Raw genomic sequence first — 72,089 nt, 5'->3', positions numbered from 1 at the left:
TCCTTGCTGCTAACAGTGCAGCATTTGTCCAAAATCTAGTCTCCATTTTCATGCTTACAGGAGATCTACTTCACAAACTTTTGGCACCAAAGAGATTGTGGGAACTCCGCTAACATTTTAGTTGTCTAGAAGGCAGCTTTCTCAGACTACAGCTGGTCAGAGTTGGGCTCCAAGTGATACAAGCATACATATTTTTTTCTGAATATTTTGATTCCCTGGAATAGCAACTCGCAGCAAATATTGGATTTGATGCATTTTCTGTGGTATTTTCTTTTTTTAAAGATTAGGAGATTGCAACATGCTGTCATTTTAACTGGAAAGGTTCCTGTTTTTCTATTTCAAGTGATGTGTTGGGTTTTTGTTTGTTTGAGATATAAGTTGATCTATAACAGAAAATACTAAAGAATCAAACTCTTAAGTTTGCTGCACAAGAGATTTCCATTGACATGGTTCTTCTTTCCACATCTTCCCCATTAATTTTGGTTTCTGACAATTTCAAAGTCTGGGAGGAGCTCTTCCACATAAAGGGGAAAACATTTCTGTGCTGGCTTTAGCAATCCTTCAGCAAGACAGGGGAATTCAGCACCCAGTGGTATAGAATCAGTGGCCCACATAACCCACAGCTGAGCTCCCTATCGCTCATGTTTTAAAACTTTTCCCAATAGCCAGAAGGAAATCTTGCAGTGAAAGCAAACCTCCATGAACTGGAGGCACAGAAGCATCTGTGCAGAGCTCCTTGCACCTCCCTACCCACTCAGCTGTGAGCAGACGGGTCACTGCAGGATGCTGCCCTCATATTTACAGGGGTTTCGCTGCTCCTGCAGGCTGAAATTCATACCTCCCCTTTTCAGTCTCTCAGTGTCTGCACCGAGCATGGTTTTTGTTGACCACAGGGTTTTGGCCCATGAAAAAGAAATGAAAAACTGAAGCTGGCATTTGGATGGCAGACACAAGAGACACTTGGTGCTGCTCTAAAGGCATGAGACCTTCGAAGTATTTCAGCTTTTTTTAATGTCTTTGTGAGTTTGAACTTCAAAACAAGCGTTCAAACTAAAAGAGAATGAAGATAAGCAAGTAGGAAATCTCACCCTGGGCTTATTCTGGCGCACTTACTCTTACCTGCATGCCTCAAACACCTCATACAGGCCATTGCCAGGCCGACTAACAGGGCTGCAGGACCTTCACTCTGACCCATTCTAGCACACCTTTCCCCAAACACTGCAGTTTAAATACGCAAAAATATTTACACCACCATCTAAATAAGGTACCGTAAGGTAGGCTCTATGTAACAAAAGCATACCGGCTCAGCGGCAGGTTAAACAGTCGGAGATCGGCACCGAGGCAGTCGCATGCTGCAGCGGGGGGAGATGGCGGCGGACAGAGGAATTTCTTGCGTGGAGGCACTCGAGGCATCCGAGGAAGCCGCCAGGAGCCAGCAGCCCTCATGAGGGCGGCTGACAGGGCGCGGGCGGCGCCTGCAGCCCCCTGCCGTACAAAGGCAGCCCCTGGGGAGCGCGGTCAACAGGGCAGACAGGGAGGGGTGAGTATCCCTCCCCACTCCAGAGACCGGCTTACCTACCGGCTGCCTCCCAGCCAGCAAACCCAGCCATAGTCACTACCAGGCGGCAAGCGCTCGCTAGAAAGCCTGCGGCGACCTAGAACGAGTGCCTGCCCAAAGATGCAGATGTTCAGGTCTCTGGCTGAAGGGAGTGCCTCAGTCTGTCGCTGCCAGTGGTGTGTGACAGAGATACTGCCTGCGTGAGGTGCGAGCAGGTGGAGGATCTGATAAGCCTGGTGGCTGAGCTCAAGGAGGAGGTGAAGAGATTAAGGACCATCAGGGAGTGTGAGCAGAAGTTAGACCAGCAGAGTCACTCCCTGCCATGCCTGACAGAAAGGCACCGGGGTTACACACCCCAAATAGTGGTGGACTCCCTGCCCTGTGACTGTCGGGCAGAGGGAGGGGACCTGAGAGAGGAGAGGAATGGAAACAGGTCCCTGCTCAGTGTCTCAGGCGAGCCCCCTCCCTAGCCACCTCACCTACCCAGGTGCCCTTACGCAATAGGTTTGTGGCCCTGGAGCTCGAGGGACAGTGTGGTGAGGATGTGGGGGAAAGTCTAGGGCAAGGAATTCGACTCCACGCCTCAAGACTTCCGCCAACAAGAAGGAAAGAAGGATAATGGTTGTAGGCGACTCCCTTCTGAGGGGAACAGAGGGCCCCATATGTCAGCCGGACCCTACCCATAGGGAATTCTTGCTGCCTACCTGGGGCATGGGTCAGGGACATTACCAGGAAACTTTGTGACTTGGTTCACCCCTCCAATTATTACCCCTTAGTGCTAATTCAGGCTGGCAGCAATGAAATTGCTGAGAAGCCTGCAGGCTATCAAAAGGGACTTCAGGGGATTGTGGCAGTTACTGGAGTGAGTGGGTGCCCAGGTGGTGTTTTCCTCTGTCCCTTCTGTGGTGAGGAGGGATAGTGAGCAGACCCGGAAGACCCAGCTGATTAACACATGCCTGAGAGGCTGGTGCTGTCACAGGAATTTTGTTTATTTGATCATGGGGAGGTTTACTTGGCTCCTTGGCCTGACGGCTGCCGATGAGTCCCACCTGTCCCAAAGTTTTGGGCCCCTCAGTACAAGAAGGACATTGAAGCCCTGGAATGTGTCCAGAGAAGAGCTATGAAGCTGGTGAAGGGCCTGGAACACAAGTCCTGTGAGGAGTGGCTGAGGGAACTGGGGTTGTTTAGTCTGGAGAAGAGGGGGCTCAGGGGAGACCTTATTGCTCTCTTACAGCTGCTTGAAAGGAAGGTGTGGGGAGCTGGGGGTCAGCCTCTTCTCACAGGTAACTAGTGATAGGACTAGAGGGAATGGCCTCAGGTTGCGCCAGGGGAGGTTCAGGCTGGAAATTAGCAGACATTTCTTCTCAGAAAGAGTAATCAGGCATTGGAACAGGTTGCCCAGGGAAGTGGTGGCGTCACTGTCCCTGGGAGTGTTCAAGGAAAGGTTGGACCTAGTACTTAGGGACATGGTTTAGTGGGTGACATTGGTAGTAGGGGGATGGTTGGACCAGATGATCTTGGAGGTCTTTTCCAACCTTTATGATTCTATGATTTATTTGAATCCTGTTTACGGTGTCTAACAGACTGCATACATGGCAGAAATGAAACAAAGCAAAACAAAAGCAAACAATAAAACAGTCTGAGTACCTTTTCACTGTGTAACGACCAAGAAAGGCTACGAGTACAAAACTGGCAGTGGTGGGATTTTAAAAAGTAGGCATTCACTTGCTGCACTAGTAATCTCAAAGGAGCATTAATAAATCACTGTAGGAGAAATCTTTGAACTCAGAGGTCTATGATTTCTTCAGTTTTCTTTCTTATTCCTGAGGTCCTGATTTAGACAGACATAAAGCAGCCAAAATATGGGCAATTCCCAGATGGCATTAATTTGCCTTGGAGTTGGTGAACCAAGCCAAAGTCTTAAGACTGCAAGCACTGGAAAGCTACCTAATGTCATTTAAAGGTTTGGCATTAAACCAGAGCTTTACAACAGCTTGTTGACAAAACTGGTCTTTATTACTTCATAAATGTTGAAACTAACAAAAAAAATTCCTCAAACTTATCTTCCTTACAGGAGTAGGAATGCAATAATACTAATATATATAAATATAAAATATAATAATATATATTAAATATATATATATATGATTATATTAACAGTAAACATTTTCCCTGTTGATCTGAGAAGAGAGAAGGTTATTATCTGAAGCTGTTCATCATACTACTCTTAGCAGCTGCAGCATGTTATGTCTCCAGAGCAAAGTCTCCACACATGTGATTCCCCTCCTTCTTAAAAGCAGTGGGATCTCTGAGTACCAAAGTGGAGCATGGATAGATAACCAAGTCTCCCAAAGAACAAATTAATTCTGCTGTGCTCAGAGGGGCATCCTAGCCTCAGAAAGAATGGAGGGAGAATAAATGTAAGAAACCTAGTGCTGTGGTCAGGATCACACTTTGAGGATCAGAGACTGATGACCCGAGGTGGGAACTTGAGATGAAGCTACTAGGAGATCTTTCCTTGGCATCAGCTTTGCACAGACTCATCCTATGGCACTTTTTACGCCAGTGCACATACCTGGATAAAATCCACTCACCTCAACAGTACTCAAAGTGCTCTAATAATTTGAATATATTGTAAAATCATAACCAGGTAATAACTAACTCCTATTACATTTTCTCTTCTTGTCAAGCTAGTCTTCTTTTTCAAGGAAAAAGGACTTTTTAAACACCATTTTACTTACCACTATATGAGCAATTTTTAATAGAACAATATGCTGTTTGCCTTATCCTTCTACTGCAGAAGACAACCATAGATATTGTGAATGGAAAAGAAAAAAAAATCTGTTATCTATCAGCAACTTAGGGCTAATAGGGGACTTTTTTTTTCCTTCAAGTTGTAATTTCATTAAGTGCTGATTAATAAATTGCATTGAAATAAATTTGATATCCCTCTGCAAACTTATGTGTAAACTCTGTTCCAGTTTATTTGTGGAACAAATATTTTCCTAGCATAAAAAATAACAGACCAATCGTTAAAAAAAAAAAAAAAGTTTTGTGAAACCATTAAACAGTACATTAAGAAAAAATATTACAATGATGGAGAAATGCATTATTTCCAACAGCAGCACAACATAGCTTGTGGCACTATACAAAGTGGCAATAAAAGACTATCAGTATTGGCCAAATGCTTCTAGCTTGTAATCTTAGCTCTGTAAACAGACCAGAGGCTGATCCAAAGTCAGCTCAAGAGAAATCTTAACTTTAACAAATAAAGTTAATAAAGTTCAAAACACATAGCTCTAGGTAATATTTTATGGTCCATGAAATGTCATATCACCACTCATCTCAGTGACTCAAGGATTTTTCTGCATTTATATAATACAAACTGTGATGTGTTCAGGAAATGTTTAAGTAGGTTTTAAAATAATTATAATCATTCATCTCATTTAAAATCTTAATTGGTTAGTATCAAATTATATTTCCTCTTTCAGTTTGCAAAATTAATATTAACTACAGATTAAGCATATTATCCAGGATTATATTTCCTGTGCAACAGTAATAAGACTTATTCTCAGTTCTGTTTTGGTAAAGTCATCTCATAATTAAGTTTCTCTGTAAGGTACAGCAGCAGCAGAATATAGCCTGAAGAAGCCCATTTTCTATCACCTGCATCATAAAAAGAGCTTATTTATCCAGAATGTTCAAAGATAGAACTCCTAAATCCCTGAGCTTGTATGATGAATGAATGTTTCTCCTTTTGTGTGCAGAAGACATCTTCCAAAACTTTGTCTCTCACCTCAGAAATCCAAAAGACTGTTATTTTTTAAACGGTGTTTAAGAACCAGGGTTTTTTGGTCATAACTATTTTTCTCTGATTGTGGCACAAAGTTGTTAACCATTTCAGGGTGTGTACTCCTGTTTTCAGTTATAGATTTCGGTCTCAAAAGAAGCTGTGGACTTTCTCTTCAGACCTAGAATTTCAAAGAATATGCAGCAGTTCGCATTTACAACAATATCTTACTGACAATGCAAGGCATGATCATAGAATCATAAAGGTTGGAAAAGACCTCCAAGATCATCTGGTCCAACCATCACCCTACCACCAACATCACCCACTAAAGCATGTCCCTAAGCACTAGGTCCAACCTTTCCTTGAACACTCCCAGGGACAGTGACGCCACCACTTCCCTGGGCAACCCGTTCCAATGCCTGATTACTCTTTCTGAGAAGAAGTGTCTCCTAATTTCTAAACTAAACCTCCCCCTGGCGCAACTTGAGGCCATTCCCTCTAGTCCTATCACTAGTTACCTGTGAGAAGAGGCTGACCCCCAGCTCCCCACACCTTCCTTTCAGGTAGTTGTTGAGAGCAATGATAACACAATTATGCTACTCATCCCTACAGTGTGCAGGCAATTTATCATCCAAAGCACAGTGTGTGCAGCTTGCAATCTGTGATACCACGTGTTGCTGATTCTGCCATATTAAAAAAAAATAATAATCAAAATTTGATCATAGGTTTGAACATGTATTTCTACAACAACAGGTCATTTCAAATGTAAGCTATTACAATTTTTGAGTAGGAATTGATAAGGAGTATAGTTACGGAGCAGAATGAGGGATTCATTCCCCACACTTGCTTCCCTAGAACTAATGTGAGGGAAGACTGAAACTACAAACTACAGGATAAGATCAGCTGTAAAAGTAAAATTTAAAATACACTGCTGTTTGCCTTTCTTTCTTTTTACACTTAACACATACCTGAAATCCTACCAAGAGTAAGGAAAAATATGAAGTGGTTTCAGAAAACTCAGCTCCTTAGTCTGACAGGGACTAGTTAAGGGGGGTTCAGCAGTACAGAAATACAATACCTATTCCTTCCAATGCTTTAGCTACTTAGAGATGAAATACCACATACCTAAAATGACCATGGAGATAGAATAGGAAGTAAGCCTTTATTATTGAGGAAGTTTTTCAAAGCTTATGTTTTTCTTCAGGAAACAGAGCTACATGTAAAGGGACTAAGGTAATCTGAACACGTCTAAAGAATGAAAAATAAAGTGTAGTGGTGAGGGACAAGACAAAAATGCAGTGACTCTCAGGATTCCAAGCAACACCAGCAGTCATCTCACCAGCATCACCAGATCCTGTATTTTATGCAGAAATTCTCTCACCTTTCCATTTCAATTGCAGTCAGTTGGAGGTTTGCCTTTCACATGCAGTGAGGCTGCTGTTTCAATCCTGCCCCATTTTTTCTTTCTGTTAAAATTCACTCAATACTCACAGGATGGCACAGTGTCACAGCTCTAATAGATGAGAAATGGCCTTGAAAATCTGTATTTGTGTGCTGAAAATGGGTATCAGCAGATACTTTGTATTATAGAATGTAAATGAATGACATCAACACAAACCAGAATTTCTTTCTTGTTCTGCTTTAACAGGCTTCAGCCAAAGTCACCTTAAGATTCACTTGCTGAAGTATGTGCTATAGACAACTTCTGGTTCAATGTCAGGACCTTCATTTTCATTCTGCTGGCTTATCATAAATCTGGCATACTCAAGTCATGGAAGCAGCCTTCAAAAAGGGCTATATTACAACAGTCTGTATGAAGTGGAGTGTCTGTGTTACTTTCAGAGCATGCAGAGTTGGGATCTATCTCATCTCTTACCCTGAGCACCCATAAGCTTCCTAATATTCACAAGTTGTGAGTTCTGCAAACAAGCCAAAACACTGTCAGCAGATACACACTCCAAACTGATACCTACCAAAAAAAAGTATTTTCTAGCAGTAGTGCATTTATTAGTATCAGAGGTCTACGTAGAAACTTAAAAAGAATGACTACCTTATTTTTACCTTGTGGTCAGTGTGGTAGCCCTATCTTCCTTGTCTCTTCTGTAGGCCACCATCTGAAAAAAAAAACACCTTCCCTTTATTATGCTCAGCAGAGTGTCCCACAACATTTTTGTTTCCATCCTTTCAGGTGTACATGGTTTGGGATTTCAAGGTAGTTTCTCCACTGATATTATTACTGGAAGCTATGTTAACTATATTTTTTTTTAAAATCAATTTCAAATCTATTCTACAGGCAAACTCTGAGGAAAATAATGAAATTATTTGTGTCACTTGTTCATTCTATACCTTTTCAGGCCGTTTCAGAACATGAAAGCCTCAACTATGTCTTTCACTGTCAAACATCACCACTGAATTTTATATAACTTTTGGTGTCAAAAATGTTCAGTAGAGATTGTGGACTGCAAATATGAGAAGTTGCTATAGGTCACAATTTCCAAAAAACGCTGGAGTTAGGGCCAACTTTAGAGGATTTAATTTTCTAGGAAAATCAAACAAACAAACAAACAAACAAACCACTCCGCAGGCATCCCTTTTAAAGTTTTGCTCTTTTCAGCTATTCCAACTTGAGCACTCAGAAAATGCATGACTCCAGAGCAAAGAGTTTTCAAAAGCCAGTGGGATTTTGATTTAGGGAATCTATCCAACCTAGGTAACTGATTACTAAGGCAGCTAGAGGGGGCAGCATCATTCTCTTTTTTTTTTTTCTTTTTCTGTTGACATTTTTTGGAGAAACTAAAAAAAAAAAAAGACATTTCATTCTTGTTTTCATTTCATGATTTTAAGTTATGAAAAGCAGAGACTACATAGAGGCTTTACCATTGCCAGTAACAACCTTCCAACCTCCAGCACAGAATATCAATCACAGCTGTCTGCATATTAATCCATATTATATGTTGCATGCCCCAGTGTTACCTCAGGCAACACACAATCTGGAAATTTTCTGGAGATGATCGTAGGAAAGAGATTCAGCCCAATGCTTGGCAGGAGCTTAACTGTCCCTGTTCCTAGCAATCTCAGCTTAGAAATCTGCAGCCGGTCAGCACAGCAAGCATTTTTCTGTGTTTTATGAAGTGACTTAAGGTGTAAATTTTCCTATCAGGAAGGATGGGATGTACCCATTCAAGTAGAGTTGTTGTTCCTTTGATTTTTACACCATGACTGTTTTAACAGGCTGTCCATTGTCAGCAATAAATATGAAAGCCATTCTCATTAGAAGGATAAGTATTTTTTTCCAAACTTTCCTTGTGAGTTTGCATGAACGCTTTATGGGTTTGCTAAAATGCAGTTTTGAGATCAGATTTGCAAAATTACTTAGGAGGCCATTAGAGTTTTAAGTTACAGAAGTAGTTGAAACACTTAATTTACATAAAAAAGATGAAATGCCTAATCTGTTTAGATATTTCCTAAATCTCCCCGGATATCTTTCTGCTTCTTTAGGAAACTAAGTGAACCAATGTTGTTCCTTCTTTCCAAAATAGGTCCTAGCAGCAAGGCATAGGCTGCTAGGCACCACCAAATTGTTTTGATTTCTTTCCTGACTCTCCAGCACACAGTTTGTTCATTTCATTTTACAGGAAGTTGAATGACAGAGACCAAATAACTCTTCCAAGTCACACACTGAAGCAGTGTTGGAGCTCAGTACGAACCTGGCCCTCAAGTACACATGATGCCAGAGGCAGCCACATGGAGTTTTCCCCGACATTTTTTGATAAGGAGTGAATCCAATAGAAAAATCCAGTTAAAATCGAAAATCATTCATGTGCAATATCCTGCTTCATTACTAAGGTGCTGTAATTACAAGTAGCACTGAATTCATTCGCTGGTTGAACATTAATTATAGTTTTACTCTACTGCAGTTCAGAAAAAAACATCAAGCTTCATTACAATGAAAATGGATACCAAGTGGTCTGATTGCAACTCATTTTTTATTTATTACCCTTCCAGCTGCTTTTTAAAGGAGATTGGTTTACTACAAATGGGAAGTTTCTCTATTCTCACACTTGACGGAGGGGTTGCTTGCTATATCATATATTCTTTCTTTCAAGGTTTAAGACCGCCTTCCACTGAATGCAAGTTCCCAAAAATAAAAACAACCTCCTCCCCAGCATCTGCATGGAACATGCCAACAAAATTCAGGATCAGAGGAATGACAGAAAATGAACTTCATACCTCTTTTTTCCTAAGTAAGCTGGGCTTTGCATCTGGATAGCATCACTAATGACATACTACCATTACAATATTCCCAATAAAGTACTGTTATAGCTGAAGATTTCTTAGAGATCAAAGTAGATGACATTTTTTCAAAGTACAAACTGGTTGTGCATAAGGAAGTTGCTGCTATACTTGCCCTGAGCTGGCTTTGTACTAGGTTAGAATACCCTAAACATCACACAACTTTGTCTTCCATTTTGAGAAGACCCATGAAACTGACAGATACCAGAAAGAGAGTGGGTTTTTAATACCGAAATTAAGACTACATAATCTGTCACGTGGATCCCAAATGGAGACAACCCAAAAAGGTGCCAGTGGCTTCACAAGATACCTTTCTGTGGGTTTAATTATGGACGTTTTAAAACCCTCAGAAAAGCACGTTAAAACAAAGCAAAATAAAAGCCATTTGTACTATAAGAATTTTATACATGAAGTAAGTATCGACAATTCAAAACCAAGGAAATATCAGTGCTGTGTTCTCTTAGTACTTTGGCACCTGGGGAGTTAATTCAAAGCTATGTGCTGTAAACAGTTTTTTCATTCATTTATAACATGGGGCTGTAAAATGTTTGCTGGATCAAACTGCAGCATAGAAGCAAACACTGAAAGCAGCATGTATTACTGGAAACAACTACAAAATGGACTTCTAAAATTCTCTTACTATTTCTAATGTAATAGCTTTCTGGTACAATGGACAGCATTAAGAAATTATTCCATTTTAGTTAAACAGCAAAGAAACAAAATTAGATTTTCTGGGTACATTCCGTTTATTTAAGGCATTCAGTTTATGCACAAACATAAACAGCCCGCTACAGAGATGATTTGTTGTCACTGAGGATGACGCTTTGGCCTTGTTCTTTATGCTCCACTCAAAGGATTTGAGTTGCATCCTCTTCGTATTTTTAAGGGCCACCACAATGTGCTCTTATCTTTCTTTTCAAAGGATTCTCAACAGAGCAGGAAATCCTCCAAATACACAGGAAAATCTCAAAAAACCCTTCCACTTTAGTTGGGATATTTGTTGCCATTATCCCTATCAAACACTGATTCAAACACTAAAAATTGTCTTTTCCTTGTTTAAGAAAGTCACTCAATAGGCTTCTGCAATCTTACTTCATTCTTCAGTTTGGAGGGAGGTTTTGAGGTGTTTTGCATACTTTTAAACCTCTTCTTGATTCTGCAATCAGATTTTTCCCTGTGTCTTTGATGGAGAGACAACAGACAGCTGTTACCACCTCTTGAAACACACTTGTGGCTTGCTCTTTAAAGGAACCTACGCTAAATTGCATTCAAACATAAGTCAAAACCAGGCGATGAGCAACCCCGATGAAAATGCATTTGAACCACGTGACCAGGTGATGAAATAAGCTGGTTGTTGACCAATTCTGCAAAGATTTCCAAACTTTATACGGTGAGCAGAAACCTTCTTTAACAAACTGGCACAAACATATTTTCTATGAGTGTACTTGAGTTCAGCAGCCTTATCTGCTGCCCAGCATCACATCCTACTCCAGAACCAAAGGACTAAGAAGAAAGCAAATAGCCACCTTGGAACATGTCTTGTGGGGAAATCTACAATCTGAACAGTTCTTTGCCACCATGTTTATTGTTCCAAAACAAAAGCCCAAATATCTGAGAGGGAAGCAGATTCAGCTGTTTGAGATATTCCAAATTCAATTGCATTTTGAAAAAAGAATAGAAAGGGGATAGACGGCCACATTCTGTGCTGAACGTGTCTGAAAGCCAAGGACTCTTCAGCCATTTTTATTCACAAAGATGAATTATTTGCTCAGGTGGTAAAAGAATTTTGGTATGGCAGATGACACAGAGGCATATTTTTCCATTTTATTTTAAACAGGACTGTTCATTTTATTTTGAACAGATTGAAAAATAGCTTGTGGTTCAAAAAAATGACAATAAATTAACTCTTGATCAGAGAGACTGGAAACAGCCCCCAAAATGATTAAATTAAGCTTTTCCTTTCCCAAGAAATTAAAAAAAAAAAAAAAAGAAAAAGAAAAAAGAAAGCTGCTTTGGCTCAGACAAAAAGATTATTATAGACAAATTTCCTGTAGTTTCCGTAGAATAACTAAAGAAAGTTATCTGGATGATAGTAAGGGTTTAGATTAAGTATTTTAAAATTCTTTGCAAATTTGGACTGCAGCACCTATGACCATGCTTGGCAGCACTACTTTCTGAGTTCTGATGAGGCTGAATTCTGCACGGAGGTTCCCAGAACAGGACTGTTACGCCTTGGGAGAAGAACTGCTGCTGACCAATTTTCTGAGGTCTTGTAAGCATGTTTCGGTGCTTGTTATCATTATTTTAGCAGATATGGTAAAGGCTCTGTATGAGCAAGTATATGCTATTGTCTTACTGAAATGCTTTAGTAATCCAGGAAGAGTGACACTATGCATCTTAGGCAACCAAAGCTTTTCAGTGGGTAACTACAGAGGTCATGTGCAAATTGTTCTTAACTTGAAACAAGGATAATGTTTATATGTAGTAATAAGTTGCATTATGAAGATCTCCAGGTGGGCAGGTGGAAATTGCTCAAACAGAGCTAGAACAGCGTTCCACACATTCACTTCAAGAAAACATGAGGTACTAAGGGCAGGAATGCTTTGGAGGACTTTTCTAAGACTGGCGAAAATACTGCTAGCAATATGTCAGGCTGTAAAAGATGACAGGGAAAACATCAAGATGAGAAAATTACTGAAATGGAAGGTATTTTACCCTGTGTACAGACAAGTGTAGACAGAACAAGAGACTTGCCTTTCCTCAATGGGTATTTGGCATGTAAAAAAAAAAAAAAAAGTAAAAAAAGTTGATCACAACTCTAAGTATTAAGGGTATAATGAGCACAATATTATTAGATATATCGTTCACAGCTTTATTAGTCCTACTTGAGTCACCATTTATCTCACTTTCTTATCACACAAGGCAATTTTTTTTGATTGTTTGTTTGCACTAACATACAGGGCAGCACAAAGTATAAAATCTAATGCCTATTTATATTACTTTATCTACTCCAACATAACTTCAATTCACAGTAGTTATTTCTGTGCCCTATTTCAACACACTGGGTAGCAATTTGCTATCCCACAGATGTTCTGCAAGTTTGGCTTACACTGGGATGAAGCAGTAGCCTTTCTTGAAAAACAAAAGAAACTCTCACCTTAATGTAACCCATAACCTGGGAAAAGAAGTGTACAATATTTGGAAAGCCATCATCAAATCCAAATGACGGATTGGATAATGATTGAAAGTTGGTTGTTATTGCCCCAGTAAATTGTTTGTCATGTGCAAGAAGGAATTTATCAATTTCAATGAAATCAATCACAGGATGTGGTTTGAGAAGAGAAGGCAGCAACAGGCAACAGGAAGAGGCAACAGCACTACCTGCAAGTTTCTGGTTGTGAGATGAGTTCCAATAGAACTACAAGGACTGGTTTGAGGTAAAGTTTAGAGTAAGACAAGGTCTTCAATAACCAGAGTTTTTCTTCACCTTTTTTCTTAAACTGAATGTTACGGATACTAGATGAGTTGAGATTGAAGCCTCTTAGCTTTTGTAGGTGGCATTGTACAACTGACAGCCATTTAAATTTATGAGGATGCTTTTCTTTAGCTCAGAAAAAAAACAGAATACATCTGGGCTCAAAATAAATGCCACAATGACAAAGCAGATTTCCTAAAAAATGGGACAGTAAGTAGCAGTGGTGAAACAGGAGTGTTCTCTTTGTGCCTAAAGATCTTCATCAGTGCTGGTGGTTCCCTTCACACTGATGTGAACGAAGACACGCCGTAGCCATACATACCGTACAAAAGTACAAAATTACCACTCCAGGCTCACTCTATGGTCTAGGAGCAGCTCTGCAAAATGAAACGTGGAAAGCAGTAGGCAGAGGGGGCAGTTCTTTGAAATATGGTGCATACAAAAATGGAAATATTTACAGAAAAATGAAGATGTTTACAGGAAAATCTTGAAGATCCAGATGTGGAATGAGCTAAAGTTGAAAAAATTGTAATGGCAGAAATACTGCAGAGTGCATCAGAAAAAGTGCCAAGGAAAAAAATTGTTCCTGGTTAAAGCTGTCTGCATTAAGCTATTGAGTATAGATAAGGGTGAACATAATGGGAGATCAGTCCCTGCAGTAGAATGAGTGAGTGGTGGTTGCTTTCTGCTGCTTTTTGTAACAGTAAAACTAAAACTGTGGTATGAAATAATAATAATAATAATTTAAAAAAATAGCATAGGAGACAGGGGAAGAGGAAAGGTGATTTTCTACTTCCTTCACCAAGAAAAAGTTAACAGCATATCCACAAGGAGTATGGGAAGATGGTCCAAAGTATTTTCCCCAGTAGGAAAAGTAGAAGAGTTCAGCTAGTTGCTCAGCTATCCCTATGTTTTTTTAAGATGTGCATATTGTACCTTTAAAAATCATCCTTTACTACATAGAGGATTTACCCTTCATTTTTAGAGATGTTTTCTACAGCTTTGATCTAATTAAAATACTTTCTTCCTTCAGAGGCCAAGTTAAAGAAAGCCTTACTAAACCAAAAAATAAAGATCCACCTACATTAAATATCATATTTCATGTCTGTATATACAAGTCACAATACCAATAGTAAAGTTTTAGTAAGTGAACTCCTATATTTCATAGCAAATCACGCCTAAATATGAATCTTCCTGTAAGAAATAGTAATTTATAAAGAAGTCATCTTAACCATTGTAATGTTTCCATTTATTATATTTCTCAAACTGCTGCTTTTTTTCTGTTGGCCTTGAGTAGAATATATTTCCTAACTTCGAGAGATAATAAGTTTAAATAAAGGTGTATATATAATAGATTTGTAACAGAAACTCCACCTTTATGCTTACCCTATACAACCTCCTGATAAAGACAAAATTGATTACTGAAAGAGTCACTAAGTTTCTAAGCCCATTCATAGCATGCAGGTAATCTTTCCACCTTGGACAAATTGAGGCTAGAAGGGACCTTGGGAGAGAATGACTTCCTCCAGAGCCCTAAACAAAAGTGGAGCAGATCCCACCTGTCTGAGATACAGGGACTTTGACCGAATCTCTTCAGCAAGGCTGTGGTCCACATCCAGTCACAACAGAACCTTTGAGCCATGAGAGATTTTCCTCTCATCGCAGTAAAGGAACCTTTTCTTCCTCATTTCTGTAGCTTAATATAACAAATGCCTCTTGAATTACAGAGAAAAAGTTTATCTACCTCCAGTTACAAACAAGGGATTTGTGTTTTGCAGATCATGTGCTTTTCTTTCAACCCTAAAGGTAACTGCTGCCAGGCACAGCAGCCTTATGAAAAAAACCTTCACTGCCTGTGTAAAACAGTTATTTAAAAGGAACATCCTGCCCTGGTTGGTCTCCGAGCAGCTAGAAACAACAGCATTTTCTCTTTCACAAACTGCATGCAATTTGCACAAGCTCTGAAGCACACTTCAATGCTGTGAGACCTCTGGGAGCGAAGAAAAAAAACCACTTTGACGGCAAGGTAACTAGTGCAGACTGCCAAGTTTGAAGGTGGGCACTTGGAAGTGCAACAGAAATTTTCCAGTGTCTCACAACTTTTGCTGTCCTTTGTCAAAAGGTTATTGGCTGCTGTGGGGGTGCTCATCTAGATGTTACTTACTGTACAAAATACCACTAAAATTGCAGGGTTTTTGTTCCCCTTGCAAGTTTTGATAATGCAAGCACATGAAATTAATTGTGAACAACTTATCCATGTCTGTTTAATTTTGGTTTAATTTTATCTGAGTTTATTTTAATCTGAACTTCTTTTTCCCTCCTGAAGGAAGAAAGCATGGATCACTACAGTCATTAAACCCCTAAAATGAGACAGCTGAAACAAAGTCAGCCTTTGAAAGAGCAAAGAGAAGAGCCCTTTGTCACCAACACGAGTAAGGGAGCAGACTTGCCAAGCCTTCTTGCATTGCAAATACCTGCCATTTGGCTTGCCTTCATTACCTGCTGCACATTAGCAAACAGCCCAACACTGAATGTTTGACTTTTTGAATGCTCTGTTTTCCTGAGCACTGATATGATGCAATAAAATGATTGAAAAAATGGAACAAACTACCATGTAAAGAGAAAGAGCATAGCACACGTGTACCAAGCCAACATGCCAGCTACATACTTTGCCTGCAGCATTTACTTTCTTCACGCAGCACCAAGAAACCCAGGTGGGGATGTCACCTTTTTCACATATGGTCTTTGCTGCATAAAAAATTGATAATCCTAGTGCTGGCATTGATGCAGAACTTTTAAGTAAATACGGCAGAGTTGATGTAAATAGTCTTGGCATGCTGAGCCCTACCCCGTTCCTATTGCCAAAATTGTTATGTAGCAAGTAACCAAAGCATGTAGATGTTAAAAGGTAGCTAAAATAGCAAAGCATAAATGTGTTCTTGAGAACTGCAATTAATACATTTTGGTCTTGAATACGTATGCTGGGGAGACATGAAAAACCAACAAGGGGGAGGCTCTTATTCTTGATGCCCTTTTCAATAAATTCTTGCAATGGCATTTAACAGGAGATAACAGCAAGGGTTGCATTCTTCTGCCAGCAAACTTTGTTTTTGCCAGTGGAACAGATTGCAATTGACAGGTGAGAAAAGTGATACTTGTAACCATTATACATCTGAGTAATTCAATTTTCTGGTGATTCTTAATTTAGTACTTCGGTGGTTACCAGGCCAACACAGCACCTGCTAATTATATACCTGAAATTCCCTTTACATTAAAGAAGTAAGCCTTTCCCTTTGGGTTTGTGAAGGCAGCTGACACAAAGGCAAAAAGTGAGTCAGGAAAATGTCAAAATGACATCTGAGTCCCTAAGGATCAGAACATTATACCTGCCATTAAGTACCACATGCATCCTCCCTGCTCTGAGCAGCACAACAAAAAAAAAAAAAGGGAGGGGAGGGGAGGGGAGGGGAGGGGAGGGGAGGGGAGGGAAGGGAAGGGAAGGGAAGGGAAGGGAAGGGAAGGGAAGGGAAGGGAAGGGAAGGGAAGGGAAGGGAAGGGAAGGGAAGGGAAGGGAAGGGAAGGGAAAGGAAGACATGAAATACAGCAGCAGGGGCATAAGGACCACGGTCATCAAGCTGTGAAAGACAGAAATAGAAATAAACCAGTGGAATCATTATTTATGCACTGCACAGTCAGGGTAGGATTGTTGTTCTCTTCGGTTTTTGCCAAGCCCTTTCTCAAGTTCCATTTTTAATGTCTCTGGTGCGAGGTTTTCTTCCGGGAGTGCATTCCAGGGGCTCAAAGATTCTGCTCTTAAAAACAGTCAAGTTGCCAATCCAAACTGGGATCAGGATGGATGTAAACTTTGGATATTGTTTGTTCCTTGGCCTGGTATCTGATGCAAATAAATATTTAAAACAGATACCAGTTTGGTCTCCTGGATATCAACAACTGCACGAAGGATTTAACAGGTGATTAAGATGAGCAGCGTCTGATCTCATATAAACTCCCTAAAGCTGTTCAGGTAAGTACTTACTAGACATATGTCTCACTGTCTACCACCCTTTTCTAACTCTCTTCTTATACAGCTACTGCAAAATCTCTGTGTTTATCTTCTCAGCATTCCTGGAGGGTCACTCGGACACCAGTCCATTAGAGCAAAACAGAGATCAACCCCAGGACTGCGAAGTCCGACATCTGAACTAGCGGAGGACATTTTTAGAGGAACTACATGCAATATTGGCTTTTCTCGGTTCTTTAAAAGATATGCATTTTGAAAGGGTCTGCAGGATTAGGGGAGCTCTAAAGACAATTCAGATTCAAATTAAATAATAGCCTAGCTTTTAATAGAAATGATCATCTATCCCAATCTGGAAAACCCACAAAAGTATAAGCCACCTGCCTTCTTTCTTTCTTTAGGTGCCACTTTCTCTGACATCCACTTTTCCTGTTTCCTTACACGTGATAAAGCAGGCACTGACATATTTGGGATGGAGACTGACAAATGCTTACAAGGTTGGTGAATAGCTCGTTCCTCTGAACCTCATCAGAGGATTTTTGAATCTTCATCAAATTTGTGCTCAAAGGCTGAGCACTTTGTGTTGGCTGGGATTCAGTGCATTACTGTGGAAATGATTTAGAATACTCAGAAGCATTTTAACAGTCTGGTCATTTCTTCTCACTGTGAAATCACAAGTCCATAAGTCGTGTGTCCTACTAATGAAAGGAAATGGGCACTGACTTAAGTCACTTGTACATTTGCTATTTTCAGAATAGCTTATTGCAATTATTTAATACTGATAACAGTACTTCAGAAAGATTACATTTTACCGTTATATTCTCCCATTGCAATAGTTCCTTGAAAAGCTTATTTCAAAACAGAACTGTTAGCAGTATTGCATTTTATTTTATTAGAATGTCTGCACTTATGAAAAATAGGTACTTTAGAATCTAAAAAAAAAATCAGATCATCGTAATATTCCAAAAATACACACCATACATGTAAGTGCTGCCAGCAAAAATTTACTCCTTACAACAGGCATGGTTCTGTTTACTGGCCTATTAAAAATAATAATAAAAGCTGGTATACATAATACAGAAGCAGAAGACATGGAAACAGTCAAACATCTGGAAGTAGATCCTGTGCCTACAGTCAATTTGAGAAACATGAGGTATAATGCAACTTTGTTACCTCAATGCATTTTCAAAGTAATTATTCTTGAAGCAAATTTGCATCACTATTTAATCATGGGTGACAGGCATGATAACAAGCTTCAGGCAATTTATGAAAGAAACTCAGCCTTTCTGCTTTAAAACATAACAAAGATAAAGAAGTTTAGGAGCCAGAGGAGAATATTTCCCTCAATGGTGTTATATTGCACAGATAATTAAACCAAACAGATTTCTTTGTCTTCATCCACTGACATTAAAGGTTCACAGACAAACTTTCAGGCAATGATACAAGGCACATTTCAAGTAGAAGTGACCTGACTGTCAAAGCCATTGAATATTTATAACATTTGGAGGTGTTCCTGACACAAAAGTTGCAATTGAGAATTTTAGGATGCAAGAAGGACTTTCCAGTAGAAGGCTCTGTACAGCCCTTATCAGAATGAAGATACTGGTATCTTCAGCTGGAAGAAAGGTCAAGAGCAGTGCAAATAACAGAAAAAAAAAAAAGAAAAAAAGAAAAAAGAAACAAAAGAAAACAAAACAAAAACAAACAAACAAACAAACAACAACAACAACAACCAAAGCAGCAAAAATATAAGCATAGCTTTTTGCTGGATGGCTGTTGTTAGGCAGATGGATGTGCATCTGTGCCTTTCCTGTGAGCATAAACAGAATCCAGGGGAGAACAAAAACAAAACCAAAATCATATTTTACAGAACACAAAAAGCCTTACAACACAATGAGCAAGCCTTGAGAGAAAGTTATCTGTGAAATGTCCTTAATAGTCATAAAGAGTTGCAGGGAAGAGCTTAAAAGAGCAGTCAGCTATATCACCTGGTCGCTATGGTACGTGTGAAGCTAGAAAATAAGTTTCTGTCTCAGGGTAGCAAATAAAAAGGAGAGAAGACCCAGTCTTGTACAAAATCTTGCGTTGAGAAGAACACACATTACCAGATGATATTTTGCAGAACTTATTTACACAAGCTAATGAGAAGTATTATGAGAAGTTTGTTGCTTCTTAATGTTTAGGCAAGGTACTCGTATCCCCACTTACAAGCATTGCGTATCTAAATGCAAGAATTTACATAAAAAATGATTCTACTCACATAGAACGAAGTTATGCATAAGACCTTTTACATAAAAATAATGGAAGCAGATAAATTATTTGATGTTTAAGGTTAAAATTGTATGCCTAGAGTACAAAACTACTCATATCATTTCAAAATTAGATATGTGACAATGTTTTGTTAACTGTACTATAGACAAGACTCATCTGTTGGAGAAAAGACAGTGTCTTTTTGAATTATCCACTTCACTTCTGAATGACCTTTACAAAACTCACTGACTGTGCTTACCTAATGCTATTTAATAAATGTTATTAATGCATGCAAGAAAAGCTAAGAGACATCACCACAGAACTGTGCGGCTGCAAACTGCTAAGGGAGTATTGCTTTTTCCTCGGCATGGTGACATCATCAGTTCTTCTGCATCAATGGTCAGATGTTCAAGGTGTCCTTTTTAAATAAAAATAATTTTAAAATGAAGTATGGGCTATGTTTTTTGGGGTTCTCCAGGATATAAGACCTAACAGAAAACACTACTGAACATTAAACAGCTTAGTGCTGTGCATGAGTGCCAGGACAGTCTCCATTAAATCTGTTCTAGTTCTGATGCATGACCTTTTGCATGACAAAAGTGAGTCTGTTATTTTCTTGGTGCATTGGTTTTGAACAGCATAGCACAGTATACTACTGGTCTTCAACACGTTTGAGGTCTGAAGGGTCTTTTCCTTAACAAAACCCATTAAAGTCAGACCACAGTATCACATGATTTTACCTTAAACCAGATATTGCATTCCACCAGAAGCATGCAGCTCCACCACTTCAATAAAATCTAGTACAACTGTTTTACTGCTTTTAGGAGCTCTGAATTCATTGATATAATGACATAACAGATGCCACCTAAAAACAAACAATAGGATAGAGAAATGATAGAAATGATGCAAATCTGGAGAAACAAAGAGAGACAACAGTCTGTTCAACAGCAGAATATCGGCACAGTTAAGAAAGTTCACAAAAACAGTATCTTTAAGGCAAGCAACTTAGAGCTTAAGCATCTATGTACAAGTCAGCTGGGATGGCTTTATCCACATGGGTTGTACCTTTCTGATTTCAAGTACTGCTTTGTGAGGAGATACTTAGCAATGGAGAGTTGCCTCTTGTCTTTCTTATCCCAACAGCATTTCCCCTATTTGTCTATTTCCTGCCCCCTTGCTTTTCCCCCTTAAAAAACACATTCAAAACATTCAAACATATGTGCATTCAAAACATATTATTGCAGAAAGAAATCACTCAATTTTATAAGCAAAACACTGTTTCTATAACAATTTTAAGCAGCCCACAAAGCATTATTATAGAGCTGACCAAAATTACGGGATTATTAATAGAAAACAAGTATGTATTCAGTTTGTCCAAAACAGTTTTTCATCCCCAAATTTGTCACAAACCAGTAATGTGGAGGAAAAGGTTAAAAGATAAAAACACTTTCAGGTTCCACAGTGGAGTGAGGTTATCATCAGGATATCTCATGGATCATATTGTTCAGCATGTTCATACAACTTTTTGAAGAGAGGACGAACACTGTGGTTACAAAAGGTGGTTAATGTTACTGGACTTGTTCAGGATCCTCCGAACCAAAACAGATAACATAGGGTTATGCATAGATATCACAAGAGTAAGTCACCTGGTGAAAAAACAGCAGATTAAATTAATTTAGAAATTAGTGGTGGGAAATACTACATTAGTTATATGCATGATAACTGACTAGGACCAAGGTCTTCATCATTGTGGATAGTTTTCTCTGAACTTAACCTCAACTCTCAGCAACAGAAAAAGGAGTTGTCAGGGATGAAATAGGAAGCTTCTTTATATCACTGCTTTTATCCACTGTGCTTCCACATCTCAACCACATCTTCTCTATGAATGAGCCCATCTCAGACATCTGGAAACACTGCAGAAGTGGTGACACATGATCAGAGAAGTGCTGTAAGATCTTTGTAGAAAGAAAGAGTAAATGTATTAGAACATCTCAGCCTGGAAAAGAAATTACTAAAAGGACATTAGATAAGAGTATCTGTAAATTATGCATGGTGAGGATAACAATAGTTACCACTCTGTGTTTCTGACAGTGCAGGAACTTCAGGACACCAGGTTAAATCTTCAGATAACAGTTTTAAAGTTAGACATAGGAAATACTCTAAAATTTTGAAACTCCCTGCAAATGATGTTGCAAAGGGCAGGTGGTATTATGCAGATGTATTGAGGATGTATGTCAATTGTTGTCAAAGAGGAAGGGAAGCACTTCAGGAAGTCCCTAAATTGCTGACTGATGGAAGCTGAAGAGTCGCATAGGGAAGGATTGCTCTATTATCCAAGGCATCTCCTTTTGACTCCTGTCGGATGGAAGGTGCACAGGTCTTTGACCTATCCCAGTATATCAGCTCATTTGTTTCTGCTCAAGAGCAAAATATTCTGGAGTTCTACTTTGTCTTCAGTGATAATACAACATTTATTACTGAATCTAAAATTATGGAGTCATAACATTTAAGGTTCATTAACTATCGCCATTTTTCAACAAAATAGTCTTCTACTGCATGATTTTTAGGCAGCTGTGTTCATTAGGTTTAAAACTTGCCTGCAATGCCCATTAGGCTGCTTCCTGAAAAGAGCCAGCTAGAGTTTACCCATCTTTTTTTGCCAGCAAAATTATCTTACTGGAATCTTTTATGCTTGGACTTTGGCAGTCAGAAGATTCACTTGGTTTAATACCATGATGCGTGTATACTCAAAAGGTTTTACTGCATCCTCACAGACAGCACAGGAGTTAGCATGCATATTACTGATATTTTTTTCTGGAGAGGTGTAGTATCAACAACTTTCAAAGCACATTTTAAATACGGTATGTAAGTTGTTTTAGAAATGTACATTAATATGCTATAGTCAAGATCTTCAAAACTGAAAACAGACAAAAAAACTATTCATTGGCACTCTAAGGATAAACAAAAAATCAGAATATGTAATTACATGCAGAAATATGGATAGCACCATTTTTTGAAAGCATCATTAAAGAGAGCCCCAACAGCCCTTCCAGTACGACTGGAAGGCAATTGGGGTAATTATTTTTCAGACAGCTCAGGATGTAGATAAATACATTAATATCAGTATGGATAAAACTGGTTATTTTGAAATGCATAATGTGAGAATAGGGGGTAGGAGACTTAAGAGATGGTGTATTTCATAGGTGCCTTCCTATAGCTGGGCCTAGTGAAGTGTTGCAGTAGACAGCAGCTGATTACTGTGGACAAAATGTTTCAGAATAATTCTCTGTGACTGTCATTGCTAATATGACAAACGAGGCCATGAGCTTCACCTGATACTCATGAGCGCTACAGAAGCAGCAGAATTTGTGGTGAAAATACTCATTGCCTGCAAATAGAAAACTTGGATGGTGTCAAACAGACTTGATGAGTAAACACCACATATTTTATATCAGTTTATATCAGTTTTTTATATCAGTACCAGCCGAGTTGCTTTTAAACCCTGGGCCAAGCATGGTCAGCAATATATTTACATGCCTGTAAAGATATTCTGGGATCATTTGTCACTTCCTCTCTATGAATCTGCTTTTTCTGCCTGCTTTAACCCTACCTAAGAGCCTTCACTGAAGCACCTTCCACTCCCACTATGCTCTTCCAGAAAATGGGATTAAAGACACCAGGCAAAAAGGCTCCATCTGCCAACAAAAATCACAGGAAAATACACTGATACATCATTCATTTTCTCTTTCCAAAGTAGTTAAAGAGTTAAGAGTTGTTTTTATCCAGAAAGAGGAGTTCCCTAAGCTCTCTTGCTGCCCTCTGAGTGATGCACTCTTACATCTCCCTCAAGCCAGCTGAAAGGGAGGTTGACCCTCCCCAGTTGGGGGCAGATGCAGCCAAAGCTCCAGGCACCTGGGTCAAGGGTGGCTGGCCAAGTTCATCAGAAGCTGCTGGAGCTTCCGCAGGCTCACAGCCTTGTGGCTTCTTTTTCCTTGCCCATACCTGATGGCAGCAGGCACCCTCAAATTTCCCAGTGAATTCCCAGGAACTCCCCCATGGTCCTAGACCTTGTCCACAAAAGATCCAGAATTTGCATGAAGTATTATGGCCAGTTCTGGGATCCCCAGTACAAGAGAGACATGGACATACTGGAGACAATACAACAAAGGGCCATGAAGATGATGAAGGGACTGGAGCACCTCTCCTGTGAGGAGAAGCTGAGAGAAGAGGAGGCTCAGGGTGTGAGCTCATTAGTGTGTACAAATACCTGAAATGAGGCTACGAAGAGGACGGAGCCAGGCTCTTGTCAGGGGTGCCAGTGCCAGGACAAGAGGCAGTGGGCACAAACTGGCAGACAGGAGGTTCCCTCTGAACATCAGAAACCCTTTTGTGCTGTGTGGGTGACGGAGCACTGACACGGGTTGCCCAGAGAGGTTGTGGAGTCTCCTCCTTGGAGATCCTCAGAAGCCACCAGGACATGGTCCTGGGCAGCCTGCTCTGGGTGGCCCTGCTGGAGCATGGGGCTGGGCCAAACGGCCTCCAAAGGGCCCTTCCAGCCTTAGCCCTTCTGTGTGATACTGTGGTTCCATGGAAGTCAGTGGTGTGGTCCTGAGCATCTTTTCTTTATTACACCATACTAGCTGGTGACATGACACTGAACAGATTACTTGTTGGCAGTAACATCTGTTAATTACTGCTACTAATCACTTTTGAGTGCAGAATTCTGTAGTTTGGCCAAGTCGTGAACCTCACCTAACTCAAAATTTAAGAAGACGTGAACTACATGCAGACAAATACCAGTGGTGAATGCCACTCACAGGCACAAACTCTTAGGAAATCAGCGTTAACACCTGGGTGCAAACAAAACAACTATATTCCTTACTAGTAGACTTTGGCCACCCTTTATGGGAGTTTGGAGATCCTTACTAAGACTTTCAGTTATTCAAGAATAATGTATAGAAAAAAGTTTTAAATATATGTGTTAGAGTGTATGTTGGTTGTTTAACAGAAAGCTTATTGCTGAACTAGTTATGATGACATATATAACAATAAATCTTGTTATCCTGTACCAGCAATACATGGGATGCATATGGAATGTTCAGTGGGATGCACTGAGCATCCGATTAACAAGACTCACTCATGAGCGTTCTCTCACTGATGCATATTAGTATGCCATCTTTAATCAGTAATGTGCATTTTACAGAAATGCCTTCTGTTACATTCTTTGTTTTCAAGAGGACTTGTGCAGGATCAAATCTGCAGTGGTGCATAAATGAAACTGAAAAGGTCTGAGAGAAAGCCCTCAAATCATAGTGTAACTTCGTATCATGACATAAATTTTCTCTAAGTGTTGTACAGACACAGACTGTTTATTAAAAACCCTGATTTACTGGGATGTTTTGAATACAGTAAGACTCACATGGAGAACCTCCTGAATAAACCCGTTTGCTGTCTGGATGACAAGAGTCCCTGGGGTCTTGGGCTGGGACAGTCTCCTTGACCTGCTGTTCTGCCAAATCCTCATATACAGCAGTCCCCTGGTCCTCCCAGGATTAGTACTCAATGCATTGAGGCATGGAGATAGTACCTATGAACAGTCCTGTGCACTGCAGGGGCTGCCTGCAGGGAATCTCCCATACTGGAATTCCCACACAGAGTGCTCCTGTAACAATTAGTCAGATGTGGTGGCTATGAAGCCAGCTAGGTGTTCAGTCAACTTCTGTAACTTTCCACCTTACAGTAGGTTGAAAAAAGTGACTTTAATGTTAGGCCAGACAGAAATGCTATGTCTCACTGGAAACCTCACTTTCACAGAAGCAATCTGCTCTGTCTAAACCTGATTATGACAAGATAACAGGTGTTAATACCTTCATATATCAAGAATGTCTCACTGGACCAAACAGCTTTAGGGGGCTTTCAGAGCATAATGTCAGAGATGATGTTTCACATATAAATTTCTTGGAATTAAAGATACGGTTAAGGTGAAAGCTAATACCTTTATCAGCCAATAAGGATAAGCTTCGTATGCAGAAGTCTGTACGTTTATCCTGGAAATGTAAAATCAACAGCTCTACTTTTAAACTGAGAGAAGTGTCATTCATCTGGCTTGGATTCCCTCCCTGTTATATTCTGATGAGTTTACTCTTGTCCTTGCTATGACATGCAGTACAGATTTGTATAGGTATACAACCCAGTACATATTGGGTGCATTCAGCTGGTGACTCCCTGGGCCATGGCATTCTGAACCCAATATTCTGAGTGAGCAGCAGCAGAGTATTCCAGTACATTCCAGTATCCACATAGCTTGCAGTCACTAGATACATTCCAGTATCCACATATCTTGCACCAAAATCACCAAAATCAGTTGAACTAGAGCAACGTCGTTCAGGTCAGTGGAACAGAAAGCATTAATTTATTACAGTTTTTATGTTTATGACCCCGATCAGGAGACAAATAGCTATACTTACAGCAAGAAGCAATGGAGTACCTCTTTGAATGAAAGTTACTTTATGTCTAGGTTAACTCTGGCTGTACAAATGTAGCTATACTGCTTTAGAAAAAAGAGGAATGCATGCCATTTCATTACAATTATGATGTACAAGCACTGCGTTATCAAATGCACATAGGTTACTGTCGCATAACAGACTGGACTCTCAATGAAAGACACTTGACTTTAGGTGAATCAGAAGCTGCTGTCAGTAGTCTATAGTGATTTCTTGAAAAAGAGATTTTAACAAAGCACTTCTGCTTCAAAACACATCCTATATTCTCTACATAAAGTCAGAGTTTCCTTTGAGCAAATCTGTGTAAGCATAAGGCCAGAAAAAAATTATAAAAGAAGAGTAACAAAGTAAATATAAACCAACAGATAAAAAGATAGAAAAAAAAAGCAATATGAAACAAACATCAACATTATATTACGCTTCAGGAAGTGTGACTGTACAGACTGGAAGGCAGGAGAGCCCCACTGCACTATAGGTCTGTTCACTTGTGATTACAGTTCTTCAGCTTTCCCCCAACCCTCGTGTGACAGCAGCATTTCAAAAAAAGCTCAGCAATGAAACAGGTTTTATCACCAAGATTACACATCACACTCAAGGAATTATCTCTCCTTGGTAATCAAAGAAAATTTTATCTATTTCACTTGGCTTTAGACCCAGGCTGTAATGACTGATTTCTAGAGGAATGTTGCCAAATGCTATTCTTCTCTAGGAAACAACAGAAGGCTTCAAAAAAATTGGGGAGACTTTTTCCAAACGTGTATTTAGCTACAGGTAACCCCCCCACACACTACTAATCACCTCTGTAATTTCTCCTTACCATTTCTTTGATCTGAGGACACGCAAAGACTCATCTACCTAACAGTTCAGTCTCATTCCACATCATCTGATCAGTCCATAAAAACTACATTATCCTAGGATTAAAACCCACCAGTCCGGCTCAAATGCCAGTTACTGCTAACAATAAGGTTACTACCACAGTATTTTATACTGCTAGTTAATGGAAGGAAGACAAGGTAGCATTACATGGATGCAAATCAGTTAGCTTATTTTGACAGTAACTCAGTACTGTAGTCAAAGATGAACAAACCTATTGGATTAGCCCAGTTCATATACCTGGTATATGATAATACAGTAAGCGAGTGCTGGATACTTAACTGATTATGGCCAAAAGCACACACACACACACAAAAATTGCCAGGATAAAGGGACATAAATGAACTGGGTAAGCTATCTATATGTAAATGCCTGTGTTACCAAAATATCTGTATCAAAATAAAAATAACTTCTAGGGCTAAAGCTAGGGGAAAAGATTCTGAGATGAATGCAAATGAATGCATCCCAATTATCACAGAATCATTTAGGTTGGAAGAGACCTCCAAGATCACCTAGTCCCACCTCTGACCTAACACTAACAAGTCCTCCACTAAACCATATCACTAAGCTCTACATCTAAATGTCTTTTAAAGACCTCCAGGGATGGTGACTCAACCACTTCCCTGGGCAGTCCATTCCAATGCCTAACAACCCTTTCAGTAAAGAAGTTCTTCCTAATATCCAACCTAAACCTCCCCTGGCACAACTTTAGCCCATTCCCCCTCGTCCTGCCACCAGGCACGTGGGAGAATAGACCAATCCCCAACTCTCTACAGCCTCCTTTAAGGTACCTATAGAGAGCGATAAGGTCGCCCCTGAGCCTCCTCTTCTCCAGGCTGAACAACCCCAGCTCCCTCAGCCGCTCCTCATAAGACTTGTTCTCCAGACTCCTCACCAGCTTCGTTGCCCTTCTCTGAACTCTCTCGAGCACCTCGATGTCCTTCCTGTAGAGAGAGGCCCAAAACTGAACGCAGTACTCGAGGTGCGGCCTCACCAGAGCCGAGTACAGGGGGACAATCACTTCCCTAGTCCTCCTGGCCACGCTGCTTCTTATACAAGCCAGGATGCTGCTGGCCTTCTTGGCCACCTGAGCACACTGCTGGCTCATATTCAGCTGACTATCAACAAGTACTCCCAGGTCCTTCTCTGCCAGGCAGCTTTCTAACCATTCATCTCCTATCCTGTAGCTCTGCCTGGGGTTGTTGTGCCCCAGGTGCAGGACCTGGCAGTTGGCCTTGTTGAACTTCATACAGTTGGCCTCAGCCCATCTGTCCAGCCTATGCAGATCCTCCTGCAGAGCCTTCCTACCCTTGAGCAGATCAACACACGCACCTAACTTGGTGTCATCTGCAAACTTACTGAGGGTGCACTCGATCCCCTCATCCAGATCATCAATAAAGATATTGAAGAGAACTGGCCCCAGTACTGAGCCCTGGGGGACTCCACTGGTGACTGGCCTCCAACTGGATTTAACTCCATTCACCACAACTCTTTGGCCCCAGCTACCCAGCCAGTTTTCAATCCAATGAAGCGTATGCCAGTCCAAGCCATGAGCTAAAGTTCCTGGTTTTAACAGATCCATTGCTTTAATAAATATTTTGACTGTCGTCAGGATTTAGTTTTCTGTTCTTAAACTTCAGTTTGGATTATCCATCAACCCAGGCTCTATGCTTTAAATGGAAAAAAAGGAGATATTAGCTCTGCTTTGTTGGTTGCCAACTGATGAATTCCATGAAGTAACAACAACTGAAGCAGACTTATTGATGAACCAACTCAGATGACAGAGAATGGAGCAGGTTATTACATTACTATCAGTGTTAGTAGCTACTTCAAAGTATTTTATCAGATCCCAAGTGTGAAGCACAGCAGGAATAGAGGCTGCTGCACAAAGCAAGACCAAGACTTGGCAAGATGTTTTGCTCAGTTCATTGTTATCATCCCAACAATTCCTGACACTACGGCTCCAGAGCTGCAGCCCAGTGCTAATGTAAGTGTGCAGCTGAACTGCAGAGAGAGGGCTGAGCTTGTAAAGTGGTGTCACCACAACAGGAACACTCCACAGCTGCCTCCTTCCCTCTGCTCCCCTCTTGGACCAGCACCAGCAGGCAGAAAATCCCTCCCCGCAGGTCATTTGCTCCATAACCTGGCAGAGAATTAACTCAGCAGAAAATAGAGTGTGATGGAACTTGAGCAAAAGAAACTCACAGGTATCTGTGCAAGCCTGACCCAACTGCTGGCTGTTGGAAACAGAAATTACAACCCCCCTTCCCGCTAGGTGCGCTTCTCAGAATAACAGGCCTCAGAAAAATATCTAATTTTTTGGTTATCCTGCTACTTAGTGGGCCAAGCCAAAGAACTGAGGAGTTATCCAAGTTGTGAGCCTACACAGGAACTGAACATATCTACCAGCTGTTTTGTGCTGGAAGGAGAAGCTACTGCTGCTTCCTCCTTGCAGGAGTGCACTCAAACCCCTTTGTTAGCTGCTCCAGCTTGCTACTGCAAAAGCAGTGCAACCATTCTGTTTTTCTGAGTTAGTTTTATGTCTGGTTAGCAATTTGAATCAGCTGAAAGAGGGCTGAGCAAGGTAAGCAATGGGAGCATACAGCCAAGAGGTAGGCAAAGAGCACCAAACATAGGTAAAGGAGTAGGTCAGAATCAGAGGGACACCACTCCTCAGAAGCTCTTACCTGCTGCAGGCAACAGAAGATGAAAAAACTGTTTGACCCTATCTATAATGTCTAGTGTTCTGCTTCCAAATAAGTAATGGAAATATGAGTGATAAAAATCAAATGAAAATTCAAACTAATCATAATTTTTAATAAGACAGAGTTGGCATAAGCTCATTTTTTTTCCGTGTCTGGAAGGACTGAATGTAAGCCATTTAAATGGGTAAATACTCAGGAGTGTTCACCCAACAGTCAGCGCGCCCTTTACCAAAACAAAGTTTTTGAAATGCAAGCCAAACACATCAAATGTTTGTGTCCAACACCTGGTGGTCTGCACAGAGCTCGTATTAGAGAAGAGGTTGAGAGATACCTCAGTGCTCTTGACTTTTAAAAACGTAACTCTCAACCATGCCATACATTAATCTTATCTATATATTTCCAATTAAGTGAATTAGATTTTAATGCCTGTAATAGTATTTGTTCTACAGCAGTTTCTAGGAAGTAGGACCCTTGCTCTGCAAGGGAGCATGCAAATGTATGAGGCTGTCCTGTCAAACAGCATTCTGGTCTGAAGCAAATATCAGCACATGGATACAATGGCAAAAGTGCAGGAAAATAATGAACCAAGACTACAGCAGTCATTGCACTGGATTTGTCAGTGACACCTGGTTTGCTTGCAAATGGGATAAGAGAGGTCAAAGGAAGACATGAATCCCAAAGTATCTGGGGCTTGCTTCCATCCACAGAAGAAGGACCTTCATTATAAGTTAAAAGAACAGATTAAAATAAGCTAAGACAAAATACTGGACAGAAAAATAAGCCAAATTAATTCTATAATGCTTAGTTATGCTGCACAATTGCTGTAAGATTGCAATACACTGAATGGGGGAAGAGTTTTGACAGGAGAAGGTTACTCCAGTTTTAAAACATTGAATTTACTATGTTCCTGGGAATTGATTCAGAACAGAAAAAAAGGTTAGACTTTCTTTTTCTGTATTGAGCTTCATTTTTTTTCCCATTTTTTTTCCCTAAATGCATATCACACATCAATAAAATAAATTCCTCATTAAAATTCTTTTTTTTTTCTTTTCTTGAGAAAGTCATTCATTTTAATAAAGGATGTGAAAACAGAGATATCCATGCTGCACATAAACTCTTACATGCAGGATTTAAACTTGGGTTTGTGGATTTTTGTTAGCCTCCAGGCAGTCATTTGCTGAGGCTCATTTAATCAAGTGAGGTCATTTAATCAAGATGTGAACAACCAGCTGAAAAAAGTTTATTTCTAATACCTTTCAACAGTTCCTTCAGAAAATACTGCCTCACATATAAGTAGAATAATAGAGAGTAATCATTATATACTTACATATGGTACTATATTCATTCTTAAAATTCTAATTAGGTATTTAAGAAACTCAGAAGGGATTGCTGTTCTTAAACTGTTAGAGTGCAATCCAGTTTCTAATCTAGGAATTCAAAGTTTTGTTAAAAAAAATTCTAACAAGAATCTTATTGTTTGGTTTAATTTGTAGTTCAAATGTAATCTCAGTGACTATTAAATGCAAGTAACTATTCATAAAACTTCACTTTGAACAGCCAGTTCCCCAGCCTTTTATCCCGCGGTACACAGCATGACCTGAGGGACACAACTTTCTAGACTCTGAGGTCCTCTGTTATTGTGGCCATATCCCAGGTACCTTGCTTATTTAGACTACAGACACCTCAGAGCTAAGTCAGTCTGTCACTGAGCATCCAATCCACATGTGTTATGGCAGGGGCCTCTAGATTATATTTGAGTGCAAATAAATATTAAGTTCTCTGTTGCAAAATACAGTGTGAGTTCTGTATTGAGGCACACCATACATACACCAGTCTTATACAAAGATGACTGTAAGCTACTTTTTTATGTCTGTTATACATTGCTTGCTTCTCTGGTGTATCCATTTAGAACCAAATTCTCATTTAAAAATCAAAATGCTGCAGGGTCTAATTACCAAGGCTCAGATTAGTATTTATTATGCAGTTATTCATCCTTATAATTGCTAGTCCCAAGCTTCCAGGTTTTTCTCCCAGAAAGAAAAACAAAACAAGATTCAGACTTTGATTAGAGTATTTTAATATTATTAAAATTGAACATTGTGATTTTCTCTTGCAGCAACTGCTGCAAGTTGCTCTTTTATTCAACAACACCTTTTGAATAAACCAAAATCTTTCTTCCCCCAACCAGGATCACTATACTGACATCTCTCCTAGTGCAACAACACAGACCAGCCTCTCAGGACCACAGGAGCAGAGACTGGAACACAGTATTCTAAGCTTGATTTTTGCATGATCATCTGGAAGCATTTCACAACTATGTTTAATTTTTCAGTTGCTTTTCATAAGACCTTTTCAAAATGCCTCATAAACAATCCCAAAAGCTCTCCCATGAGGCAAGTTTCACATCGAAATGCAAGTCATAGAAAAAATAAGTCATTTTCCTTTAGGCAGCAAAACACAGTCCTTACATCCTAGCCCACAAATTTCCAGCAGATCTTGACTTAAAAGAAAATTTTGAAAGTGTGTCTATGCTGTGCAGCAAAGTATGCAGCAGTCCCCTTTGATATGCAACATGCTGAGCATGCAAACAGTCCTTCCGCCATGTCACCCCCACCGACTCTCTTTAAAATGAACTTACTACGACAAATTTAAAAGGTATATGAAAGCAGACATGACTATTAGCACTGGACTTGCAGTGGTAAAGAGAACAAAATATAAAAGAAGAAGAGCTTTTAGTTTAAATTTTTGGATGACTTCGAACTTGTATCAATTTGTTGTCCCTTTGCATAAGTTTGTCAACTTATTTTTAGCATAGATATTTATCAAAAGCTTAGCCCACAGTTGCATTTGAGCAACAATATTTAGGCATTCACAGTTTTGCCTGCCCCCAGGAACATGTGAATTTCTGTAAAATATCATGGTGATAGTCCCTAGATGAAATTTTTCAAACTCTAAAAGCTTCACTTCAGATTAGTTTTGGTGTGCAGTTGCGGGGGAGATCTGCCCGCCTCTGTGAGAGCTACTGCTTCAGCAGGAAGACACCCAGCAGCGGGACCACCAGAGGGATTTTGCACCACAGGCAGACGTGGGGCAGCTCCCCAACTAAATGGGCTCCATGTCCTTAGTCTTCATTGTTTCAGTTTTGAGGTATCGCCTCTGTGAGCTTTGAAGAATAACATGTAGATGCAAGTCAGCACTGTGAAGTGCCAAAATGGATAGATAAAGCCTACAGTTTTGTAGGATTGTTGTCAAAATAGTTGTCCCAGACTTCTTTACGTTCAAAACTAACAACAAACAACCCCAAATAGCCTTCATTTTCAGAATCTGGCCATGTGACCGCTTCACACCCCTGAGTTACTAGCGATGATTGTTTAACAGTCCTGACATTGTAAACAGCAGAAAAGTAGAGTAGAAGAAAACTGAAGCAGGGTACCGAAGAATTAACCTTTTCTGAAAGTACCACCTTAACACCTGCTCTTTTGCTACCACGGGACACTTGTGTGAGCTGCTCTGTCACATCAGAACTGGGGCGGGACATCCTCCTGCCTGGCCTGCAGTGACCATGCATTTTCTTGACAAAATGATTCTTAAATAAACAACCTGACCTGATGCTGTGGCTTTTCCGCAGTTGATTGCCTCCAGCAGCTGCTCAGGCAGAGCCTGAGATGCCCCTCAGAGCTGTCGCAGCCCTCAGGGCTGGGCTGAGCACCTCAGTGAGTGCCAGGACCAATGGGCCCACGCCCTAGCCAGGATCAGGCCAGCTAGAGGGCATGGGAGCAGCCCCTACACTGGCATCGGGGACCCCCATGGGATCAGGGATGGGACAAAGCTGGTTATAGGCCCACAGGTGGGCCCAGCTTGGTTGTTGCCCATGGCTGGGCCGGGCTGGCCTGCAGGGAGCTGCAGACCCACAGCTCAGAAGTCCCTTTTGCACCATCTCTCTCTCTCTTTTTTTTTTTTTTTTTTTTTTTTTCCTCTACAGCCATGAGGTTAAGCCCTCACGGCCTTTCCTGGCATACTCCCACAGTGCAGCAGCGGCAGCTGACCCCAGGGGCCTGTGGCCCACAGCTGGAGCAGGCCCCTCTGCTGTGTAAGAGAGCAGATTTAAGTTGGATCAGAGAGGTATTAAATTAGGTGTGTTTGTAATATGAAGGACTGAAGATTTAAATATCATAGAATCATAGAAAATCCCGAGTTAGAAGGGACTCACAAGGTATGAATTCCAGAAGGCAAATACAAAGCACCATAGGCTCTATTGTCCTAGATATGCAGTAATCTTGAAACATACCACTTAATCCATCATCATCAAGGACAAATTTGCTAGCATAAACATAGGAAATTATTGGAGCAACAAAATGCTGGAACTGCTTTTGTTGTTGTTGTTATCTCAATTGCATAATATGTCAAGATATTTTCTTTTCTTTTTCCCCTCCTTTACCATTTGGGTCTGTTATTTAACACTACAGGAATGTTAAGAAGTATTTTCTTGCATTTAAAGTGCAGTAAAGCTTAAGAAAAATTAGGATTAAATGGAAAGGAAATTAACTGGAATCCTTGCCATTTCAGTTTTTCTACTGAAAAATCTCAGGGCAGTGCTTCAGTTTGTGACAACATAGTCAAGTATGTACAAATTTCTTCAGTTCTCCTTAAATAATTACTAATCTTCTTTGCATAACTCTACTTAAGAACACGCAGTGTTTTGCTTTGCTGTGCTGTGAGCACTGTGTGTATTGGACTAGAAATATCTAGCCGTCTGGGTTGTATGTCCACATTACAAAGGTGACCTTACTTGAAAAAGATGTCATTTTCTATTATCACACTCTCAGAATTCGAAATCCATAACCTTCTACTTCACTGACAGTTATAAGAAGTGCCATTAAAAATGAATATATTAATATAGCATGTGCATTTTCATTCTAATACAGTGCAATTTTTTATTCATGCTTCATTTCCTTTTTATAGACATAGTTCCCAATGGTGTCTTGCACTCCCCAGAAATATTATTGCATGCTATCCCAGTCTTCTAAAAAAACAGTAAATGGAGAACAAAAATTAGTCTCCACCAAAGTTCCTGCTTATTCTGTGCTGCTAGGGCAGTCTGTGTGTTCTCATGAACTAATTTTGACTATACCGATTTGATAGATTAGTTTCATCACCCCAAAATGAATCTTGTCTTTTCTGCTTTAGAAAATATGAGACACCAGAATTCTGGAGTGTGGGCTGCAGAAGAGGGCTCCTTTTGCCTGAGGACTAGTGTGTTAATTAGAATGAGGCTAGCAGAACATAAAGTTGATTCCCTTTACAATATGCTTTTGCCTCTGCTGCAAAATCTGTTTTCGCAGAAGAAGCTATTTATGAACCAAGTTGTCATGTTCTGTCAGACAATCTATGACACTACTCCTATCCTCTGACGGCTGATGCTTCTGATTGCAACAATGACAGTTTGCCTCAGGATGGTCATATCAATCTTTTTCACTGAGAAATATTCTTGACTTTGATCCATTTTTCATCTTGTTGCACAAAAACCTTCCTTCCCATCTTCGGCGAAGTCCTAATTGTTAGCTGTGCTATTCACTCAATTAAAAAATACCCTCTGCTTCATGCTTAGTTCCTATTTTCACAAAACTTGAACAGAACAGTTCAGCAGCAGTTCTCGCCTTCTCAAAAAGAGAAACAATGGATCCAGTCACTACATAAAGCTCTTGTACACCTTGAGGGGATTGGGAACATGGGTAAGGAACTCCTGCTTCAGGTTCTCCTTTTCAAATTCAGTTCAGACTGACAGTTGCACATAACTGCTTATAGCAGAGCTTTACGTTCCTTTGTTCCATGAAATTTTGAGCCCAGACTACATCAGATGTACAGTACTTTATACAAACAGGTAAAACATCATGACAGACAGCCCCTGTGGAAAAAGCACTGCATAAACCACATACAGTAAATGCCTTCTCTTGGCTTCATGATTATTCCTCACATCACTTTCCTTTCCGTGAATAACAGAAAACCCTTCCTGAGTTGCATGTGGGAGTCTAATATCAATGAAACAGTTCTTTGATGTATCTTTGTTAAGTTGAGCAGATAGAAAATGGGAAGTCAAAATAACTTAAGAAGAATCCGTATTCTTTTTGAGGTGTGATGGTCAGAACTGGCTGAAGGTAAGTACCTTCCTCTGCAAATACGTCTTTCCAGTGTTGCATTAAGTCAAAGCTGATGTTTCTGTCAGGGAGCAGAAAAAAGATGGAGTGACCTTTGAGATTAGCTGAAAAAAGCTGCATTCCTGCTCTAAGGTAAAGAATGTCTTAAAATGCCCAAGTGCTCACCTGCCTAAACTCTGTCTGAAAGTCAGCAAGTCCATCACCATTAGGTTGTTGTTGCCGTTCCAATCAACCACTGGAAGCAGCTGGGAAGCAATTTCAGGAGAGTTAAGGAAAAGAAGAAGCAAACATGCACTGAGGAGTGGGCTAATGCCCTCTCACTTCTTTCACAGAGAAAGGGCGGGGAATGAAGCCTGACAAATACACTGGAGTTAGATCACAAAGTGTATATCTAGCATTTATCTTGCTTTAATTCCATATAAGGGAAATTTTACCCTTTAAATGGGACATTCCCATATCCAACAGCTATCCAAACATAACTGTTTAACTCAAGCATGCAATTAGATTTCTTCTACCTTTTTGATCTTTTGCAGATCTACAGATGTTCTTTGATAGCTTGTTTTATCAACAGAGCGGTTAATTAAACTGTAGCAAGGCTGAACACTGCCCTCAATTCCATCTTTCAGAGTAAGAAAATAATAGGATTTATGAGTTAATAGAATTTGCATTGTTACCTGTGCATCACTGGTGAGGCAACAGGAGTTAATGGCAGAGCAGGAATCTAGCTGGCTTTCAGATGTCTGCCTTATTTCGTAGGAGATGCAGTTAAAGAAAAAAATCTATGAAGGGTAAATATCTTTAGGCTTGTAAGTGGTCAGTAGAATTAAGAAGTTAATGAGGATCTTCAAAAATCTCAGCAATGTATTAATTTTTCAATCTCATGTCATTCAGCTAATTTTTCCAATTATAAGCTTCACACTTTGAAATCCTGTCTCCAGCACAATTAAAATGAGTTTTCTCATTGACTTTGATGAAATCTGGATTTTGCTTTTTTATACATGCTTTATTTCAGTAAATGTGTGTGTGCACACTTGTGTATTTTAAATGAAGCTGAGATTCTGATATCATCAGGTGATTCCCAGAGACTGAATCCTCTCTAAAAGACACAAATCCCATTGTGGCTATGACTTAATCGAGCACCATATATGATTCTTCCTTTGATCTTCTTAATGAGTCACTAGTGAGGCAAACACCCAGATGTCATTTTAGAGCTAGCAAAGGACAGAAGCAAGCAGTCACGTTGTATTGTCAGTGGTTAAGAAACATGCAGACCACCAGGCTCAAAAAGTAATTTTGGTGATATTTTTCCCTGCATCGAGTATGAACCAAAAAAAAAAAATCCCCAAAGTTCCCTGGTGAGTAAAGAATGAGAAAGCAATGAGGCCCTCATTCATGCTGGTTATTTAATGCATACTGATAAGTTCAGTTTGATAGGATCCCTAGCTTTCCTTCTGCTCTTGTCTGTTTAACATAGTTTGAAAATTTGTACAAGAAAGCGGGTGGAATAAAAGAAATTGATGGATGTTATGTTCAGCAGCCCCTGCCCTATCTCACATACAGACTCTATAAATGTGCTAGAAGTTGCCAAGTATTTACAATTTCCTGCTATTTGTAGATACAGCTATTTTCAAGTTTTAATGGCAACACTGAGCTTGGGAATTATGGTCTTCATATAGCTATGAAATCACCTTGTACGAGGAACTGTAAATGCTGTCTAACACGGTCACTTAGGCAAGTCCCCATGGAGAGCAGCTCCAAGAGGAGATGGTTCCTGTCTGACTGACTCTGCCTTCCTGAACGTTGGTTTTCTTTTATAAGGTTTATGATACTTGAATCTATGTAACAGCTAGCTAGGAAGTGGAAAAGAGAGTGTTTTCTACAAAATCTTCAGATTTGCAGACTTGCAGACCTTGTATGCTCCTCTCACTTTTTTATGGAGTGGTCACTTACAGATTTTATTTGGATTTGTGGCAGGCCAACGCATAGTTCATGTAGCAGCCACCACACCTTACTTAGCTTGGAAAGGTGGAAGCAGCCCTGGACAAGGAGCCTTCTGTAGACCTCTAGGCACAGACACTCATTCTACTATGGATCTGCCACTATGCAAAGTACAAGCTGCTCTGAAGCTTGTTTTTAACAAGGTCGAGGTACTTAGATTTCTACTTTCAGGATTGCAATGTAAATATGAATTATACCAGCAGATGGGAAAGTAAATAGATTTTCCGTACTGCCCTTTTTGAAAATAACATTAAAATAAGCCTTGATCTAAAGGTTATTTTGTTTTGGAACAGTTATCAGTAAAAGCTTTTTGAACCACTTAAGAGTATAAAGCAGCAGCATAAAATCATCCTTCAGTTCTCTTCAGTAAGAATTCCCCTTTCAGACTTAGTTCAGCTGAGTGCTAAAATTTATTTCATAGGAAAGAAGCTCAACAAAAAAGGAAATGTATGATGAGGCTTGGCATATCTATTTGTTTTGTAAGTGTATGTGGCATCCAAGTAGATTAGCAGGCTACCTTCTCAAAATATTTTCTGTTCACAAGAGTAGAAAGGACACAGCTGATAGCTGCCAACTTTTTTTTTTTCCCCCATATGTTGCTATTGTAATGACTATCGTAAGTGCACAAATTCCACATTTGTATTTGTACTGTAAGTGCACAAATTCCACATTTGATCTGGCACCTGGCTCTATTACTCTTCATAGTAAGAATCTCTGTAAGCGCTGTGTAGACATCAGAGAGAGCTTCAGGTGAGATAGCTCAGGTACAGACAGAATCATAGCTGCAGCAGAATGGAGCTGTAAGGCAAAAGTATTGTTGCCTAAAAGGTTTGTGGCATGTTGTGTGCCATGAGAGGTGGTTACAGGACAAAAGCAGAAATATGCGTAAGTAGATATTTTACTTATGTATACATAGATATGCTCTATATACATATGTTTATGTATGTGTATATGTAATAAATATACATACACATGTAAAGATGTGTAAATTAAATATATATATTCATAAAAGCAGAGCTATATAACATATAAAAGATAACTTAATAAGATCTACTGGAATGAATAAAGTTTAATTGTGAATAGGAAGAAAATAGAAGAAAAAGGCAGGTTTGGAGCTTTCCACTTTGCAAGGCAGCTGAACAAACTCTATCTTGGGACAGGGACAAGGTCTCAAGGGCAGGGGGACACCAACAGGGTGGGAGAGGCACAAAATGATGAAACATCATTTTGCTCAAGGGCTGCAGACCCGTCCTAGGAGGCCACCATGGGACCTGCAGTGCAAGCCTTGCCACATGCAAAGTGGAGACCTGGGGACAACAGCCACTCCATGGTCCCTCACTGTCCTCACTGGTCCTGTTCCCACCTACCCTCAGCCTCCTCCTGTCTGGCCAGGGACAGGGCAAGGAAGTCATCTTCTCTTGACTCAACATCCTCATCATCGTCCTTTTGTTGCTGTGGGTCTATGGCAATCCCTGTCTCTTTCAAAAGCATGTTATTGACTCAGCATCTGCAGTGCCTGGGGAAACTTTACATGAACTTTATCACCTCAGGTTCTAGTGTCACTGCTCTGAAATGAGCTAGTTAGATGTGCAGGCAAGACAATGATAGCTAAAGAAGGGTGACGTTTTTTAAGTGCAGGCATGTCACTGATTTCTGTACAGTTCAGACATTCAGAATCACTCCTGACATGGTTGTTTCAGAGGGTGAATTGAAATCACTTTTATCTTACACCCTTAAAGGAGGATTCCCTTGATTTCAAATGCTCAGTGAGAGGTAAAAAAGAGAAATTATTACAATCTGACATTACCATCAGACCACAACTAAATATCTGGGTTTATCAATAACTTTACAACACTTGCAATGCACTGTGAGTGTGGGCAGAGAAGTCAGTGCATGAAATCTGCACTTTGCAGGCACATCCTGCCTCAAAAAGGATGACCTGAACCTTCAGACTGCCAATAAAAACTAGTTCAGTCCTCCACATACTTACGTCCATGTCTCAATTTGAAACTTAGCAATTTCATCCAAATAATATATAATAAAGGGCTGGAGGATGAAGTTCCTATCATGGTTTGCAAAATGCTTTCTGCAAAAACAGGAGAGAGTTTGAAGCCAAACCTGAGAAAACTCCAGACAAGAAGTGAGCATCACTACAATTTTTATTATTATTTTTTTAATACCAAATCCTACATCAGTGCATGATAAGTCCCAATTCTCTGGCAGCTCTGCAACCAGCCCAGGTGCATTGTGAGCCACTGTTTAAAGTATTGTTGGATTTTTATGTGGGAAATTTTGTCTCTATGTTCCTCAGGAGCTAAAAGATTCACAAGTACTTGACAAAATAGCACTCAGACTGCATGTTTTAGTGAAACTGTATTATTAAGAAGCACTCCGAGAGATAACAGGGTGGAGACATGCTTTAGTTTGGATTCTCCGTTCCTGCCCACTCCCATCCACTGTCTTGTCAGATAAATGTGCTGTTGTGATAGTCAATGCTAGCTTCCCAGCATCTGTGTTGACCAATTTAGGAACATATACTGTACTGGGGGAAGAAAGGAACTTTAAGCCATCCCTTTGTTTCCTTTGCTCAAAAATATTCATTCTGATGCTAACAGTCAGCAGCAGCCTTACTGTCCCTGTTTGATGCGTGTGCTCTGGAAAACCAAACACACTAGGAGCTCCTTAAGAATATTTATAGACAACAGGAACTCAGGTGGTGAGCAAGTGAGACTAGGATGAATATCAATAACTCGGTAAATACACCATAGGGAGAAACATTGTGCTGGATTTATACTGGGGACAAAGATTACATAGCATGATTTAAGTATTAAATGAGGAAAGGTTATTCTTTGTAATATTAAACTGAAGTAGGGATTAGTAGACGTCAATCAGTGATGCATTGCTTCTAATTTACTCTACTGGGAATATTCAAAATTCATGAGGATTTTTTTTAAGCCACCAAAAATGCTAGCTCTTCCTCTTTGCTTTCTGGTTTGGTGAATGTTTTCAAGAAGGTAAAAAAAAATCTAAAAATGTTCCCAAACTCTAACAAACGTGTGTATGAATCATATTGCTAACCACTCACACCCTCCTTGAAATAAGGTATCTCAATTTTTCCTGCAGAGTAGTGCTTGACAGAGAAGGAATGCCCTCACCTGGCCCTTTGTGCTGCTGCTGTGGTAGAAATGAATGGTGCATAAAAGGTTTAGCATAAGACCAGTCAGTCACTGTTCCCTGATGGATTTACTAAAACAGATTTAAGAGATGGAATCCACTATACATATTTAAAAAAATAATAGTAATTAAAAAATAATGCAGATTAGAACACATCTTACTCACTATAAAAGCAAAATATCTACTTACTTTTCATTTTGTTAACATTTTCTATGCCAGGTGACATGAATGTGCCTACACTACATTGGCACACTGTAGATACACAGGCATGTGAACAAAGTGTCACGGCATGGTCTGGGTGAGATCCTGAAGCACACAAGCTCCTCCAGCTGTGAACGTATGTAATCATGCCATCATGCCATCTTTTTTTTTTTGTTTTTTTTTTTACCACTGGCAGGAACTTTATGCTGAGCTTACTGTGGTATAAGAGCAGGGATGTGCTGGCTCGCTCTGGATGTCTGGTCACTAAAGCTAAAGATTAAACAAAGTATTCATCATTCTATCACATTTTTGAAAGAGAACTAAGAAGAATAGGGGAAAAATGTTTTCTTCCTTTAAACAAAAGGACACCAATCTCTAAGAGGAGCAAAGAGATGTGAGATGACAATGGGTGAGTAATGTGAAAGAAGTGCTTGGGTTTTCATTGGAAAGAAAGAAAGGCACTTTACTTCTGTTGTGCTCTAATTCCTGCTATTTTAGAGCTGAAAAGAGTGTACCCTGTTGAGCATCTCCGCAGAACTAATGAGGCACCTTGTTGACTGCTATACTGCATTGCTTTTAAAATAGAATTCATGATGGGGTACACTTTTAAAATCCTAGGGCTGACTTGTGCGAAACTCTCCAGCTGCAAATGGAGCATCAGTGACAAGAGTTACTGCTTCTTGCATTAAATCACTGTGAATTCAGCTGTGGATCAGATTGCTCCATGAAGTGAACATCTCAGTTTGCAGATTACACTATCTTTTTATTGTTTATGCTAACCTGAGCTTTTGATACAATGAGACACAGTGGAGAGACACTTCTCCACAGCTTTCCAAGCCAGTTAGCATTGCACTTTACACCTGAGAAAGTAGAAAGGGGTGCTGACAGAAGTGATTTTTTCTCTAGCAAATTTCTCCTGTGGTACAAGTGTCCCCAGTGTGCAAGTGTGGTTCAGGTGCATTTTTTTTTCTGTCACAGTCATAAGTTCTCAGCAGTATGATATGGAATGCAAACTTAAAAGACTGCCATGTTTTTAGGACCAGAAGCCATTTCCATGGAATGTACTTTCAACCAGATGGGGGGACAGAGTGATAAAATAAAGTTATGATAAAATCATTTGGAGATCAAGACTGCTTCAAATTCTATTCCTCTGCTTTTATCTTAACAGGTTCTCTTTGCCACACTGTGATTTCCCTGGAAATGAGTTCATTTCTGGTCAGTAATAACAATGCAAAGCAAACTGTGCTTCAAATGCTTTTCTGTTCATGAAATTCAATTGCAGTGACATGCAGGGAGAGTCTAACTACATTCAGGATTTCTCTCGCCTTTGCTTCCAACTCTAGTGTTAAGTATTGATCCTCTAGGGTACTCCATTCACATTTCATACAATTTATCACTTTCAGGAAATGTGGTCAGTTGGGGAGATCAGCTGCTGGGCTCACTCTGAACATTCAGCTGCTTTCTCCAGTGTCCTTATTCAATGTCAGGCTTCACTCCCAGACACAGCTGAATGAAATCCTCTCTTCTACTGTTATGCCAAATTGTGTTTGCTTTCTGACATTTCATCCCTGAAGTGCTTGTTTCTGTATACGGTTTCTTCAAACATTGTGTAAATGGATGCATCTGATACTACTGTTTTCTTCCAAAGAGCAGAGACTGAAAAAGGAATAGATAGTGTCCCTCTGCCTTGGAAAGGATCATGCTTTTGCCTCCACTAGACATGGCAACATCTATTTGTGGAGGTAAGGCATTCCTGGACTGAAACAAGCATGCCAGACACTGACCTTGGACCACTGCTGAGATGTTAGCACACATAACCACTGATATTGCAGACTTGCACTGACATAACCTAGTTAGTACAGTTAGCTAACAAATGCAAAACTGCTACATTAATTCCACATATCAATACTTGTATGGACAGCTTTAATCAAGTTTTTCCTTTAGCACTTTGTGGAAGTCTACATTTCAGGAAAAAGTAACCATATAACCAGCCTCTGCAGAGGAATTAAGGATAATTTGCTGTACTTAATTGAATTAAGCCAATTTCTTCTCCCATTGGATTTTGGGGGGTGGGGGTGGGGCAGGCAGAGCAACTACTCAGATGAAGAAGGAATGTTATCATTTTAAACTGCCCTACCCTTCTGAAGATCTTCCATTGCCCCCCTCTTGCTGTGATTAACTAACCCCACCATGACTTGGCAGGTGGTTATGGTCCCCCATCAACCACCCACACCACGAGGCACTGAACTGCGAGCTGGAAGGATTGCTCGGGGTGTTAGCGGGAAATCTCTGCTGTGTCATGGACAAAGCCTGTGCATGTTGTACACAAGGTCAGGTGGATCAAGAGCATAATGAGAGTATTAATGGGAACATCTCTTTTTTTTGCGTGTATGCAAAATAAACAGAAGAGAAACTAATGAGATTACATTGTCATGAAGCTATGAATTTTCCATTCTGTGAACTGGACTCTTCAGCCTTACTTCTGCTTGCTTAGGGAGCTTGTTTCCTGAAAATTTAAAGCTCTTCAAAACTGTCTGAAATGTAACTCTCAACTTACGTGCACATAAAACTAACTCAAAAATGGTGTAGATGCTACATGGAAGAGGCGTAACACCTAATTGCCAGTATAATACAATGCTGCTATCTCAGTGTAATTTTAACTCTAGGACATGACTACAGGAAAATAATATTGAAATAAAACTTTTCAAAACTAACAGAAGTTTCTAGAGGATTTACTTTGCATTTGGACTTTTAAAAGTGGTTTGTTTTTCTATTTTGGTTTTGTTTCATTTGTTGGAAGAGAATAGTAGTTTAGCAACCATTTAGCTCCTGTTTCCCTTAAAAATAGCTCATTATGGTCTATTCCCTATTTGGAATTTTTCCTTTTAAGACTTTTGTTGGAATGAGTGTCTGCTTATAAACCTTATTATAAGCAGCAGTCACACTTAAAAATATAGACAGCATTGTGAATGAAAAAGTTGTGCAAAAGCAAGGAAAAAAAAGCACAAAATTGATTGGCATCTAATCTATTACAGCAGAGTAGCTGGGTTTTGCATAAATATTATGATATTAGAAATTTACCACCTTGCTCATCACCTTATTTGAAGAGTCTGGGAAACAAAGGCCATTAGACTGACAGTGACTTTCTGGGCCATCTAGTCTAGTCTCACACTGCTGCTGGAGGCAGCCACATTGCATGTTCTCATTCATAGGTGATCAGTGTGCCCTGTCTACTGGTTGCCTATGACCACTGTTTCATTTCTCTCCTTCCAAAGACTGGAACCTTTTTTGATGAGCTTGTAACTGAGATAGATGTATAAGAATAGTCTATTTTTTTAATGATTTAAGTTCCACAAAATGTAGTTAGTAAAAAATAAGAAGCAGTGCTTTAAAAGAAGTAAAGAAGTAGGATTAGCAAATTCTCGAAGCAGACTTGGAGTTCTTGTGCTCACAGAAAGGGAAGAGGGTTTTATGCCTAAATGCAAGAGATAATTTTCAAATATATAAACTCAGGCTTTGAAATGTCTTTTAAAGACAGCATTTTTGACCTATCTGTGTGAGTGGACAATGGAAGTCAGCTTTTATGGTAACTCTCTGCAGATATCCAAAGGTTTAAACTGACAGTAAATCTGTTGAGTATCTTAAGTCTGGTATTAACAAGTAAAAGTTAGTCTACTTATTTTCACAAACATCCTTTTTTAATGTGCCTCAGTGAAATTGCTTTATCTATCGATTAAAAAAGAATGTCCATTGATAAAACCGAAGAACATCAGAAGCATGATGACACTTGAAAATGCCTACTTCTCCAATACTCACACAACACACTGTTGCTTTTGATGCTTTTGACCATCCAATGAGATGTCTTATTTTATATCTGACTGCTTTTAGTCCCTGGGACTATTTTATTTGACCCCTCCTAGAAATGAAAAGCAAGGTGTCCTTGCTGAAAGCAACACTAGTGACTTTGTGAGCCTCCCTTCTGAATGCCAGTACAAGTAGAACCTATTTGTACAATAACTGTGATGTCAGGTGTCAGGCCACTAAAAATCCTAATTTTTGAGTCATTTACATTGCCTATGTTTTGTGCTTGCTGCACAAGCTTGTCAAAGATCACCTATGGGAGGCACAGCACTGCACATCCTGTATGTGCACACAGTGAGTGGATAGGAACTCGTGAGAGTGACGTGTGTATATGCAGGTGGATGGAGTCAGAACAATTTTAAAAACTGTTAGGATCAAAACCAGCAGCTGATTCCTCAGCCGATAAACAGAAAATGGAATACCAGCCCTTTGAAATTCAGGGCATCTGTAAATTGCAAAAAGTTGCAAAAAGGACAAATTCAAGTTTTTTGCACAACTCCTGAGCTGGGTGGAAATGCCATATACCCATACTGGCTCAGTGGTGTGCTCAAGTGAATGTACATATTCAAAGTTCAGCTTACAAATTATCCTGGATGTTACAACAGCTCCATGGTTCCCAGACTGGACCTGATTCTTGTCTAACCTATTCAGGCCTGATGTTTATCTGCTCCTGAATTACAGATGTTTCCTCAGATGCCTTCAACATGGCTCAGTCTAGCTATCCAGCTTCATTAATCGTATTTTAAATCTTGCCCATGCAGTCAAAATCTGTCAAGCCACAGAGGTACTGTCAGTGACTGAATAAATGTATCTTGTTCAATGTTCAATATATGCTACAGGATAAGGGATTTCCCACAGTTAGAGAAAAGCACCAAGACCTGAAGCTCAGCTTCTACTAATACTGGTTGTTGTTAACAGTAAGAGATAGGTTGGGTAGCTAAACAACAATACAGCTTAGAAGATAATGCTAAATGGTATGGCTACTCACAGAGACACAATGAGCTGATTCTAAAATACCAGAATTACCTGCCATTTCCCAGCAGGCAAAAGCAAGCCTTTGAAAGGACCAGAGAACACCAGTGTAATCTGTAATACAATGTCCAGTGCAGGCAGCAAAACAGCTTGGCTATTTTGATTGCTGACTCCCACACAGAAACACAGAAGGATATGAAAGACATGAGGAGTGAATCCACACAGGAATTTGAAAGATGAACTTCTCAGATGCAGTTTAGTTTTGCTTCTTGTGTTTTCCCAAGGCTAATAAGTTTCTGTGGTTTTGGTTTTTTGCCCCTGGAATTATCACTTCAGCTTACTGCATCTTTTCTTTCTTGTTCCATTTTCATCTTCTATATTGCTAAGAGGTTTCCATAGCAATTCTAATATTGAATTAAGGAAGACATACTACTGAGGCTAGCACATCACCTCTGGTGTTGCCTAAGCCAGCCTATGCAGCTCTCTATGTGTGAATGGCCCAAACATGTTAAGAACTGTTATCAGCTGATGTCGATAATGAAAGATAGCAACCCAAAATGATACAATATCAGCAGGCTGCCGAGGAAAAAAAATAAAGTGCTAGTGCTCAGATCTTCTGCTAACATAGATTCATCGATTTTGATGGAACTATACTAATTTCTAATGTTTGAGAACTCAGCCCCAACAAATTGCACTTGCCACACTAATTCCATGAAAACCAATATAATTAGAATTGCCTGCATTGAAAAACACCGCTGTGCACTGATGTCAGAACACGTTAATTCAGTTTATCTTCACTATAGCACTGGAGACATTCTGAATGGCATTCTTTATGTTTATAACACCCCGTATTCATCTTTCCCTGCACTGCCACTGATGTTGTCTTTTAAGCAATTTCAAACAGCTCAATAATTGCAGTTCTGCTACAGAAGTATTATGCCTTTGGTGGGACTGGTATTTCTCAAAAGGAATAAACAAATTACCACAAAGCTATCTATTAAATCCAGAAGTGGAGGGAGCAAAATGCGGATAGTTGTCTCTTTGTGTATAGAATTTATTACGCAGAGATATTTTATTGATTCAGGCTCCGGAACTGTCACTCAGGCAGTGTGTACTTGTGTCCGGGTCTCTGTATGCAGTAACCAACCCCTCACTTGTCTCAGGGCTGGGCTGCAGAGACAACATCTTGCAAGCTAGTCTTCACCTTCAGCATGTGCTCTCTTGGAGGATGGAGCAGGCGTGATGTTTCTCTTTCTGCTGCATATAGCTGTTCACCAGAAACTGGACGAAGACCAGAGATCTAATGCTCTCCAGCCAGTAAACATCTGTAAAAGTCACTGCAGTGACCTGCAATTCAGGTTCAGAAAAGCTCCAGTCTTTTACTACCTCAAGAAACTGTTAATATTTTGGGGTTATGGATTATCCATGGTAATCCACAAATGGGAACATTACTATGGGTGTGGTGAGGCTTCATCTGATCTAGGCTCTTCTAACTGACTTTGTAAATTTATGGACTGTCTGGGAAAAAATGCTTAAAAAAACTACAATTTCAAAAATTGTAAGTTTTCTACATTCTGTTTTGTTTTGTCCTTGCAGTCATAGTCAAAAAAATAATTTAAAAAACGCATTAATCAGCAGGGGTATCATCCATGTTGAAGTGTTGCCTTTCTGTTTCTTTATGGAGGAAAAAAAAGAAAAGGCAAAGAGTTTTTCTGTTTGTTTGCTTAGTGTTTTTGTTGTTGTTTGCTTGTTTTATCTGTTTGGTTTTGCTGGTGATGCTTTGGGAGTTCAAAGGAGAGGATGTTCCAACTCTCTGTTTGTGACAATAAATCATATCACTTCACTTTGCCTTGCAGCGTGCCCTTTTCTTTGAGCTAGCCAGGCTTTTAGCACAGGTTTTCAGCCCATATAACTATTTGTCTGCGGGCAGCCTTACAGTTGTCACAGTGAGATTAAGGCTTGTCCAGCTGATGGGATTCCAGTTTTAGCTTCCTACCAGTTATGGAAATACAAGCAGAGGGCTGGTGCTCTGCTTTGTCTTCGTTGTTTCAGAGCTCTGATCTATAACACAGTCATGCAGCTGGGCTGACACTGCTCAACCCAGACGAAGAGACCAGCGGCTTTTCTGGAGAATATTTGAAGCCGTAGCTCTACCTGCTGGAACAAAGTGAAATTGCACTGCACCAAGAGGGTAAAAAAAAAAAAAAAAAAAGACAGAGAGAGAAAACTGTATACATAGAATTAACCAGCAAAAGTTCTTTAGTGTAATGCCTTCAGGATTCAGAATTTAGTTTTTGTTTGTGATTACAGGGATTTCCACCAAGTTTTGGGGGGTTACACGACATAAGACCTAAGATCGTCAGAGGCCTTTCCCTTTCTGGCAACCTCTGCTGGAAATGCGTGTGCTGGGCACGAACAAGCCCTTCTCTATCCAGGGAACTAAGTGGGGGCACAGGTGGGCCAAGGACCTACTCAGGTAGTAGTCTTGTTTCAAGCTGCTGTTTCTGGCTGTTACAGGGGCAAGTTACAGATGGGATAGTCACTGGCCTATGTTCTAGTGAATAGTAAGCAAGAAACATGGCAGGGTGGCTCAAGGATAACAAAGAATTGATGAAAAAATAGAGTTTTAAAATGTCCTCAAATAATTTGTGTGGCTTTGTTAAAAGTGTTTTGGTTTTGCAAAAAAATCATTCTCTATTTCAATTTTGATTCTGTAGTCAACATTATTTGTTGGAATGCAATGGTTCTTTACTAAGAAGCTTTTTGCTTTATGTTTTCGTGAGGAAGAGAAATTGATTCATTGCTTTTCTTCCTACAATTTTTATCTTGTCCTTTTTCAAAAAACACTGGACTACTAAAACTAGAATGCTGGGGTCTGAAAAGATATGTTGGAGAGCAGCAATGAAAAAAAAATCAAAATCCTTAGTTGTTTTGTGAAATCTATTTTGTAGCTGTGAAAACAGGGACAGCAGGAATACAGCCTAGTCAATGCAGCAGTGGGCAGAGAGGTCAGGTAGCCGTAAATGTGCTGGGATGCTTGCAAAGCTCAGCACGCTGAGAGAGGCTGCACCGTCATGCTCCCAGAGCACTCCAGCTGTGTTAATGCAGTGTTTTTAATAATGGATGTTTAATAAGAATTCTGTGAGGACATAGGTGTGTTGGTCCGGGAGCTCACCTAGCAGGCCAGGGTGAGCATCTCCATGTGGCACACAGATGCTGCCAGCAGACATGTATTGCAAGAGCCACCTCTGCTAGGTTCAAGAACCCAACTACAGTTGTTTTTCCCTCCAGTATGACACAAAATCATGCCTATAAGATATCAGAACACAAACATGTGCATGTATACATACTTCCCATACCCATATGCACAAAATTTTGTAGTTAATGGGGTTTCTGACATTTCTTAAGGGCTGAACATGGAATGAGAACCTTTCCAGTCTGCAATGGCATTCGGTTTGCAAAAGCTCCTGCACACATTTATGCATTCTATATACTTATGAGATAACAGCATCCTAAGAACCCTTCAGAGTTGCTGCTCCTTCATGTTTTGCTACTGCAGTGTAAAACCAGAAATGATAACTAAGCCTGATGTAAAACTGAAGTAGGGCTTGGTAAAAGAGATGGAAACCCATTTTTAATTTCCTCTCTGGCTGGTTTTTGGTTAGTTTTGTCACAGAGGGGAATATGCTGCCTGTCAAAAAGGATGGTTACTGGAAATCAGAAGGATACAATGAGTATTTTTTCACAAGTTAATTTTTAAATATATGAAATAGGAACTTGGATTACTTTAGCAGAAGCTCTTTGGTAATGCAGAACAATCAGCATCTGACAGTATAAGTCTAGAATATCTTCTTAAACCTATAATACATGTTGTGTGCATGTATGCAAGGGGAAAGTATATTTTTTATACAGCATAGTTCACAAGCTTGTACCATGTTGGGGATTGGATCTGTATGTTGAGAAGAGGCAATACCATAGACACAGGAAATCCGGTCTCATCTTATGCTTAAGTGAATTCAGAATGTGCATCTTTCTATGACTTGAAGCTACTCTTAAACTGGGATGGGCATCCATCAAAGGAAAGCAATGCACAGACATATGGAGTGGGACTGTGCTGCTTTACGGGGTCTCTGCTGGAGGGAATCATCCTCTGGACCAGAGAAGGGGCTTTTAGCTTTCATTTTACATCAGTCCAGCCCTTTGATGCAGTGGCCAAAGTGAGGCTCTTTTCCAAGGTTTTCATCTGGAGTGAAATCCTGGCCCTTTGAAGTCTGCAACAAAAATCACAGATATAGCTCTCCCCAAACCTGTGAGATTGGCTTCTCTTGCAGAGAGAAAGCCTCCAACATTACACTTGGAGGAAAAGCTCTCTGGCTTTTTATTCATGCTGTATTTGCTTCTCCTTGGGTGTACCCAAACATACAATTTGACCAATGCTGAACAAGCCACAACTAGGAGAAAAACTGACTTCCCTACATGCTAACAACTATATTAAGAAGTGAAAGCAGTCTTAAAAATATCCAGAAGAAGGTCAAGTAAAATAATTTTTTTACGTCACTCAGAAATTTAAAAAGGAGAAGAAAAAAAAAAAGGCATCCAAAGTAAACTATTCCATTTTCATAATTTTCTGCAAATATTGAAACACTTGGCTCTCAATGCAAGTTTGTCTGTGGAAGACACTTGAAACTAGGAACTTCTATATGAAAACCATGCTAAAGCAACAAGAAGCAAAGGAGCAAAATATTGTCTGTCCATGGTTCTCCCCCCTCCAAACTCTGTGGTAGCAGTTTAAAAGGCCAGTGTAATTTTGTTGGAAATAATCTTTTAGACTAGAAACTAATTCTCTGATTGTCATGGAAGCTAATACTGGGAAGGGCTGTTTTGCTTTGCTTTGTGTGACTACTTGGTTGTCTGAAGTTACAGGTGTCTTTAGATTTAAAACAATAATGATAATTTGAAGGTGAATGGATAATGTTATTTATGGCTGCAGACCTGCAAAGATCACAGGATGAAGACACATAAATATATAAGTTGAAATGTGTGTGAAGCTAAGATTTCAGTGCGCAAGCTTTGAAATTTGGGGGAAATACTGATCTATCTATCTGAGGTGATAGGACATATCACCATATATTTTGAAAACCGTGTGCCCACACTGGGATTACTGAACACAGATTTTCATGTTACTAAAAACATTGAATAACAAAGGGCTTAAATATAAAACAGGAGACAAAATTCTTGAAACCATTGGAAACAAGAAAATCATCTTTTTCTACTCAAAAACAGTTCAAAAAAAGTTAGGCACCTGATCATGTTTGGCATTCTGGGACTTGCTACTGCCTTTCTTTTTCCCTCTGACCTGGCAAGTGGAAATTTGAAGTGGAGATGGAAGCATAAGTGAAATCAGTACTGTCTGATTTGTGCATTTTTTTACATTTTGACTAAAATGAGAAGTGAAGTAAGTATGTCTAGATTTCCATATCTCCACGATATGAAGAGGTGGCATTATAGAAATCTAGACATACTTCTCCACGATATGGAGAAGGCCTGAATGAAAGCAGACAGAAAGCAGTTTGGGAAACAGTCTCTGAGACGGGAACCATGTTCTCAGACAGTTTTATCCTGACCTTAAACCAGTTCAAATTTGTGACAAAAGTCTTCCAAAACTCCTTTCTTTATCAGCTGAGAATGACCATAATTAAAGTGAAGGCAGAAATGCTTGATCAGCCCGGAAGGTTTGTTCATATGCATGGGAGCTGAATTGTGTTCTCTATCTTTGTTTGCACATAATAGTGCAATTCTCATCAAGAAAAAAAAAAAAAAAAAGGTTTCATTCTTTTCAATGAATTTTGAGCAGGTTATTTTGAAGCTGCTGTGAGACTGCCTGGAGCGTCTGTTTGTTTCAACATTGCTGAAATGTAAGCACCTCACATTAAAAAAGGAAAGTGACCCTCTGCTACCATGGAGTCAAGGGCTGGAATAGGAAATCAAAGAATTCCCCTCTCCTCTAGCGAGGAAGCATGCTTTCTCGTTAAGAGGAAACAGAAGGAGGGAATTAGGTTTCCATAGTGATCAATGAGGAAAGGACATGGTTACCTGGAAACAGGATGGTTCCCATCCACTGAAACAGCCTTTCTTCTATTTGTTTATTGATGGGAGATCAAAGCCAGCTCTTCAGGCAGGTGGGAGGCTGGAGGTGCCACTTGGAGCAGCTGCTCTGTACCTGACTTGAGCACAAGCGAGTGGAGGGAGACACATAAAACCTTCAGTGGGGCCTCCACCACGTCTATTGGTAGAAAACACTATTTCTGTTTGTAAACAAATTCCTTATTGTCAGGGGATAAAGAAAAGCGACTACTAATTTGCAATAATTGCTGCAGTTGCTGCCTACCTCCACTGAGTGCTTCATGCTGCTCGTCAATGATACCTATCTCCATCTCTAGCTCCTACAGTTGTACTCTGCAGACATTTACAGAGCTCACAATGCCAGCTATTCCCTCCATGGGTCTGGATGTCTAAAGCATTCCTTCCTTGCCCCAGAGGGTTGTATTTCTTGGAACAGAAGCATCAAGGAGGTGAGATTTTGGAAAAGAATCCAGTGAGGGTCTATGGGGATAAATGATCTCTGTGTCTTGCAGATGGTACCCATACGTCATTAATGGTATAAAGGACTTCCAGTCAGAGCACTGAAGTATTTCTGGAGACGTCAGCGAGTCTTCAAGTCCTGAAAGCAAAACTGGCTTTATAGCCAAGTCACTGGGCTCTGCCTCAGATTCCAACCTCTCCTTAAAGCTGCTGTGTTATTTCAGGTGGCCCGATCCATCTCTAACGGCCTTGCAAGATCTCATTGTGTTTGGGGAAGTTCCTTCCTCTGTTAGAACTAGAGACAATAAAATGTGCTGCTTCTCAGAATAAAGCACAAACACAAACAACTCCCCAAAAAACAGAAGAAGGATCAGGCAGGTACCTGTTTCCATTAAGATATTTCCTATAAAGCTGTAGGTTGCAAGTAGAATTAAAGCTGCAGACTTAAACCTCCAGTCAACTACAAAAAAGGTTCATTAGAGGACACTGGAGTGAAACCAGTGAAACACAGTTAAGCTACAGACAATAGAGAGGCTCACAATCTTTTTCTCAGAACCTTGTTTTAATTTTCTGGTGGTGAATTTTGAACAAGATATTTTAAGCTCAAAAGAACGTGTTTTTATCCCTGTTCCAATGTTACTGCCTAAGCCATTCTTGGGGGGTTGAACTGTGTGGTACCACCAGCTCCAGTGTAAGGGGAATCAGAGCTCAGCTGTGAAGGCACAGGCAGCAGCTCCGGTCCCCTCTGCTCACACGAAAGGTGTTTTATCACTGCAGGGTGCCACAGGAGGCCCTATGAGTGCACCTATTTCCTTCTATTTCCTTGCAATTGTTCTAACGTTTTTTATAGCATGACACTGAAGGTATGGGAAAATAATAGTTTCAAGCCTTCTATATCGGAAGGAGCAAGAATACCGGTCTCCTGCTCCCTGGATGAGTCTATTGCCTGTATTGTGATGCAGCTGCACCCAAGCAGTATATGCTTTCAAAGAAAGGCCAAACCATTTATCAGCACTCACAGGAACAGTATGAGATGCTGGAGAAAATGATACATTGTGGATTCTACACTCACCCTGACATTTGACTGTGGATACTGGTGTGTGCTTGTATTTGTAAGAAGATGGGGAGTTTTATAAAAGTTCCTCTTTGAGGTGTTACCCCTTAGTTTTCTGAGGGGTCTCTCACAAAATATGCTGCCTATCTTTAATCCTGGGCATTTACTTACCTGCTTAATTCTCCCGAGGCCCCACGCAGAGAACTTCAAACCTCAACACTTAATTCTCCTCCTGCCCACAGGCACTGAAGTCCGTGTTTAGATCCAGCTTTAAGTCAAAAGGCTAAGCAATCATGGTCTGTAAAACGAAGGTGGGTGTCTGTGACTACTTTCTCTCAAAACTAAACCTTCTTCTTGACAACATCTTTGTCTTCCAGCATATATTCTGCCTTGCATCTTGTGGAGAACAGCCAGGCTTGTTAGTGTCACTGATAAGCACCAGCCTTGGGCAAAGGGGAGTTGAGCAGCTTGTTCTTGTCTATCTCTTTCACAAACTTTGTGGATGGAGGTCCTCAGGCTTGGTAGGAGAGGCTGCTGAAGGAGGGAGTCTTGTGTTGGCAGGACGGGCCGGTTTTGGTGGCAGAACAGAGTCTCGAGGGTCACAGGGCCCCAGTGAAAACTTTCGCTTCATTATCTGTAAAATGAATATTAAAGGTAATATCCCTGAATATGATACTGAGCTTAATGAAGTACATGCTAAACATACATGACTCTAGCACTTAACTCTTCACCCAAATCATGCTAAACATCACCTCAGGGAGGGGACAGATAAGTTTAGGATAGAAAGAGTGTTAAAAGCTAGTGTTAGGAAAAAAAGAAGTTAGTGTTAGGAAAACAAAAGTTAGAGTGAGGAAGAAAGAAGAGCTGGGGGGGAGAAGAAACTGGAAACCCAGAAGAGGCTGTCAACAGGCTGTGCTCCTTCTCCTCCACCTAGACAGGGACGCCTTTGGTAAGCTGTGCACCTTCTCCCATTGATGAGGAATACCTGGGAGAGCATTTTGCTAGCACTGGTATCATACCTTAGCATTGTTTCAGTTAAGTGTATTTACCAACAGCAACTCCACATCTGTTATGTCTGCCGTCTTATTACATATGTTCAACTCGGTGAAACTGTCTCAGTGAAAGCCCTTAGCACGGCTCTGAAACAGGCAAACGCTGGATTCTGAAAAGGCCCCCTAACCTCTGGCAGCTGTTTCTTTTCCATCCTGGGAAGAACTCAACCTAATAAAAATTGGGGTGCAAGAAAATATCCTGGATGAGCTCAAAGAAATACTAAAAGCACTCAAATCCAAGAGCTGTATTGCTATTTCAGAGGTAAGAAAGATGAAAGCCAGGATCTTCTGCAGTAGTTAGGCACCTACTTCTCCTCTAAAGTTCATCTTTTGGATTCCAGTAATAACCTCAAAACTTCAGACTAAATACTTATATTTCTTCTAGTTGAGTACATATACATGTTTCAACAAAGCGGTTACCCCAAAATAAGCAGGTGAAGGACCTTCTTTCTTATACTTTCTTGAGAGCAAGAACTCTCAAGAGCAACATAACTATTTTTTTTCTGAAGTATTTATCGATCTTGCTTTTGCATATACACAAGTATCTATGCACCCAAACTGTATGTTTTCAAAGAAAGACTAAACCATTTAGCCCATGAGTAGGTGGTGAAGGCACCCTCTTCTAGTGTGGACACTCAAGTTAGGCTGATACAACCAGTATCAGTAAATGGCTGACGAGTGAATAGGACAAGTGCTCCCCAGCACCAGCACAAATCTGGCAGTCTCATGGGAGGGAATCAGATCTCTGCATCAGGCTGGGCAACAAGTTCATTTTGCAACAACCACACCACAGGTATGTCTTAGTAAGTGCAGGCCACTGGGTATCTCTCTCTGTTTGTCTAATAACAGAAAAATAGACAAAATTCACCAGAGCCACATTCATTAGTTAGCATCCTAAGCAAAGATAACAGATGCCTTCTGCATTTCACACCTAACTCCTGACTTTTTGTTTGGTTATTGTCAAGGGATCTAAATAGCAAGTTGTCTTGACATCTCCTAAAGAGAACCTAATTCGGGGCCGTGATTCAACAAAAATACTGCAATAATGAAGGACCAAGTACTTTTGAGACTAAGAGACAAAGTGATTTGCTCAAGATCAAAAAGAAGTTGAGCAGAGGCCAGCTGCACCCATGAAATGAGAAGTACACTATGCAGATTTCAATAGCATCTTATTTTAAACCCAAGCACACTAACATGGCATAGCTACACAAGCATTTTGGTAGCTGGTGACACATTAATTACAGTATTGTCAGTGTTGGTGGCAGGCCACTGGTGCTGACTGTGCTTTATACTCGTAGTACAAGGCCCTAGTCCTGACCCATTAGGCTTGTTACCAGTTTCTTTTAAAAACTTACTGCATGCGACAGAACTGGGTCCCTGGTGTTTGTATTTAAGATACGCAGTTTAGGCATGGGACAACAGCAAACACCTTGAAAATATGGTCACAGGCTGAAAACGGAGGCCCACAACTCACTGGCTTTCAGTTACTGGTCAATGAAAAAGAACAACCTTGAGATAAAAGACTGGTTTTGCTTTAAGAAAAGAAGTATCAGCTAGAAAAGGGAAAAAAAATATTAAAAAAATGAAAAAGGAAAGGAAAGGAAAGGAAAGGAAAGGAAAGGAAAGGAAAGGAAAGGAAAGGAAAGGAAAGGAAAGGAAAGGAAAGGAAAGGAAAGGAAAGGAAAGGAAAGGAAAGGAAAGGAATGAAAAAAGAAAAGAAAAGAAAAGAAAAGAAAAGAAAAGAAAAGAAAAGAAAAGAAAAGAAAAGAAAAGAAAAGAAAAGAAAAGAAGAAGAGAAGAGAAGAGAAGAGAAGAAAAAAGAAAAGAAAAGAAAAGAAAAGAAAAGAAAAGAAAAGAAAAGAAAAGAAAAGAAAAGAAAAGAAAAGAGAAAGGAAAGGAAAGGAAAGGAAAGGAAAGGAAAGGAAAGGAAAGGAAAGGAAAAGAGAAAAGAAAAGAAAAGAAAAGAAAAGAAAAGAGAAAAGAAAAGAAAAGAAAAGAAAAGAAAAGAAAAGAAAAGAAAAGAAAAGAAAAGAAAAGAAAAGAAAAAAGAAAAAAGAAAAGAAAAGAAAAGAAAAGAAAAGAAAAGAAAAGAAAAGAAAAGAAAAAAAAGAGAAGAGAAGAGAAGAGAAGAGAAGAGAAGAGAAGAGAAGAGAAGAGAAGAGAAGAAAAGAAAAGAAAAGAAAAGAAAAGAAAAGAAAAGAAAAGAAAAGAAAAGAAAAGAAAAGAAAAGAAGCAAACATCTGAGCAACAAGATAAAACACCTGTCCAGCCTGGAAAAGTAACCCCCCCCACCACCACCACTCCTCCTTCAACATCTGGTACTTGCCAGGGTACATTCAGAGAGTATTATGAAGCTTTAAGGAGTTGCCCAGAGCAGGTGAAAAAGGATGGAGACACGGCATCAGACAGCAACATGATTCAACCATAAAGAAGGCAAACATGCACTCTGGATGTGTCTGTGGATGCCCTTCTAGTAAAGACAGAGATATTAACACTAATACATAGAGCATGGAGAATCCTGTGAGAGACACTACATACAGCTCTTGTCAGCTCCTCTAGAGATGAACCAAAGCTGAAAGAGATGTTCTTGAATGACTTGGGGAATAAAGAGCCTATGGTCACAGATACTAAGAATTTGTCTTGTTTTGCACAGCAAAGCGATCACAGAGAGTGCTGTATTTAGAAATGTATAGACTCTTAGGAAATCTTGCCTGGGCAGGAAAGAGAGGAATATGTTTAGGGTTGTCTTTTGTTTTTAGGAGAGCATTCCCCTCGTACACTGGGAACAAGGTCATGAAGATTGCACTTCGCATTAACTTGTATGTGATGTCATGTCAATTCACTTAAATCAAGAAAGAAAGTAAGCCTATTTTCATTTGAAGACTATTCATCTCAGATTTTCATTTCAGAGTCAGGCTTAATTCAAAATCTTGTCTCCAATAAAAACTGATTTTGAAATCCTTCAGAAGCAAACAGAAAAACAGAAGCACACATCTATCTGTGTAATGAAGAAAAATAGTCTTTAATCAGATTGAGCTCTGGAGCACTACTAAATTATTGTTATAGCATAGCTTTCTCATACTTTTCAAGAGCTAATTTGTCTTAAAATTACTGAGTTTGTCTCAGATATATTCTTCTGGCAAGCACTTTCCTAGAATGACTGTTCTCTAAAATGGAAATATTTTATTTTACCTGCTTAAAGATATGCTTCAGTACAAGTTTTCCACAATTATATTTATTTTGGTAGTGACAAAAAAAAGATTTTATGTTGAGTACCAACTGTGTACTTATTTACATGTACATATACATTTGCATATTTGTACTTATTTATAGATGTGTATGTATATCTGAGGAAATTACTTTCCTAAATAGTTTGCATAGTGAGCTAATTGGTTTAAAAACTTTGTTACCCTTGCATTGCTATAAAGAAAGGCCTTTATTTTCCTTAAATCCTTTTGCTCCTCACGTCACCCAAAAAAGAGCACTACAATGTGAGAACTATATACTATTCCTAGCAAGTTTCTGCAGTCTTTCAGAGTCACTGCAATTCAGTGATAAGAATGCTATTTATTTTTAATTTATTCAGCCTACTATTGAGTCATAGCCAGGATTTGATTTTCCTTTCAATGAGGCAAATTGGCAGGGATAAGAAAAACAGTTTCTTAGGAAAATAAGTAACCCCAAGAACCTTGACAATTTCTGCAACTTCCCCAGCTCACTATTAGTGTTCAGTGTGTAACTCGCCAATTACAGTGTTTGCAAAGCAACTGTCAGGCTTCAGGAAGGTATAGCAACATAACCCGTTACTGTCACTCAGATCCTTTGGAGTTTGCACATGGGAAATTTCACGTACATCAGCTACTGAAGGCAGTTGGTGTTATCTGCTAATCAATTCACTCAGCACAAGGTCAGGCTTTGAGTTTAATCCCTAGCTGCTTGCTGTTTTCAGAAGATCAGACAGTAGAATAGCATTTAGGGGGTGCAAAAAGGATGTGTGTGGAGCAGAGTATGTGGGGGACAAAAGGGCATTCTAGATGTTGGAGCACTTGGAAACCACATTTATTTTTTGAGCTGGTAGCACATGGAAAAATGAAAAGATATATTTCTCTTTTACAAGAGCACACAGAAACTTCAGGTAAAATGTCCAAAGCTACATTTTAGTAGATTTTTGTGTGTTTGTTTGTTTGTTTAAAAAAGGTAAGCCATTTTGCAAGAGGTCTTACTATCTAGGTAGTCTGAAATCATGTTTGGAAAGGTGCTTTCTGGATGAGAGAGGATTTTCTCTGCAATATCTTCTTGAGATACAGCCACTGTTTTTGCTGAGTGCTAACTCCTTTTACCTCAGCAACATTCCCACTATTTGAACGAACTCTGAGGGCCACTCTAATGCATCAAATCATCAAGTGCTGCAGCAAACTGTGTAACTAGGACAACATAAACAAGAGCTTCCTCCCTGTCTGATCCACATTTATGGCACAGTGAATTTTCAGACCACGTAAAAGGCTTCTATTTCTAAGCAGGGGCTAGAGATTGTAATAGCTACACAGCCTATTGGAGGTTCCTTGACTCTCCAATTACCCGCTTTGTGTTCTCATCCCAGTCCTGATCACGTCCTCACAAAGTTCCTCCCACTTTGAACCCCAAATTGATCTTTTAATTCCTCTTTATTCTGAACATCTTCTGCCTCAATGTGATTTGTCTGACTTTTAGTAAGGCACATCTCCAAGTATTTGGGAGGAAAAGTGTGGAGAAGATGTGCTGTACAGCTAACAGAGCAGCTGGAGCAAAGCCAGTATCCATGATTGTAGTGAAGTAACCCGGGTAGCTCTGAGGATTCACTGGAAACCACATTTATTTCTGATGGTTGTACTGCCACTGTTTGTCCTGGACCTGACTTCTATTCTCTGAAGTAGCAGTCCTGTTATACCTCCAAACTGCAACCCCTCTTTCCAGACAGGAACTGGAGGTGCAGATGAGAATAGTGTTCTTTCGGAAGTCACACACGCCGTTTGAGAAACACAGCCTGGCTTTTCTAAATCCTGGGCTAATGCTCCGGCCAGCTCCAGGACTTTATTTTTGTTCTAATCCTTAGTACCAAAATGAAGTAGTTTTCCCACCTGAGGAACTTCATGTCCACCTAAACACTAGGGTAACACTACTTCCATCAGAACTAATACCTGCCGTTACACAGCTCCCAGTGGTGATACCCAACACCACTGCCAGTAAAGGTTACCAGGGAAATAGCAACAGAAAAGGGCTTCTGAATCCCTGGCATTATGCTGCTAGCTTTTCTATTAAATCGACAGAAGAGTCAGTAAGACAGAAAAGTTTTAGTGCTCACTAATCTGCCATGGACATCACATTGCTAACACCTGCTTGGGCTTTTCATTTAACAGAGTTAGCTGAGGCTTCCTCCTCCTTCCCAGTTCTGTCTCTGATCACAGTGGAAAGCTCCAGGAAGCCACACTATCATCAAAAAATTATCATGATTTATTCAGTGGTCATGGATCTCTTTTAAAACAGTGCCTTTATGTTCCTTTCTGTCTTAAAAATGCTGCATAAATATTAAATAAGCAAAGCTTCCTTTTTATAGCGCAATAAGCTAGAAAATAGCGTCTGAAACATGTCATAAGAGTTGATGATAAATCATCCTCATAAGCACAATTTTCTGCTTTTGTTATTTACATAACTTCACAGGTCCCAGATGAGCAGACTATCATGAGCAACAAAAGAAAATAGGCTCAATATGCTCTGTAAGCATCATACAAAAGAAGAGAAGGAAAACAGGGCAACCTGAAAAAATACCCAAATACAACAAGAACGGATCAATGTTCTTGACATGGTGTCAGTAACTTCTCTTATTATAAGAAGATGTTCAGATATAATTAGGCTCCTTGTCACAAAGAATCAGAACTACTAACTTTGATGCAAATGTTTTGAAAGCTGGGGATATAGTGTTCTCAGAGTCTCTAAAGGAAATGCTTTACATTTCATCTGTTATATATGAGGACAGGCTTAAAGAATTGGCAAACACTTTGAAGGGTCAGAATTGTCTGGTAATATTAATTACTCTGGTGTACTTGGTTGCAACTGTCAAACTTTTTTCTGATCAGTGGTTATAAGAGTTTACTTCCCAGACGATCCATTTATCTCCTTCTAGTTTCTGTAAAGAGATTACAGATGTTAGATATCAACAGGGAATATGCATGATAGGCTCGTGTTTATGTTACATTGATTTTAAGGACTGTACTGATAATTGCAGTGAAATTCTGTCCCACTGAAACCTCTGATGACTCCAGGTTCTTTGAGTGATCCTCTATTTTTTCACACCTAACATTTGTGAATTGCAATCAGGTCTAGAGAGCAAAATACTGTCATCAAATGGTTTCAAAGATTTTGATTTGACATTTTTACAGCCATACCGTGAAGGCGTGAGTATCTACAATACAAATAGCCCTGGAGAAGCAAACTTCATGTTTTGTGATTCTGTATATCATATTAGTTAGAACTTTATAGCTTTAGTTCTGCTCCATGTGACTGTAGTAGCAGCTGTTACTCAGGTGCACTCAAAATCTCACCAAATCAAGCCATAGTTCACTTACATATCAATATACTGACCGGTCAACTAACAAACACAGATATAACATATTCCATTTTCTGTTGCTTATATGATGTTTTTTTCCCATGTTCCTCTGACCATTCGTACTACTACCATTACATCATCATCATTGCTTCGAAGTAATACTATATAATTTGAGTGAGATTAACGAGAATGAAGGTGGATGAAAGAAGGAAAGAAGCCAGAATCAAATAAATTAAGTAGTTAAGCTATAAGTAACATCAAATTCAGAAGGTGTCTTGCGGAGAAAAAATGAGGTTACCAAACCTTTTTAAATATGATTAAATAATGCACATTGTTCCAATCTCAAGAAAGGATACAACAGCAGTACTTGAAAAGGAAGGGTCAAATTGTGACTTCGGCCATAGCACTGTAGGACAATGTGGAAAAGGCAACAGGAGACAGCAGTAAAACCTTCCAAGTCTATTGTTTGCTTGCTAGGAGACACCAGGCAAGTCATTTACATTTTCTTCGATTGGGTTTTCAGAAAAAATTAAGCTTACACAACTATATTCAGTTTGTCTGACACCTCGGGAATTTCCTTGGCCAATTTCCAACTTATCTGAGCGGAGAGTCCACAGATATTACATTCCCTAATGTTTCATGAAATCAGCAGTGGCTTCAAGAAAGGGATCTCATTACTGCTGCCTCTGTCAGAATAGCCAATTATGTTTTAGATGTCAGAGAAGACAGGAGATATTGCAGAGGTATGTTAAGGACTAGACTTGTTAGTTATGACATCCATAGAAGTCTCTCTTCTTCTATCCTTAATTTTCCTTCATCTAGCCTTCTTATTTAGATTTGAATTACCTGAAGGTAAGCCTGTCTGCTGCCCTATCTTTAGACCACAGCAATGGTGGGAGCCCCAGTTAACTTCATTCTTGCATGTGATACATCTCATAACACAAAACTATGTTTGCCTCTGTCCTGGTTTCAGTTAGGACAGAGTTAATTTTCCTCCTAGTAGCTGGTAGGGTGCTATGTTTTAGATTAGGATGAGAAGAGTGCTGATAACATGCTGATGTTTTAATTGTTGTAGAGCAGTGCTTACACCAAGCCAAGGACTTTTCAGCTTCTCGCTCTGTCCTGCTAGCGAGCAGGCTAGGGATGCAGCAGGAGCTGGGAGGGGACAGACCCAGGACAGCTGACCCAAACTGGCCAAAGGGGTATTCCATACCATCTGACGTCATGCTGAACAATATATAGGGGTGGCTAGCCAGGGTGGGGGGGGGCCGGCTGCTCGGGGATAGGCTGGGCATCGGTCAACGGGTGGTGAGCAATTGCATTGTGCATCACTTATTTCGTACACATTATTACTATTAATACTATTATTATTATTATTATTATTATTATTGTTATTGTTATTCTTTTCCCTGTCTTAATAAACTGTCTTTATCTCAACTCACAGACTTCACTTTCCCGTTTCTCTCCCCCATCCCGGAGAGGGAGGGGGGAGGGTGAGCGAACGGCTGTGTGGTGTTTGGCTGCCAGCCAGGCTAAACCACAACAGTCCATTTGGTGCCCAGCGTGGGGCTCGAAGGGTTGAGATATCGACAGATTTGACCAGAGTGTGTTAAACTAAAATTGGTATAAGTATTCGACCTGCTTAATAGTTGCTAGTCACAATGTTGATTGCCTTAATCTCAAGTCTGCTGTGCCTGTTTCCCAAATTGAGTTTTATAGCACGTTACTTTCTGTATGTGCTCCCTGTCCTTTCTGGGCCCTGGTTTAAGATTGTTATGGTACTGTGTGGTGTAACGATGGCTTATGAAATGATGAGATATCTGGTCATGACTCTAACCTGGTATTTGTACTCAGCACTGTCGTCGACTCTATACTTCGGAAACCATATCTCAGAAACCATTAGCAATTACACCTATTGCCTTTTTTCATCAGGGAGTCAATCTGTGGAGGGGACAGGGGAAGATATTTTTTCCTACCTGTTCACTCTCCCTTTCTCCTTTACCACCCTCTTATCCCCCGAGCTAGTTACGGTAGCTCTCCAAGATGTTGAATATCCTTGGGATACTCAGACCAGCATGTTCTTGTTGTTATGTCTCCTGAATGCGCTTCAGGTTTTGTTTAAGGTTAAACAACTACTTAGGAATCTCATCTGGAGATCTGTCTTGAGGCGGGATAGTTGCGAGTGGCAGGGAGTGTGGGAGGATATGGGCAGGTTTCTAGAGCAGTGGGCACCTCCAGTGTTTTGGACATTCACCCCTGAACAACTGCAAAATCCTAAAAAACTGGTAGAATGCTTGAAAAAAAGGTGTCATGACTCTGGCAGTTCCAAAGTGACACAAATCACTGTAGCATGCTGGGGTCTGGCTTGTGCCTATCAAGCTGCAATTGATGCTACTATCAACCTAGTGACAGACCCTGCAGCCGTTCCAGCTCCAGACTCGCAGCCGTTCCAGCTCCAGGTTCCGCAGCCGTTCCAGCTCCAGGTTCCGCAGCCGTTCCAGCTCCAGCTCCTGCAGCCGTTCCAGCTCCAGCTCCCGCAGCCGTTCCAGCTCCAGGTTCCGCAGCCGTTCCAGCTCCAGCTCCTGCAGCCGTTCCAGCTCCAGCTTCTGCAGCCGTTCCAGTTCCAGCTCCTGCAGCCGTTCCAGTTCCAGCTCCCGCAGCCATTCCAGCCCCTGCAGCTGCTCCAGCTCCTGCAGCCGCTCCCACTCCTGTGGCTGGGTCAGAGAAACGAACTGTAGCAGTGCAGGTTGTCCCTGCAGAGGGTATTCCAACCCCTGTGGCAGACCCTGTGGCTGGGTCAGAGAAACGAGCCATAGCAGTGCAAGTTGTCCCTGCAGAGGGTATTCCAACCCCTGTGGCAGACTCTGTAGCTGGGTCAGAGAAGCAAGCTGTAGCAGTGCAAGTTGCCCCTGTAGACAAGGTGAAAAAATGGTATAGAGACTCAGGTCGTTTAGAACGCAGACAGTCTTCTGCTAGGTCTAGGCATGGAGAAGACGACGCTGGGCCATCAAATGTGCAGGAGGATGAAGATGAGGATGAGGATGTCGAAAAATCAACAGTAACTACCCGAACCCTATACCAGCATGAGCTACGAGATGTGCGAAAAGATTTTGGTCGCTGTATAGGTGAGCAGCTTGTCACCTGGCTGCTCCGGTGCTGGGACACCGGAGCCAATGGTGTGGAATTAGAGGGCAAGGAAGCCAGGCAGCTGGGATCCCTTGCTAGAGATGCAAGCATTGACAAAGCAATTGGAGATGGAGCACGATCTCACAGCCTCTGGAGGCGTCTCCTGTTAGCTGTGAAGGAAAGGTGTCCCTTCAAGGAAGAACTTGTATGTCTACCAGGCAAGTGGACCACCATGGAGAAGGGAATTCAGTACCTGAGGGAATTAGCCGTACGGGAAGTAATTTATAAGGAGCTAGAAGACGCACAAATATCCACAGATCCAGATGAAGTCCAGTGTACACGACCCATGTGGCGGAAGTTTGTACGGAGTGCACCATCATCATATGCCAGCTCATTGGCAATAATAACCTGGAAAGATGGTGAAGACTCCACAGTGGATGAAGTGGCTAAACAACTCCGGCAGTACGAAGAAAATCTCTCCTCTTCCCTACAGGCCTGCGTCTCAGCTGTGGAGAAACTCTCTGAAGAGTTCCACCAACTTAAAGAGAATTTATCTTCCCCCCCACCTGAACGAACCAGTGGCCACCAACTAAAAGAGAATACTTCGGAGAAACTTTCTGAAGAGGTCCACCAACTTAAAGAGAGTTTATTTTCTTCCCCACCTGTACAAACCAGTGTCTCGGCTATTAGGGGTAAACGTTCATCCGTGCAAAGAAGACAATATGGTGGGTACACACCCCGCGCCACCCTGTGGTTTTACCTACGTGACCATGGAGAGGACACGAGAAAATGGGATGGAAAATCTACTGAGACCCTAGAGGCACGGGTACGTGAGTTGCAAAAGAAAACAATCGGGAGAAAGGGGTTCTCTGAAAAGTTTGCTCCTCCAACTTCCAGCAGGGAGTCCTTTAAACACAGAAACGAAGATTCTGACCAGGACTAGAGGGGCCCTGCCTCCAGCCAGGGGGAGGAAAGGGACAATCGAGTTTATTGGACTGTGTGGATTCGATGGCCTGGCACGTCTGACGCACAGAAGTATAAGGCTTTAGTAGACACCGGTGCACAATGTACTCTAATGCCATCAAGCTGTAAAGGGCCAGAGCCCATCTGTATTTATGGCGTGACAGGGGGATCCCAGCAGTTAACTGTATTGGAGGCTGAAGTGAGTCTAACCGGAAATGAGTGGCAAAAGCATCGTATTGTGACTGGCCCGGATGCTCCGTGCATCCTTGGCATAGACTATCTCAGAAGAGGATATTTCAAGGACCCAAAAGGGTTCCGCTGGGCTTTTGGCATAGCTGCCTTAGAGACAGAGGACATTAAACAGTTGTCTGCCTTGCCCGGTCTCTCAGAGGACCCTTCTGTTGTGGGGTTGCTGAGGGCTGAAGAACAGCAAGTGCCAATCGCTACCACAACTGTGCACTGGCGGCAATATCGCACCAACCGAGACTCCCTGATTCCCATCCATAAGCTAATTCGTCAACTGGAGAGCCAAGGAGTGATCAGCAAGACCCATTCACCTTTTAATAGTCCCATATGGCCAGTGCGAAAGTCTAATGGTGAGTGGAGACTAACAGTGGACTATCATGGACTGAACGAAGTCACGCCACCACTGAGTGCTGCAGTGCCGGACATGCTAGAACTCCAGTATGAACTGGAATCAAAGGCAGCCAAGCGGTATGCCACAATTGATATTGCTAATGCATTTTTCTCCATCCCTCTAGCAGCAGAGTGCAGGCCACAGTTTGCTTTCACTTGGAGGGGAGTCCAATATACTTGGAATCGGCTGCCCCAGGGGTGGAAACACAGCCCTACCATTTGCCATGGACTGATCCAGTCTGCGCTGGAGCAGCGGGAGGCTCCTGAACACCTGCAGTACATCGATGACATCACTGTGTGGGGTGACACAACAGAGGAAGTTTTCGAGAAAGGGAAGAAAATAGTCCAAATCCTTCTGAAGGCCGGTTTTGCCATAAAACAAAATAAAGTTAAAGGACCTGCACGAGAGATCCAGTTTTTAGGAATAAAATGGCAAGATGGACGTTGTCAAATCCCAATGGATGTGATCAACAAAATAACAGCTATGTCTCCACCAACTAGCAAAAAGGAAACACAAACTTTCCTAGGTGTCGTGGGGTTTTGGAGAATGCATATTCCAAATTGCAGTCTGATTGTAAACCCGCTCTACCAAGTAACCCGTATGAAGAATGCTTTTGAATGGGGCCCTGAGCAACGACAAGCCTTTGAACAAATTAAGCAGGAAATAGTTCATGCAGTAGCCCTTGGGCCAGTCCGAACAGGACCAGATGTAAAGAATGTGCTCTACACCGCAGCCGGGGAGAATGGTCCCACCTGGAGCCTCTGGCAGAAAGAACCTGGGGAAACTCGAGGTCGACCCCTGGGGTTTTGGAGTCGGGGATACAGAGGGTCTGAGGCCCGCTAAACTCCAACGGAAAAGGAGATATTGGCAGCATATGAAGGAGTTCGATCTGCTTCGGAAGTGGTCAGTACTGAAGCGCAGCTCCTCCTGGCACCCCGACTGCCGGTACTGGGTTGGATGTTCAAAGGAAGGGACCCCTCTACACATCATGCAACTGATGCTACATGGAGCAAGTGGGTTGCACTGATTACTCAGCGGGCTCAAATAGGAAACCCCAGTCGCCCAGGAATCTTGGAATTGATTATGGACTGGCCAGAAGGCAAATACTTTGGGATATCATCAGAGGAGGAGGTGGTCCATGCTGAAGAAGCCCCACCGTACAACAAGCTACCAGGAAATGAGAAGAAATATGCCCTGTTCACTGATGGGTCCTGTCGTATTGTGGGAAAGCATCGGAGATGGAAAGCTGCTGTATGGAGTCCTACACGACGAGTTGCAGAAGCTGCTGAGGGAGAAGGTGAATCGAGTCAGTTTGCAGAAGTGAAAGCCGTTCAGCTGGCCTTAGATATTGCTGAACGAGAGAAGTGGCCAGTTCTCTATCTCTATACTGATTCATGGATGGTAGCAAATGCCCTGTGGGGGTGGTTACAGCAATGGAAGCAGAACAACTGGGAGTGCAGGGGCAAACCCATCTGGGCTGCTGCATTGTGGCAAGATATTGCTGCCCGGGTAGAGAACGTGGTTGTAAAGGTACGCCATGTAGATGCTCATGTGCCCAAGAATCGGGCTACTGAAGAACATCAAAACAACCAGCAGGTGGATCAGGCTGCTAAGATTGAAGTGGCTCAGGTGGACCTGGACTGGCAACATAAATGTGAATTATTTATAGCCCGATGGGCCCATGACACCTCAGGCCATCAAGGTAGAGATGCAACATACAGATGGGCTCGTGACCGAGGGGTGGACCTGACCATGGACACTATAGCACAGGTTATTCATGATTGTGAAACATGTGCTGCAATTAAGCAAGCCAAACAGTCAAAGCCTCTTTGGTATGGAGGACGATGGCTGAAATACAAATATGGAGAGGCCTGGCAGATTGATTACATCACACTCCCTCAAACCCGCAATGGCAAGCGCCACGTACTTACAATGGTGGAAGCAACCACCGGATGGCTGGAAACATATCCTGTGCCCCATGCCACTGCCCGGAACACTATCCTGGGCCTTGAAAAGCAAGTCCTATGGTGACATGGCACCCCAGAAAGAACTGAGTCAGACAATGGGACTCATTTCCGAAACAACCTTATAGACACTTGGGCCAAAGAACATGGTATTGAGTGGGTGTATCACATCCCCTATCATGCACCAGCCTCCGGGAAAGTTGAATGATACGATGGACTGTTAAAGACTACACTGAAAGCAATGGGTGCTGGGACATTCAAAAATTGGGAAACACATTTGGCAAAGGCCACCTGGTTAGTCAATACTAGAGGATCTGCCAACCGAGCTGGACCTGCCCAATCAAACCTGTTACGCACTGTAGAAGGGGATAAAGTTCCTGTAGTGCACGTAAGAAACATGCTGGGTAAGACAGTCTGGGCTACTCCTGCCTCAGGAAAAGGCAAACCCATTCGTGGGATTGCTTTTGCTCAGGGACCTGGATGCACTTGGTGGGTAATGCGGAAGAATGGGGAGGTCCGGTGTGTACCTCAACGTACACACATACAAGAAGTAAAGAGATAATTTCACTAACAAATGATATTATTTATAGAGAACCAGCAGCACAAGAAGAAACAAATTGAGCTGGGTATATTTCCCTTCTGACATATGTATAAATGATCTCAGGAAAAAAGTTATCCCCACGTTTCACAGCTTCATAGGACACACTGCTGCAGTTCTCTAATACACATCTTCCATTTCCTTTTCCACAAAGAAAAATTACAGTTTGCAAAATCAAGGTGAAAAAGTAACTCAAGGTTGAAAAAAAAAAAAAAGTGGAGTTCTACTGTAAGATGCTAGAAACAAATCTATGCACTGTTCTGGTAGGTCATGCCTCTCAGCCTCTCAGAAGTAACTCTTCTGGGAATACAGTGAATGCCAGAAGCCTATTAGACTTTCAGAAAAGTCTACAGCAGTGCAGGAAGTGCTGAGATTTAAGTCATTGTTAAACTTTATTCTAAGAGATAGTGGCATATAATAGAATTTCTTGCAGAACTTTGGCTTAAAATGAAAAAAAAATCAGAAGACCTACAGTGTAGCAATATTACAGTTAAGCCAGTTTTAAATAAAGAGCATTCTTACCTCTAAGCTACCATTTTAGCATTCTTTTATTAGCTGTTCTTCCTATTCACCTTTATTATATGGAAAACGTATCAGAAGTTATTATCCAAAGGACATAATATCCTGGTCACACAATGTTTGAGGCATAGTGAATAAATAATAAACAGGCAGTACCCTGTCTGTACCCCTGTAGAATGCCTTTAAAAAAATAAAATAAAAAAGTTAATAGCTATCTAAGTGACAGACAGTACAGAAACATCTGGTACAATTTTCTACAATTCAGTAAAATCTTAGAATGAGAACTAGAAAAGGGTTCTTAGTATTCATGAGGGAGAATATCTCACAAGTTCATCTCAAGATCTGGAGATTGATTCCAAATAATTTAGCACACCTCAAAAGCTTGATATCCCACTTCTTCCATGACTTCATCCATAGTGCTCAGTGATGTAATTTTGTAAGACTTTGTGAAAATCAAAATAGTAAGTATATACTTTTTAAAATTAAAGAGCTGTCCCTGGAGGTAACTGAAGGACTGATATATGCAGTATGCAATTCCTCCACAGATACTACTCAAACAGTGCTATGACAGTTTAGCAAAACAAAAAAGATTAGTTGAAAGATGTAGAAATGGTGGGTTCAGAAAAATGTTCACCTTTATCATCATGTTATGATTTTCCTGTTCTTTAAGCACAATTCTGAACACGGCCTAACAATTCATGCAGCAATTAAGATGATTTCAGCAGGAGCAGGAATTTTTTTACTGCAAAGGTGTATTTAATTTAATTTAACTGGAATTTATCTTAGATTTAAATGATGTCTTTTCACAGTGCTAGGGGGAGCAAGAAATGCATGCATTCTGGTTTTGTTTGTTCTTAAGAGGAAGTTCTTGATATGTATTCAATATATACTGCTTTATTTCTAAGTCCAAATGAAGGAAAGGTTTTGGGTTAAGAAGACTAAGAAAAATAACTCATAGTCCTAAAAAGGTCTTTCAACATAGGCATTACTTAAGCCATCACTGAGTTTTAACCGTGAAAAAACTTTGGTTACCTCATAGGAAGATAATTTCAGAAAAGATTTTCTGATTTTGATAGAGGAACATTTTAGTCTTCATCCATAAATAACTTAGCAGTTTTTTTTTTTTAATTCTTATAAAACTTTTTTTCTTTTTTTTTTTTTTTTTCCTGAAAGAATAGAATCTGTAATTTTGAGAAGAATATGCTGTGTTGTTCCTCTGTAAGAGGGCTTGAATGCCTGGACAGCAACACTTCTCTGCAGCTTAACTACAGAGCTACAAACCATCCCTCCTAAATACAGAGACAAATCAGGGACACCAAGTCAACAAAGCATCTAGGGTCAGGGTGGGGGGGGAGGATTGTCACAGAAAATGAAGGGTTTTAATAGTTTGTCACAGAACTTTTTGGAATTCTGTAAACAATGGTCAAAAAAAAATTATTATATTTGGGACACAAATTTCCTACCACATGCTTTTTCTCTCTAGTAAAAGTTTCCATTGATAACAGGAAAATCACTGCCATTTGTATTTTCAAGGAAAGCAAGCACACAACAGGAGAATGTGGATTCCTTCCACACTTATTTAATTTATAAGACCTAAGTTATTAATCACCTATTACAATATGATTGCTAATAACAGTCCCCTTCCCTTTCTTTTTCTCTTGGGATGTTAGAAGTAAATAAAACAGCTTCGTGACCCAAGTGTTTGCAGGATGAGATTGACAGTTAGTATATGACATTATTAAGCATAGAGTTATTACAGGCTCATTTGATTTAAAAGTTTCTCACTGCACACTTAAGCTTTCAGTAAAATAATTTGTAGAGAAGGAATGAAGGTTAAGAACTATCCATGTTGGTGCCATAAGGCATTGGGTCACGTAAGCAAAAGCACCAGACAGTTGAATGTTAATGTTCTCTCTCTTAACAGAACCAATGAGTAATATCATGGGTTTTTAAATTATGTTTGCCAATAAATTGAAATATTCAGCAAATGGACAAGATCAAGGTTGTTTTGCTGATGGCTCTACACCTTTATTCCAAATCATTAAACTAAGTGTTTCTAGCTAAGCTTCAGCGGGTTGAGAGCAGAAACATCTCTTGCATTTTCTTCTAGCCATCAAGCTACATGTGCATAGTAAATTATAACTGCTATGCTTCGTGATTTTGGAGTTTATCTGGCTTTAGTGAATGTCACAGTAAATAGCGAATTTATGCAATCCAATTTTGTAAAGGGGTTTAGCAGAAGAAAATCAAGTTTTTACAGAGGAGCTATTAACAGGCAGCTACATGATTTGAGGCAATTGTAAGATTTCTATGGAGAATATTGAAATTAAAGAATCTGATAAAACTATGCCATCCTGAATGCCAGAGGTAAAGATGGGGAGAGAACCAGTATATGCATGGAGCTCATTTCTTTACCTTTTGAATAAAAAGAATTGCTCAGTTTAGGTCCAGCTCTGAATGGACACATTTGAAAGCATTTGTCCTGCAGTACTTCAGGAGATACCCATGTTGTAAACACCAAAAAGCTCTGCAAAACAACACAATAACCCAGAGATGACAGGACAGGAAGGCAAGGAAGCAGTTATAATTACAAGAAGCAAATTACACACCTCTTTTCCTGTCTGCAAGGTGGTTGTTGTAAATCTTCAAATTAAAACGAGGAAAGGGAGAACAGTCTGTGTAAAAGAGATGCGTGTTGTACCAAGCCTCCAAGGGGTCATGGCACTTGGCTGGGGGCTGGAAATTGCCTGTGAGGGAGCTGCAGGGCTGGTGGGCCTTTGGGCCAGGCAGGGGCATGCAAGGGCCAGGCAGGTCTTCCCTGGCCCAGGCCAGGCCCTCACTCCTTCCTGGTGTGAGGCAGTCACGGGGACACATGCTGACACTGGGCCCGACCCTGTGGATGCAACTGCTCAAAGGCCAGGCCAGCCAGCTCAATGCTATAAATTAAATGTCATTTGCAATGCAGTAGCTGCTTACCTAATGTATGTTATAAATGACGATACAACTCAATCTGAATTTAGCAGTATTTATAAAAGGCAAGTAAACAGCGCTGGGTGCGCGGGGAGTCTGCGCTCCACCAACACGCACACCGCAACCGTTGGTTTTTCTAAATATACAGAATATTGCATTTACATATTCGTAAGAAACCCAAGTATGCCTATACATATGTATAACCTATCCCCACA

Source organism: Cygnus atratus, chromosome 1, assembly GCF_013377495.2.
Source record: "Cygnus atratus isolate AKBS03 ecotype Queensland, Australia chromosome 1, CAtr_DNAZoo_HiC_assembly, whole genome shotgun sequence".
Lineage (NCBI taxonomy): Eukaryota > Metazoa > Chordata > Aves > Anseriformes > Anatidae > Cygnus > Cygnus atratus.
This window is presented reverse-complemented; position numbering follows the sequence as displayed.